The sequence below is a fragment of the Gymnogyps californianus genome, chromosome 8 (genome assembly GCF_018139145.2).
Source record: "Gymnogyps californianus isolate 813 chromosome 8, ASM1813914v2, whole genome shotgun sequence".
NCBI lineage: Eukaryota > Metazoa > Chordata > Aves > Accipitriformes > Cathartidae > Gymnogyps > Gymnogyps californianus.
In genome coordinates, this window is record NC_059478.1 from 35131064 (window position 1) to 35198026 (window position 66963).

A 66963-nucleotide genomic window follows, 5' to 3' on the forward strand; every position below is an offset into this window, starting at 1 on the left:
TCTGCTGATGGGAAGCGGGTCCCGTATTTTGTGCAAACCCAGCCGGTTCCCGCAGCCCGCTCAGCACGGCAGCCTGCTGCCAAACCCCAGCGTGCCGTGGCCGGTGAGACCCGAATCCCTTTCAGTGATGTTTCGGCACCACGGAGGACAGCAGGAATGTGCTGAGCGCTGGCAAACCCAGGTGGGATAAACACATCCCAGATCCCCTGGACCCCTGCACCCTCAGATCCCTGCACCCCCGGATCCCTGCACCCCCGGATCCCTGCACCCTGGCCTTTGGGAGAGGTGACCCCCAGGTCAGGAGTCCGCAGCCAGCCTTGCTGTGCAAAGAGCAGCAGACAGCATTATCCCAAACGTGGGGTCCTGCACCCCAACTTTTCTCCTTTCATGCATACGGATGGGGTGGCGGGGGGGACAGCCGGTGTTCGCCCCCGGTCCTTTTGCTGCTGTCCTCGCTCGCGGTTTGCACTTCTGCCGATGAAAGCCGGGGAGTGCAATGGTTTGCCTTCGGTGCAGGGAGCCCAGCGCTGCATGGAACACCCCGTACCAGATCAGCTGCCTTAGTATCAAATCCTCAGCACCCCTTTCTTCCTGAGCCCGCGTCTGCTCTTCTGGGGCCAGGACTTGGGATTTTGGGGACAGTTGGCCCCCGTCACCTACATATGCACAACCCGACCCCATGGCTGCGGGGAGGGGGCACGGCTCTTGCTTGGGCCAGGCTGCTTGCTGCATCTGCTGGGAAAGGCGAACGCCTCTGCCAGGAAAATCCCGTCCCTGCTCCACGCTGCCCGTGAAGTGCCACCGAGCCGGGCTCTCGGCCGGACTCCTGTGACCCGGGCCGTTAGGAAAGCCGCTGGCACGGCACCCGGCTCTGGAGCCAAACCCAGCCGGGGCCGCGCTTCCCGGCTGTCCTGCGTGCTCCCAGGCACCAGCCAAAGTCAAACCCCGAATGCCAGCGGGGATTGCTTCAGCTGAACCCCGCTTTTATTTCCATTGGGGATGGAGAAACTCCTCCAAAGAAAAGAAGGGAAACTGATTTTTTGGTCTCATATAAACGGGGGGGTTCTACCCCGCCGCAAAGGTGGCTGCAGAGCTCCCGTGCCCATGTCGGGAGGTACGCCCACCTGCCTTTCCCCAAACCGATCGCTGGGTTTGCTTTTTCAGGGTTTTTAGTGCCTTGTGGGCGCGCTGAGGTTACCCAGAGCCCCTAACCCTGCCACGGCCGGGCTCAGCCCTGCGTGGGGTGCAGGCTTTGTCCGTGGCCCCATCCCGTACCCCCCACCTCTGCCCTCGCTTTGCTGCCGGTGCTGACCGGGGACACGATGCTCCGTGCCCAAGCAAGGAGCACGCACTGATGGCCCGGGCTCCGGCTCTGCTCTGCAGGGAGGCAAAGCCGAGCACACCGAGGTTTGCCGAGCGTCGGAGGCTGGGGCTGCTGCTCCCGCGGGGGTCCGGGGAGGTGCAGGCAGGGATGTCCTGGCCCGGGAAGGTGAACGTGGATGCTGCTGCCTGCGCCGGCTGGAAACAGTGGGCCAGTGGGGGCTCTGGGGTCTGCTCAGCGACATGGGACTGGGTGCCACTGGGAAAATGCAGCGTCTGTTGGACCAGAGGCCGCCCCGGGGAATGTGCAAGCTGGCGTTTGCTTTGCAAAGGCGATCGCTGCCCTTGTTACCCAGCAGATTCAAAGGGGAGTGAAAACGCTCACCCGGAACGCCCGGCCCCGCTCTGTGAGCGTGGCTGGGGCGTTGTGCTGCTCGGCAGCGCAAGCAGTGTGTTTCTGCAACGCTGAGCAAAGGGCCAGACCCGGGACCTTCACGTAGCGATGGGATGGCTGGAGGGGGGGGGGGGGGGCCAGCGGAGCTGGCGAAAGGTCCCACGTGGGACAGCAGCAAGGCAGGGGACCGAGAGAGCAGATGGGGACATGGCTGAAAACGGGAACGGGGCCACACGAGCACGGGGACAGCACGGAGCCGAGTGAAAAGGGAGCTGAAAAGGCCCCCGGCACTGCGCTGTGGGGCTCACGGTGCAGGAGCAGCAGTGGTGGCCAGGACCACCCGGCTGGCAGCCCCTCGCGGCGTCCCTTCAGCAGGGACGGGGCTTAGTCACCTCTCACTGACACCGTTTGATGTCTGGTCTCTTTCCCAAAAACTTAAATTAAACAACTTGGCGTTCTTACGTGCAGGAAACATGTCTCTGGCTGGCCGAGAACGTCCTCCCGCAGCGACAGCTCCCACTAAACCATAGGCAGGACTCGAGTGGGCATCTCCTAAATCCCTGTGTGTTAACCCTGTGCTCTCCAAGCTGCCTCGAACCACCAAGTAGCTAAAACCCACAGCCCCAGATAACATTTGGGGCCGAGGGTCTGCCAGCATGGGGGGGAAGAGCCGAGCCCCCCCGGCTGAGCCCGACGCAGCTCCTGGGCCCCCCCATCTCTGTGATGCTGACCACAGAGAGGATTGCAGGCATCAGCCTGGTGAATTATGAAAGTCAGGATTAAAGGGCAGCGGGGGGAGCAAAACACCCCAGACGGTTTTTGGCAGGCGATGAAAGGAAGGTTTAGCTGGGAGCTGATGGAGGGACAACTGCGGGTCTGACTCCATCCCGGGCTCCCCAGGACAGCAGCCACGCTGCATCCCCAGCACAGCCACTTTCTCTCTCCCCGCTGCAAAGCAGGAGGGACCCGTGCAGCTCCCGAGCATCCTCGCTGCTTCTCTGGGCAAAGGGAGGGAAGGAAAACTGCCCCCAGCCGGGAAACCTGCAAGGAAAATGCAGTTTACAGAGCATCGCCTGGCGTCATTACCGGCGCGGGTCAGGGAGCTGCTACTACCGAGGAGAGAGAAAAGAGGCTTCAGCTGCTTTTCAGCTGCCTTTGAGACAGATTTAGCTCTGCAGCCGGCCACAGATGGGGCTGCGTGGCCAGACCGCCTGCGAGATACAATCTGAGATCTCGCAGTGAAGCCGGAGACTTTAGTTGCTAATAGAGATACAGCAAATTAACCGAACTTAATTCGGAGGGTCACCACACAATGCTTCCACCTGTTTTGCTGCGGTCCTGCCATCTGCCACCCCTCTACCTGATGCAAAAGAGGCTTTTTTCCCTTCCTCCTGATGCCATGGGCTTCGTTAAGTCGTGTCATATCTCATCAGGGCTGCAGCAGCAGGACAATGGGCAGCGAGAGCCGAGCCGAGGGAACATATGCAAACTTTTGGAAGCTTTCCTGGCCGCAGCCAACACAACCGAGGGGCTACTTAAACCACCCTCTGTATTCTGCTGCGGAACACAGTTTCATATCCAGGTCTTGTTTTCCAAATGGCTAATCAAGTGATTCTGCGAGCAGCGTCTCGAACGCCGCTCTGCCTCGCTCAGCTGCGCTCACCGGCACGCCGCACCACGCTTCAGCAAACGCCGCCTCGGAAAACGGCTGCTGCCGTTTATGAGCCGAAGGAGAACGCCAACGCAAGCAAACCTTTAAAGCACACGCTGCCAAAAGCTCTCTGAGGGAGCACCAAGGGTCCTGTCTGCAGCCCCGGTCTGCCGGAGCCAGTGGGACCGTGCCAGCTCGCAGCCCGGGTTAGGCAAGCGTTTTGGCACTCGCCGCGGGAGGATGGAGGCTTTTAGGTGCGACAGCTGAGAAAGCGTGATCTTTGACACAGCTCCCATTAGAAGAAATCCTCCCCGGAGGTCTCCCAGGCTGAGACGGGCCATATGGCAGCAAAAGTTAAGTTCCTGGAGAAACCCCAAGTTCAACCCCACGCTTGGAAACCCTGCGGAGGGGCCGGCGAGGGTGAGATGCTGCCCGCCTCGCTGGCAGCCAGCTGGCCCCGGGGGAGCTGGGGGGAGCAGGTCTCCTCCGCCGGGCTCAAGCACCCATGGTTTAGCTAAGTCAGCATCAGAAGAGCAAGCTCGAGCACCCAGCTGCAGAGCGGTCTTACGGCTCTGGCCGACGTGAAGCGTTGCTTCAGCGTAGCGGCAGTCGAGAAGAGTCCAGCACGGCTCCCCCATCAGGGATATTTGCAGGGGGAAGCACTGGCAGGCGTCGTTTGCAACATAACCGTCACCAGCAACACGTTATGCCTTAGGTCAGCATGCCCAGGCTCTGGGGCAGGAGCACAGCCCGGCGCGCTGGTGGCTCGGCTGAAATGCCACCGTCCCCACTGCCGGTGCAGTAAGTCAGGATAACTCTGTAACTTCGGACTATTACAGGCTTCAGACCGCGCTCAGGAAAGGTGTTTCTTGCAAGTATTAGCACAGGCTGCAATGCCCGTGACTCAGCGGGAAATAATAACGTAGCAGAAGACAAAGTGGAGAGAAGGGAACAGATCACTCCTTACAGCAGAAGGATGCACGCCGAGCTGCGGCTGTCAGAAACAGCGCCGGAGCTGTTGCTTGCCTTTCCTTACTGCTCACTTCAGGAGAGGGGCTGGTCACTGCGCTGCTGCTGCTGCTGCTGTCACGCTGCTGCTGCTGCTGCTGCTGCTGCTGCCGCTGCTGTCGCCCACCCAGCCCAAGGTGCAGGCGCCATCCTGCACACCCTGCAACGCTGGCCCGCGTAGGAGGGCGACATGGGCACCCAACAGCTGGGTCTCAACATCACCTGCACCCGGGACCTCGCACCGTACCAAACACGGCGCTGATCTGAGCGGCGAGCACGCACCGTGCCCGCCCCAGCTGACGCACGAGCTGGAGGCCAGAGCTGCTGAAGCTGCCTCCAAAGTTTGGGGTGTCTCCAAAGGCCGCCTTACCTTTCCCGCCAGCAAGGCTGGAGGTGAAACTACACCGTTTACCACACACACAGCATGTGTTTTAAGACTCTGCCGCCTCATTTGCCTCCTCTGGCTCTAACGCCAGTGTCCCGAATAGTACACGAGGTGCTGGGGTGTCCCCTAAGGCAAGGTTTGGGGTAACCCCCACCCCGGGCAGGGACCTGGTGGAAAGGTCTCACCCCGTTTCTGACCTCCCCCATGCAGGACGAGGAGGAGCCAACTCAAAACCAACGCAAGATGTCACGGCAGACGCACGGATCAGAAACCACGTCCCAGGAGACGCCGCAGACGTGAAAGCCTGGGCGAAGGAAAGAAACTGTGAGTTTGCAGAAGGACGGCGGGACACGGAGGGCAGCAGCCCCCACTCTCCTATCCCCAGCATCGCAGATGCTCTCCCGGGCTGCGGGTTAAATCACGTTGTGCAACTCGGGGCCGGCGGCGTCTGCGGGTGCCTCCCGCCTCCCCAGTTGGTCTTGGCAGAAGCGCGGCTACGTCGGCGGCGCCGCCGCGAACTGCAAAACGCGGCTCGTAGCGTTACGCCAAGGGATCGCTGTATCGCATTCCTGGTGAAAGCCGTGCGTCAAAATACTGTTTGCTTTCACCACTGCCAGTGCTACAGACTGCACCAGATGTTTCACAATATTGCGTGCTGAGGTTTTAAAGAGCTGGCGAGGTTATTTCCTGAGCGTGCTGGCGTTCACTCGGAGGGGAAGAGCAAGAGTGCAAACTTTGCGGTTGCAGGGAACACAGGCGACTTCATCCTAATTGTCAATTTAAAGGGAAACTTGTGGTCTTCGGGGGCCTAGCAGGTGACAGCACCAGGCTGCCCCGATACAGAAGGGCGTCCAGCTTTGCCAGGCCAAGCTCTGCCCCGCGCTACGGACTGCAAAGCCAGAGCGAGCCGCACGACCTCTGCGGTGGGGACGTACCTGGCCGTACCTTGCACGTGGCCTGGCGGTACTCCCGTGCCTTCTCTCCCAGGGTACGGCCCGGGTTCGCCGCGGTTATCTCCGGGTACCGCCGCAAACCGCCGACGCAGGCCACGGAAACGGCAGGCGGCGAAGCACCCGCGTCGCCGCAGAGAGCGGGCGAACTTGGCGCGCCTCGGCTCCGAAGGCACCGAGCCGGAGGCCTCGGGTTTGGCCTAGCCGAGGAAAAGAAAAACCGGCGAGGCATTTAAAACCGATGCGTTGGCTCCGCGCGGGCGCTGCCCGTCGTGCGGCCAGGCGACCAGCGGCCCGGTTTTGCCCCCCTCCACCCCCCCCAGAAGGGCAGGGGAGCAGGCTCGGCCGGCAGAGCCCTTCCCTCGCCGGAGCGCGGTGCTGGGGCACGGCTGCCCGCTCCCCTTCAGCTTTTTACGGTTTAAGGGAACACAAATGCGTGTGTTACCCGCTCCCCCCCCCCGCAGGAGGCCGGTGGCCGAACCGGTCCCGCCGAGCCCGCTCCCGCCCCAGCTCGGCCCGGGAGCGGTGTCTGCTCGGTCCTGCGGGAAACGGGGGGGTGGGAGTGGGGGATGGAACCGGCGTTTCCCCGCGTTTCCCGGCGTTTCCCGCACCCGCGCTGCCCGCAGCAACCGCGCTCCGCTGCCCCGCGGCGCGCGCTGCCCGACCCCCGCCTCGCCCCGCCCCCGCCCCCGCCCTCCGCAGGCCACGCCCCTCCCTCCCTTCCCCCGCGGCCAATCAACAGCCGCCGCCGCCACCGCCCCGCCCGTTCCCGTGGCGGCCCGGCCGGTAACCGCGGCGCGGGCGCGGGGTCAGGCCGGCCGTTCTACAGGCGGCGAAGGGGGAGCGGCCTCATTTGCATGAACCAATGGGAGGGAAATATGCAAATATCGCCGGCGCGGGTTGGCCGGGCGCGGGTCGGATAACGCCCGCGGGGCGCCTTTGTGCCGCAGAGGCGGCGGCGGCGCGGGGCGAGCGGGGTGGGCACCGGCACCGGCACCGGCACCGGCACCGGCACCGGCACCGGCACCGGCACCGGCACCGGCACCGGCACCGGCACCTCCCCGCGGCTGCACTATGACTCTGGAGGAGCTGCCTGGGGACCACCGCACCGCCGGGAGGTAAGGTACGGGTACGGTACGGGGCGGGGGGTGCGGCGGAGGAGGGGGGGAGGTCGGCCCCGGGTTGACGGCGGCGGCCTGTCTGTGCTTGTCCCCGCGGCAGGATGGAGCAGGCGGGGGACGCGCTGGAGGAGGTGCTGAGCAAGGCGCTGAGCCAGCGGAGCCTCACCCTCGGTGTCTACGAGGCCGCCAAGCTGCTCAATGTGTGAGTGACCCCCTCCCCGGTATCCCCGGTGTGCTTCCCCCCCCCCCCCCCCATCCCCACCGGTGACCGCGGCTGTCCCCGCAGAGACCCGGACAACGTGGTGCTGTGCTTGCTGGCGGCGGACGAGGAGGAGGCGGGGGACGCGGCGCTGCAGATCCACTTCACGTTGATCCAGGCCTTCTGCTGCGAGAACGACATCAACATCCTACGCGTCAGCAACCCGGCACGGCTGGCCCAGCTCCTGCTGCCCGCCACCGGCCCCGAGCCGCCCGCCGACCTCCACTGCGTCCTCGTCACGGTGGGTCGGGGCAGGGGACACCCCCCACACCAAGCACCGCCAGCACCCCCGCGTCTCGGAGCGCTGTGCCCAGTTTTTGCTGCACCTCGCATCGTGCAAGCGGATGAGGATCCGCCGGTAGGCCTTCGGCCGCCGGTTCCTGCCGCTCCGCCGTCTCCCGAGGGACGCGGGGTGCTGCAGAGGGAGAGCCCGGTGCTGGGCAGCGCGGCAGCTCCTCCCGAAAACGGGCAGCCGGTGTGCTGGCAGCAGCCCGGCTATAAGGCATAACTCGTCTTACCAGTAAGCAGTGATGAACGTGCAGAGCACGTCTTTTATCCTGCAAAGCCCGGAATCGAGCGCAATTTCAAAATGTCATTCGGTAAAACCGGAACTGACCGCGCCTGGGGCACGGTGGCGGCGATGGCGACCCTCGCTCGGGGCTCGGACCCGCGTCCGGCGAGCGGGCCAGCACGGAGGGGGACCCGCGAGGGCCCAAAGAAAACTTTTTTCTTTCTTTTTTTCTTTTTTTTTTTTTTTTTCCCCTCCTTTTCCTTTTCCTACTCTGCCCCGGAGTGCAAGGCTGCAAAACTCCTCGCGTGATTCTAGGGTTGGTTTGTTTGTTTGCCTTAGTGGCAATTTAAGATGATTCATGCTCCTGGGTTTTCTGCTGTGCTTTCCCCCCCCCCCCCTCCTGTGGGGGTTGTTTTTGCTTCTCTGTTAAAACACTCCCCTTTCTCTCTCTTTTTTTTTCCAGAACCCCCATGCCTCGCAGTGGAAGGATCCAGCGCTGAGTCAGCTGATGTGCTTCTGCCGGGAGAGTCGCTACATGGATCAGTGGGTGCCAGTGATTAACCTCCCCGAGCGGTGACCGCGCCGGGCTGAAAACGAACTGAACCGAATTGCACTGAAGTTTTGCAATACTTTCGCAGTTGCTCAGGAAGTTCCTCCCTGCCCTGGCACGAGGATTACCGGGAAGGGGGGGGGGGGGGGGGGAGGAGGAAAAAAAAAAACCCAACCCACAAAAAAAACCAACAACAACAACAACAAAAAGATAAAACTGATGTCAAGGGGGGGTAGGCTGAAGTTGAACTACGTGTTGTGTGGGACTGAAGAAAAGTGACTCCGAAGCGACGGGGATGAGCGTGGAAGCGAAGGGAAGAGCAGCGCCTGCGTTGCCGGAGGAAGGAGCCCTGCCTGACGCGCCGGGGTGCCGCGCGGCCGGGTCGCTCGCCGAAAACACCCAACACCCTTCATGGTTTTTGGTTTTTGTTTTTTTTTTTTTAAAGTGCAACTTAACAGTTTCTGGTTTAAACACCTTAAAGAGCGAAAAGGTTAATCGAAACATTTTACAGACAATTTTATTGTATTTTTGGGATGTTAACTCTCAAGTTTTTATGCTAAGATATATAATAAGTTATTTTATGATATTGATGAAAAGAATTATTTATACTCTGAGGTTTGAGAACCAGAATGCCCTTAAGCAGTTGGTCTGCAACCACACATCTTTTAACGGTTGGCTGTTAAAAGCAGCTCCATTAATATAATTGTTTGAAATGGGATAGTGTTTTGTTTTTTTGGGTTTTTGGGCTTGGGGTTTGTTTTGGGTGGTTGTTTTTTTTTTTTTTTTTTTTTGAAATAAAGTTTAAACTCAAACGCTTGGTCCTGGGTTTTATTTTCCTAGCCTGTTCATTAGTGTACAGTCAAAAGGGCTCATTTGGCAGCTGCTTCCTTGTCCCGGCCATGGGCAAGGTCCTGTTGCGCTGGTCCTGTGTGGGTTTATTCCTAGCTCCTCCCAAGCTATTAAATGAAAAAGCAGCTGATGTGCTGCAGGAAATGTTGGAAATGTTACTTATTTTTCTTGAAGGCTGCTGGAAAAAAAAAAAAACAAACGAGAGGAAGCATTATTTTAGAGGCTCCAACACTCCTGCAGAGCCTGAGTTGTCTTGGAAGGTGGGGAAACCCGATTCCTCGTAGGAGGAAAACTTGACCCGATGTTTCCTTTCCCAGGAAGGTGTCTGTCCAAGTGCTGCACCGCAGGCTGCTGCAAACCCTCCTGGATTTGTTCCCTGTGCACCCCCAGCGCTGCCCGTGCACCCCGGGGTTAGGTTTCTGTGCCGGGCTCCTCTTAATGACGTATATACGCTGGCACACAAAAGCCCTGCTCGGCATGGCAGAAATCTCTCTCCAGGCCCCCAGAGAGCAGGAAAACAGCCTCCCCTCGCACCCACGCTGCTTGCTGCCGGCAAGAGCCCTGTGCCGCCCACGCTCCCGCTGCCGCGCTGCCCGGGGCAGGCCGCAGGGATGCCGGTGACCTACATCGGGGCTTCCCTAATTGCACGTGCGCGCCGGCACCGCGGCACCCGGCTTGGATGCCGCCCAGCTCACCGGACCCCGCAGCCCTCGTGTGCACCCCAGCAGTGGCAGCGGGGGGGGGGGGGGGGTGGTGTCACTTTGTCCCCAGCCCCAGCAGGATCGGTGCCCCGGCGGGTGCCAGCCCAGCCGGGTGGCGAGGCCGGACCAGTTCTCCCGCTCCCCGGACGCACGGTACGGCATGCTCCGGCACGAGGCCGCCCGTCCCCGTCCCGCGCGGTGCTGCAGGGCCACGTCACCCGCCCCGCCACAGCCTCGCGTCGTGTCCGGCACGTAGCTCGGGACCGGGCAGGCGCCGTCCTCGGTCCCCAGGAGCAGCATCGCCATCAGCCCGTGGCAGCACGCGGGGGCTCGTGCCCACGGACGCCGGGTGCAGGAGTCAGGCTCGCTGCCCACCACGGCACGCACCCGGGGGGAAAAAAAAAGAACCCACCAACAAGGAGGTCAGGCCAGGCTGAGACACGGTAGCTGCACAAAAAGGGTGTTTTCTGCACATATTATTTTTAGCTTATTATGGCATTTCAAAACCAAATACACCCCAAGAGTTGATCCGCTAGCTGTTGCCTCTGTGCACGCATATTTAAAAATCCTCTTTCTGTTGCATGTTACTTTAGCAGCACAAATGTCAGATATTGAGGAAAAAAACCACATCTGACCATAAACACATGCAAATCCAGCTCCGGGGATCTTTCACCCTCCTTTGCCGTTGTACACCAGACGCTCTGTTGCTCCTTCCCAAGTGTGTGACAGAGGGCGGGCGGATCAATCACCGTTTTGGAATTAAAGTTAATTGGAGATATTTGCTCTTTCAAACTCGATCCGAAATCCCCCGAACCCCTGGCTTCTCCTGGTGTCTCCGCCAGCCCCTGTCCCCACACTACAAACTGCCTGGCCAGGACCCATGGGTGGCCCCGGGGGAGCACATGGCCCAGCACACGCCTGTGCACCCAAATGCTCTTTTTTACCCCCAAACCAGCCAGCTCTGAGGAGGTGCGGGGCAAAGGCGGACCGGAGCCCGGCAGCACCCCCCCCCCGCCGGGGAAGCACCGGCTGCCGGGAAAGGCGGGAAGGGAAGGGCAGGGCGTACAACACGTACCGGGAAGGACGTTAATTCCGATAACCAGCCAAAAGGAGGAGTAAGCGGCAGCGATGGGACATCTTCGGACTCCGGAGCGGGACCTGGAGAGCTGGACTTGAGATCCTGCTCTGCCCTCCGATCACTGCACCCCTCATTTAAAATAGACGCTGGTTTGGGGCTTAATTGCACCGCAGCCTCAAAACTAAAAACCATCACGACAAGAGCGACAAGTTCGAGCAAAATCTCATCATTTTTGGCAAAGCGCAGCGTGAGGAGAGGCCCGGCGGGACGGCCGGCCTGCCGGCTCCCCCGGGGAACGGCTGCCCCTCGCACAGGGGACCGCAGCCCCCAGGGGATGGTCCCGGGGAGGGACACCAGCGCTTTGGGGATGGGGGTGACAGCCCCGCACCCGGCACGCTGAGCTAAGCCAAAAGAGGGATGGGTCAGGATTGCCTGGGGACAAAGGATGTGGAAAGTAATAAAAAAGGGAAAAAAAAAAAAAAATCTTCCCCCAACAGAACCAAGGCTTTACCAAGGTTCTTTAATAAATCTAAACTTTTTTTTTTTTTCTTTTTTAATAAAGAACACCCAGCTTCTGTCGCTGCTGCAGGGCTGAGGTGTTAACTGCAGCTCTCGCCCCTGCCGCAGTGCTCATCCCAATAAACCCATCCCGACGCCCAGCCCAGAAGAACTGTGAGCAGCCCTTGTGAGATCTCCCTTTTTCCCCCCCGCTTTCAGCCCCACCGGTTTGACGTGAACAAGTCCTACCCGAGACAAGATTTAAACACAACCAGCAAGCACGTTTGAGGGTCTCGCTAGGCGCAGCCTGGCCATCCCACCCGGGGGTTGCAGAAGAACCTGTCCTGCTGTCACCCGACGCTACGGGGACAGCCGGCTTCTTTTGGGGACCCTTGGTGGATTAGGAGGGGTCAGAAGCAGGGGGTACCGCTCACACCCGCACCGGGCTATCCCCATCCCGACCCCATCAGCACCCTTCCCACGCAGCAAACACCCAGCAACACACCGGCGAGGCCAACCTTTGCAGCTCGCCGGCTCCAGGAGGCCAAGGAAAATGATCGACGATAAGCTGGGAGCGTAGAAAAAGCAGAAATATTTTAGCGAGGGGCTATTTTAGCAAGAGTCGGGTCTCCGAGCCACCAACCAGCCCTTCTCCCTTTAAGGCACCACAGCATTAAAGAGTCAAATCAGAAAATACAGAGAAAAACCACAAATAACAAGCTGGCTGCTTAATTTTGGGGGGGGAAGAATAAATACCCATTCTGGAGTGGTATTGGGTTCACTTGATATAAAAGAGAGGGGCGGCACGGCGATGCGGCGCGGCGGGGCGGCACGACCGTGCCGCCCCGCCGTGCCGCATCGCCGTGCCGCCCCGCATCGCCGTGCCGCCCCACCATGCCACCTCCGTGGGTTTCCCCCGGCAGCGGTGGACGCAGATGGTCTCGTTTCTCCTTTTTTCATTCTACTAGGGCAGAGTCTGTATTTCCCCCGAATTTTACAATTCCTGTTCTTTCACGGGAGTATTTATAGCAACGGAGCAAAGTGCAAACGTAACCACTTGAGCCTTCGCCTGCCCCTATACATTGCACTTAAAAAATAAAGAGTTTACCGAAAATCTATACATTAAACGCCGTCAGAAGCAGGCAAGTTGCATGGTGCTGGGTTAGCTGCTGATCTCAAGTCTTCTACCTAAAACTGAGAAAGCACCGGAAAGAAAAACTGGCACAGTGTTTTTAATCCTACGCCTCTGATCACCGATGCGATCACGGCCACCTACAATCAATCCTTTTGTTCTCTGGATGTGTAAGCAAGCGTGAAATAGATGCTGGCATAAATCTTGCCCCAGCGCTGCAAGGATGTCAAAATTGCATGGAAAAAGTCAAAAAATACACTTAACTCGGCGGCGGGGCTGGGACAGAGCCACAGCCGGGGCACGCTCGCCATCGGCTTGACAAATGCCGGAGGGTTCGTAGGAGAGGAGTGACGGAGCGAGCCTGAGGAACGTGCCAGAAGCTCTTTGTCAGAAAGGACAGAGTTAAGCACCAGTACGGACACGGCGTGACGGGTGGGAACGATGGGAGGTGGCCACGCTCCAGCTCAGGGCAGGGTACTGGCCGGACCTCACAGCTGGATCACCAACCACTGCCCCACAGCTGGATCACCAACCACTGCCCCACAGCTGGATCACCAACCAGTCCCTGCTGCGGCTTTATTTAAGGGCAGACAATACAGAAAAGAAGCCAGACACGAACAGCATCTCTGCAGCCGCACGGGTGATCTCTTTTTTTTTTTTTGGGGGTGGGGGCCGGGAGCTCAAACAAAAGAAAAATGCAGATTACTGTGGGGACAACAGGTTGATAGGAGAACAATATTCAGGCAGTAACACGAGGTTATTTACCCTCCCTGCATGCCTGCCTGCACACTTCTGAGCACAGCCGAAGTTCTCTCAACAGTTACAGTCTTGCATACCCAAATTAATTAATAGGTTAATTAACTATTTTTAACGAGAGGTGTTATAAAATGATAGACACAAACACAGCAAAAAAAAAAAAAAAATTAGTGTGGATCTACATTATTGTTTTTTAAAATTCTCACTAGAAAAATACTCTAATTATAAAAATAATTTGCGTGTAAGCACAGAATAAGCAGCACAACTTTCTGTCAGTCTTGTACGTCGATTTTTGAACTGTTTGTTAAAGAAGCTCGTTAAACAAATATGTAATTTCTCAATATATATCAATAGCGTGTATATAATTTAATATAGAAATGACAAATACGCAACGTAAGACAGTAAATTACAAGTGGTTAATAAATTCTGTAAGTATCATCACAGAAATGCACAGTTCTGGCAGACCGCAACTTCAACCTCTGAACCACCGGCCACAGAGAAAGACATCTGTAGCCAGCTGAAGTCAGTATTATTTTCAGTCCCTTCAAAGTTTTCTGTTAATATGCAATGTTTGTATAAATATACTATTAAAGTTTTTATATATATACACATATACACAGAGAGAGAGAGAGAGAAAGACTTTTTTATTATGTATATATATAAAATCACTGACTTGACGGAAAGGCCCTCCAATTATATCTGCATAATCACAATCTGGATATTATTTGGCATTTTTCCCCCCTTAAAAATGAATTTAAAAAAGAGCTAAATTCGGACTCCCTGCACAAAATATAACCGGGACTTCGAGCGACGGAACCATGCCTCCAGCTCAGCACAAAGCCAGGCCTTGCTGCCTTTGATTCTTTTGACAGGGTTTTTTTTTATACTAACACAGATTTTTTAATTAGAGAAGAAAACGCAGAGAAGCAGAATCAAAGCTGAAAATCCTGCTTTTTCGACTCCTCTTAAAAAGCAGGGAAATAAATCTGCAGATCTCTGATTCTTGACGCTTGAGGTTCTACGCTTGAAAACCCCTGTCGAGAGAAGCCAGCGTAAGGAAGGCTGCGGGCATGGCTCCCTGGAGTTCACCAGCAGTTGCTACAATCATTTTTCAAGGTAGCTTTTGCTAGATAATCCACTTCTAAATGCGTCTGTGCATAAACACACGCTACCGACACAGTACACCCCCCGCTGCCCCGCGTACATAATTTAAAAAAAAAAAATTAAAATTAAAAAAATGTAAAACCAATGATGTTTAATCGGGTTTCTACACCTTTGCCTCTGCTCTGTCAGCGAAGCTCGGGCAACTTTGGTCTTGTGTAACTTGAAAAGGGAAACCGGGACCCACTCCTGCAGAGGCCAAGACCCCCGGCTCGCCCTGCCCGGCCCACCGCAGGGACGCCGGCGCAGCGCTCGCGGGCTTGACAGAGACCCCATTCCCTTGGACAAGAAAGAAGTTAATTCAGTTTGAAACCTCACTTCCTAATAAAGATAGGGAACAGAAGAAATGCTTTAGAAAGCTTAAGAAATCGTTTATACGCTTGGTAAAAGAATGGCCGCTCTTACACAGTTAATAGCTGGTACCTTACAGAGTATTTGCCTATACGCCTGCCGGTGGCTGGCTTTGCCCAGGAGGGCTGCGGAGGAGCTGCCGCTCTCCTATAACAAAATGCAGGTCTTCTTGTCCTTGAAGGGGTTCTCAGAAGCCGGTATGCCCATTAGCAACGGATCTTTCTTGGCGTGTTCTTCACAGTAGAGCATTAGGTCTGCCGATGCTTTTGACACCTGCAGAAGACAGGGGGGAGGGAAAAAAAAAAACCCATGAAATGGTATTTCCCCGTAACTGGGAGCATCATCAAACGTGCTGAGAGCTGCCGATGGGTACAGAGTCCCTGCACGGGACAGGAGAGGTGCTCGGAGATCAACGCGCTCTCCAGGGCCCCGTCTCCTGCGAAAGACACGCTGCCACGGGCTCGCTCCGGCTTCATCTGCAGGGAGGAGAAAAGGACGGACCCCGGTGCTCTTTGGGGTTAGTTTGTGACACCAGGCAAAAGTACCGCTCGGCTCCTACACGGCTTCTACAGAAGCCTAAAAATAAACAGGAGAAGTCTCAAAATAATACAGTCGGTTTGTAACGAGGAACTTCTCATCTGTAAAGCTGGGGACAGTAAACAGAAGCGCCCTCAGATGACCAGGCGTTTCGGGAATGCTGCGCAGGGTCCCTCCTCGCGCCGCTCCTGACCCCCGTCGCCTGAGGAAGGGCTCCGTCAGGCTCTACGCTTGCTTTGCTGGCCTTCAAAAGGGGCTGGGCAGCAATTCAAGGAGCACGGCAAAACCCGAGATGGCAATATTCCTAGCGTAGCCAATATCCTATCGCTGCTAGCCGGGAAAAAAGTTTGGTTTCTTTTCTGCCTTAAGTTAAAAGAATCCAGTTTCCGCTACCTTCTTTTTTTTATAATGTCCCTACACATTCACCTCCTTGCAGACGTAGCATCCAGCCATCTGAAGGATGGAACAAAAAAAAAATCACGCAATTAACACAATATGCACAAAACTGGAAACTCATACCTGCCTTCTGTTTCGCACATTTGATTTGCACTTCATATTTTGCTTTAGTTCTCCTTCAAGGTTATAAAGCACCGAGCTACCTGAGGATACTGCTGGTAAGTGGCCACAAGAATTAGATTTATTCAGATTTGCTGGACTGAAACATAAATGTCATGTTCTGAGATGGGGGGAAAAAAATGAACTGCGGGCACACACGTGCACGCGCACACTTCCTTATCACCCCGCAGCTGGAAGGGGGAAAAAGGAAAATAAAGGGGCGTGAAGAAGGATGTGCTCTCACCTTTATTCTTTCTATTGAGGCTTCTATTCTCAACTGCTGGACAGTCCTTCGGGCCTGGGCTATGTTGTTGGTCGTGCTAGCCGTTTTGCCAGACATTTTCAGTGAAGTGGTGGAGCTCTGTTTTGAAAGACAGCGGGTTAGTTTTCCAGAAGGTGGCACAGCACGTGAAACTGCTTTTATACACAGAGGCAACCGCGACACGCTGCAAAAAGTGCCCTTTTTTTTTTTTTTTTTAATTATTTTGCACAACAGGACTGGTCAGCTGAGAAGCAGCTGGCAACCGATGCTCTGGAACCAAAAACACCCTCCAAAAAAAAAAATGTAGCCTCTGTGTCCGCTACTGCGGGAGGGATCCTGCTGCCTGGGAAAGGACAGTCCTGGGGAGGGAGGAGAGCTGCCCGCCTGCCCGAGCACTGGGGATGAAGAGTGTCCCCTCCTCTCCCTCTCGCAGGCGGAGGAGGATTTCATGGCTGGTTACAGCCCCTCCGCTGAGCCCGCTGCAGCGAGGAGGACGGGCAGAGGCACGGCCACATCAGCCGTGCCAGCCCAACCTCTCTGCCTCCTTCGCCCCTCTCCGGCCGGGCTGCGTTTCAGGTCTGCAGCAGCCCCGCAGCAGCTTTACGACACGTCAGGGGAAAAGGCAAACAAGAAGGCAAAGTTCAGAGACGCGCTCCCGGCTGCTGTCTGCTCCCATGTGGCCGTATGTGCTGGGGGTGGCGGAAAAAAAACCCCCGAGCGGCTCCGGGATTTTTTTTTTTTCACCGGGTAAGAATGCAAAGCATCGATCCTGACGCAGGGCCGGCGTTTGGATGGTGTCTAGCGAGAAGGGAGGATGCTCTCCGCTGGGCTCAGCCGGCCGGTCCGGCAGCAATCCGAGCATGGCTTTTGCAGCGTGACCCCCCGTTTGCAGCTACCCGCGGGATGCCCACAAGCGGCATGAGGGCAGCACGTGCCGCCGGCTTACAGGGGAGCCCAGCCCGTGCCAGGATGCCAGGCGCTTCCCTGCGAGTTGGACCAAGGAAGGAGACATGCTCCCGACCCCACCAAACAGCAAGGAGTGAACCAGGATCACCCACGTGCGACCGTATCCAGACAAGGAAGACAACGCACTTGCCAGCTCTGACTCAAGACCAGGTCCAAGAGGACAGGCAGCACCAGTAAACAGGTAAGGGTCAGTTTTGCTGGTGCTGGCACTGCTGTCCCTGAGCTTTGCTGCAGGCGCTCTGCAACAAAGACCCGAACGAGGTTCCTTCATCACGTCCACAAAAGTATGCTTAGTTGCACACCGTAAGTCAGCGCTCCACTGGCGTTTACACCACTCGGGATTTGGAGGTCTTAACCTCCTGGTAGTCCCAGAAAACCTCAGCTTCTTCAGCTGTACGTAACTCATATGGCGTGCTCGAGCCTGCCCTGGCTTATCGGACCACCACGAGCTGTCCCTTCGCCGGTGCCACACGGAAGGCCACCTCGCCCCATCTCCCTGCAGCACCCTTCCTGCTGCGTGCCCCCGGCATCCCCGGCCGTTTCTCATCCCGTGTAGCCATCCAACCGCTGCTGCTGGAAGGAAACTAGCCGTGCACGGAGCAGCAGGAGCAGGGAAGGGCTGAGGACCATGCAGCATCGCGTTCAAAAGAATATCCCTACAGGCATCGCAGCAGCAAAGAGCTTATTGCTAAATTATTCAGGTACCCAGGAGTTCAAAGAGCAGCTGGTTTAGGACAGCCCTAGCCTGTGAAACTGTCCTTTCTGTGCCAATCCTTGCACGCAATCTCTAGCAGGACTGTGCACAAACCCTGCCGTTTGTTTTCCACGGATCCACGAGAGTAATTGGCTCCGTGGTGCTGTGCTTAAATCGTTTATTGCATTACAGGGACTCGAGTCCAACGTAGCTACATGTGACCTTTCCAAGCGCTGCATACAGCGTTTCCTTGTAGGCTTCAGGTTTCTCACACCTCGGCCTGGGTAGTAGTGCTGTTTTTCCAGCTGGTGCTTGTGCCTGCCCAGCTAGCTGGGAACAGCATCATTTTGCACCAAGTCCCCGTTTCGGCTGCTCAGCAGCTCATTTCTAGGCTGCTCAGCAGGGCCCAGATTTTCCAAATTTTTCCCTCCCTCTGCAGAGACCAGCCCTGGGTTTGAAGTTCACCCCCGGTGCGTGTCAGGCCAACACAGCCCGTGCCGGCGGACAGCACCCATGGTAGATGTGGGATGCCCACAAAACACTGCCATACACCTCCCAGCTCTCCTCTGACAGTAGTGCAGGCACCCATGGGTGCTTTCTGCTGGCCGGGAACCATGCACAGCCAGCAGCAAGCACCCCTCCGCATGGCATCCTCAGCGTTTTCTTTTGGAGCGATCCACTGACCCACGCTCCCGTGGCACCGAGCGCGCCTGGCTTTCTCTGCAGCCCTACGATCCACCGTGAGAAGTACTGCAAGTGGCTTGCTAACTGGAATTTCATGCTTTACAGCTCACGGCTGACTTCTGCTGCTCTTCCAACATCCCCGCAGTGAATCACAAACGAAGCGAAGCCCAGCGAGAGCAGGATCAGGCTGCACGTGGCGAGCGGCGGTGCAGAGCAGAGCGAACGCCGAGCAGTGCTCGGCGGCCGAGCTGCAACGAGGGCAGCACAGGGATGCTGCCATAGCTGGGGAAGAGCCAGCCGCGGGCCGTGGGGCGACCTTCCTCGCAACCGCTTTGGGCAGAGTGATTGCCAAGGGGCAGGTAACGCCGCCTGCTCAGGCGCAGGTAGGAGGGACGTTCATAATTGATATCAGGTATCACTAAAAACTTATTTCCTGAAACAAATACTAAGAATATACTCACGAATCTCTGCAATCTGCATGAATCGGAGTGGCCATATAACAGCCCCCTGTTTAGCTCACTGGCCTGCTTTCCCAGTAACTCTTTGTATCTGGGAGGAGGAGGAGACAAGCACGAAACCCAGAACTAGCTTAAATGCTGCATATGCTCCAAATGACCGATTTCAGGGCAAATCACAGAAGGCCTTTTGCAATTTTAGAACCTTTAAACGTGTGCCAGTTTCGAGGTCACAGCTCCAAGCAAGCGTCCTGCAGCAAGCAAGGCACCGGCCATTTCAGAGACACGCTGCATCTGAAGCGTGTACCTTCCACTCCTCTAAACATTTCCAGCCCGGGTTTCTGTATGCAGCTACCACGAGTAAAGCTGCAGCAAAGCTGAGGAAATCTGAGCAGAGCAGACGCCCGTGACACAGAGGCCGGGGAAGCCGGGCTAGCAGCACACGCTGCTGGCTGACTCACCCCGACTGTGCAGGAGGACAGCTTGTAAACCGTGGTTGCTTCACCTCCGCAACAGCCCGGTCAGTAATCCGAGCCTCGGTCTGTGGCAGTCATCCACTGCCTGCATTCCCCACAAGCCCCTCATCACCCCAAAATTTCCCCAAAGTTCCCGCTGTGTTCCAGAGAGGTCACCTACAGACCGAGTTGCACGTGATTACCGCCCATGGAAGGTAATTAATGCAAAATTAAAAAAAAGCCAACAGGGTTTTTCCTCTGCGAAGCAGCGCTCCCTCTATGGCACCGTCTTAACCGAAGACCCAGGCACTCATCCTCACTCGGCACCTACTGCCCCGCTGCCCCACGGTGCTGCATTCAGAGCAGCACGAAGGAAACGAGCCAGGACTGCCTGCACAAAAGCAGCTCATCCTCCAGCCCTGCAAGCCTCTTCCAGCCCTCGCATTTAATCCATGCACGACGAAGCAGGAGGTGACAAATCCAAACCATGAGTCAGCGCAGGGCAGCTGAGACGCAGCCACGAGCGCGCAGGGCCAGGCAACGCCGGGAGCACCAGGCGCGAGACCCTCGCTCCCAGGAACGGGCACTGGTTTTGCCAGACCGGGGCTGCCATCTCCCAGCGCCGTCGGCTACTTACTCGGCACGGCCGCGGGTACGGAGTTTTTTGGGAGCGTTGTTTGCTCTGGTGAGGTGTGAAGTCTTTGCATGCTTTGGCTGCGAGGAGGAGAGTTAAGATGCATGGGAGTCCGAAATATCCTCTGTATCAACATCACGACACAAACTCTTAGTTACTAACCCAGACCCACCATATTACAGTCGAGTTATTGCTAATCACGGAGCTGTAACTTCCCACAGCAAGTACACAGCTATGCGTCCCGAATTACTAATATTTGTAGCACCCAAATATTAAAATGCATTTTGATGGCACATTTAGTGATTCAATCTGCAAATTACTCAGGAGAAGGAGGAATGCTGAGTGACACAGCATAAACACCTTTGTCTGGAAACAGTCATAAATCTGTTTGCAAAGGTTTAATATTCAGACATTTTGCTTTATAGCTGGGAAAGGGCAAGCTACTTGGAGCATGTTCCTCGTTGTAAGCAACGATGGCAGGTGTATGTTGAATGCATGCCATATTATTTGTAAAACACAAAGTGAAGACTCTCTGGAACTCAAGGCAAAGGCCGTGGTGCCTTAACCACCTCCAGCGTAAGCCCTGCAGTGCCGTGACTCAGACAAGAAGGCCTCTTCCATTTCAAGGCAGTGACGGCCAACTCAACGAGCCGGGGAGGCTTGCACCACATGGAACAACGCAGGAACACGCTGCGTGCTTCATCACAGACACAAAACCAGAACTTTATAAAATCAGGAGAATTGCCTCGCATCCCGAGGGGCACGGCCGTGTTTTAGCTGATGTGAATTGGCAGGATCGGGACCACATCCAGGGCTTGATGCCACAGAGTGGGGGACACGATGGCCATGGGAGAACCCCCATTTCCCCTGGTGCCGCTGCAGGTCCTGCTCGCAGGGACCCTGACCTCTACCAGCTACTCACCGGAGGCAGCGAGAAGGACCAAGCTGGAGCTCCCGTGACTCGACAGCAGCCAGAACAAGTGGAAGCTCCACCGGTAAACCCACCCGATGATTTTGCGATGCTGTTGCCAAGTGAATGGAGCCAGGAGACCTGCACGTCTTGCGCACACCGGGACTGCCCGAAGAGCTGCAGCCTCAGCTCCGATGGATAACGCAAGCAGGCTGCACTCTACAGCGCCATGTGCTCATTTAAAACAGCATTTAGAAACATAACAGGAGTCTTCTGTTACTAGACTTTTGGTCTAATCTGATAATTTGAGGAATTTAATTATTGAAAAGCTAATTGTTAAGCTAGAGTTCCTAGAAAGGAAGTTTAAAAGGACACAGATTTTGCGGTTTTTGTTCAATGCTTCCTGCCTTTGCTGGCGTGCCACAAGAAGCGGGCAGGGGGACGGCTGCTCTGCTGCCACAGCCCCCTTCCAACACACAAAAACAGCACCTGGGCCCTATTCTGCTCAAAGCCATTAATACATTCGAGCCCAAGTTTTGGGACTCAAAGCAATTGATTGCAATGGGAAACTACCAGACCGAGGGCTTTGCTGAATCCGGGTTTCATCACCTAATCCTGGTGCTCGCCGAGGCCAAACGGCTGCAAGAGTCCGACCGGGACTTCTGCTCAATATGTAAACTAGGCTTTACATCAGCGACCCTTCCCCAGGCCCAAGGAGAGGTGCTGACGCCGTGTCTGGAGGATGTTCTTGTTATGGGATTGTCATTTCTATAAGAAGTCATCCTGCACCAGCAGCAATTGAGGAAAATGACCCTGCTCCGGACGGAGTGAGTCCACAGGCACCAAGTGGGAGACGTGCAAATACAAAACAGCGTCTCGACTACGTGGAACTGAAACGGTAGAAGAGGAATTTAAAAGGAATTTCTCATGTTTAGGTAGTACTCTTAAGAAAAGATAATAGACACGAGACTATTGGCTACTTTGGGAAATTTACTTTGCAAAGAATACAGTGAGAAATCAGACAACCCTACCTTTTGGGGGTTTTGATCTGAATAAAACCACAGGATCAGAGCACTGCGTTCACCCGGCTCTCCCTGCCTCCTCATCACCAGCATCAGAGGGAACCTGCTCAGAACCTCTGCAGAACCCTGGGGCCGAGGTGGCAGATGGACCTGTGAGCCAGGCACAGGCACACCGGACCCAACAGCTTCGCTGCAGCGCAGGTATTGCCCAGAAGGACCCGCAGAAGATGGTCGCAGCTGCGAAAGCTTCCCCGTACCCGACAGGCTCAGGCGTTGGTGAAAAATGAGACTTCCAACCGAGAACCTCCAACACGCGCTGTTAGAGCCGATACATGCAGCTGCTGAATTTGATAACGGAACTCTGCTGGTGCATTGCAAACTGACTGCGAGTGCTTTAAACTAATCATTTCTGGAATAACAAGGAGCTGTTTCACATGGACACGAAAAGCACGGAATCCACTACAAACTGAGCCCAAAAACCCATTCCAGACCCCGCAGTTTTCACTTACTATATGGAAACACTACGGTGTGAAAAAAAACACAACCCAAAGCAATTTATTTTCATAAAGTAATGCATGCACCTCCGAGAAGTAAGATAGTTTAACATTTGCCGATTCCGCCGATTTTAGTGCTTTTTTTTTCTTTTAAAAAGATATAAGGTTAAAAAACAGTTACTGCAAAATTAAAAGATGAACCATTCTCCTCTCATTTCGCTGGGGCAAGCCTACGCTGACTTTGCTTGGCCTTCCCTTCCCCACCCCCAAAACCCCTTTTGCCACTGGAGACATTCGAGTTTCTCTGGAGTCCCTTCCCATCCTACATGAATGACCTCGTTAGGAAAGTTTCAGTGCTTATTTTCCCAGCTGGTTAGCTTTGTTAATAAATTAGATGTTTAAAAAAAAAAAAAGAAACAAAACAAACAACGCAAACCATAACATTTGAAAATTAAATTGCTGTGTTTCCTCATCTTCAAACAAACATAAGCAGCATTACTTTAATAGTCCTCCTAAGATTACTAAATCTCTTCTACAGAGAGATTTACAAACAACTAGGTCATCACCCAATAATACTGTTTTCCCTCCGAGTTCCTGGCAACCTACCCTATTAATTAAGCTGCTGCGGCCATCTCGAGCCGCAGGATTTCTCAGAGGGTCCACTTGATTTCAGACAACAGCAACTGCAGAACACTGCAGATTTATGTCGGCGGCATACGCAGTTCTGCAGAACTTGGGGTTTCGTGCCCTCGGAGCCTGGGGCTTTTCTGGGACAGGGATGTCTCCCAGGAGAATTAAGTCACTCTCTAAAGAAAAAGACCACTCGGTCGGTGAGGGCACCGCTCCAATTTCTAGCAAACAAGCCTTCATGCTCAGTGGGCAGCCCCGAGCCGAAAGCAAAGATACCCTGAGAGCCCAGCTTGTCCCACCACTTTTCTCATCGGGATCGCTTGTGTCCCTCAGCACTCACAGTCGCAACTATTCATTCTCTATCAAACGGACCAAAACCAAAGTTCCAACAGGTTTTTCAGTTCACCACCTACGATAAAATACGGCTGGTGTGATCTCGGCTGTTCTAGGCAGGAGGCAAGGCAGGGGTCCCCCGTGCCCGCTGCTGCAGGAACACGCAGTGAGTGACAACCTCAGTCCCTCACAAGTGATAAAGCCGCACGAGGGCTTGCCAGACCTGAGGTTGACGATGACAGAGATTCCCTAGCCCCACAGCAGCTGCGGGCACGGCTGCAACTCTCAGTTGTCTCTGACTCACAGCCTAAAAAGAGACAAAATAATCAGTCCCACCAACAGCTTTCTCTGGCCATCGTGCCCAAGGCAAAGCCTTTCTGCAGAAAAAGCGCTCTGAAAACATCAACAGCTACCGTTTGAAAACAGACGGGGTATGTTTTTTCCAGCTGTGCTGGCTGGTCTAATAACACAAGCAAGCTTTTGTGCCTGTGCTTCATGTCGGCTAGCGAGGGGCTCGCAGGTTTGTCTGCCTTCTCCAGCTATGCCACCCCACAACCCTGCCCTTCGGTCCCCCCAGCCGCAAGGCCATGGCTGCAGCACGGCGTTGCTTGTGCCAGCCAGCATGACCTCTTTGTTTTCAGTCCTGAGCACATCATGCAGCTTTGATTTTCCCCTTCTTAATACAAGGAGACTGCAGGAGCAGAAAGGTGCGGTGAGACAGACAACTGGAAGAACAGTTTCCATTGCAGCAGCCATTAACCCCACCGGGATCCCTCGGCTTCCCGCAGAGAGGACAGACGTCCAGCCCATGGAACACCATGGTACACACTACCATGCTCTCGTCGTTACCTCTTGCCCTTTTTCACTGTTCATCCCTACCTCTGCTCTGTTTGAAAGTTGTCAGAAGTGAAAAGAAGGTACTAATAAGAACAGGAGGGAGCAAAGCTGCCTGCCCTCTCCAGGTACTGCAGGCTTGCAGAGGCACATGCTGGGCTAGGGCTCTGTAATTAACAGCGGAGTCAACAAATGAAGGGAGCAAATATGCCAGTGGGAAGGCTTAGCTCATCCTTTGGGGAAAACACTTTTTTCCACAGAAAACTGAGGACTTAGGTTCATTTGAAAGAGGAGGATGCTCACCAGCCACACTTTGCCAGGGAAAGAGAAAAAAAAAAAAAACCCCACATGAAACTTCCAGTGCGCTTCATGCAGGCCATACGCCTGCGTTTTTTTCTTTCTTATAAATAAGAACAGAAACACCTGCAAACAGGTGGAGCTGCCCCTCTTCCCTAGAAAAACCCTATTTTTCAAGGCCTTGCCCTATTTCTTTCCGCAGGCTTTCAGTAACGAGGTTACAATGCAGCACGCCCACAGAACAGCCTCGGCAGGTACGCGGCTGGGCATTAAACTGGGGCTCCATCCGGGATAATTAAACACCAATCTATCTTTTTTACTCTTTTAGATCCAGGACTTACGAACCACCTGCTGAGTGGAATGTAATTAAATCACCACTGCTAAAGTACACCCGGGAATCGCCCAGCAGCTCTGCCTTGCAAACAGTTCCCTACTCGCTCCAGTTACGTAAAGTCAGCTTATACTGGAGCTCCGAACCCCAGCTAGCAGCGGAATAAAGGTTCAAAAGGGTATCCTGTTACTATTTCTTTTGAAGTAAAACAGCTTTTACGTTGCATAACTTAAAACTGTAGATCAATAGAGCGGATCGAACAAAACACAACAACACTAACAATTATGGCATCTAAAAGCATATAAAATGTGCATGCCTTTAACATGCCGGCAGCCTCTGGTTTTCCAGGGCGACGGCCCACAGCTGGGGGTCGGCACGAATCTAAAGTTACAGCTCATCCACAAACGCAAGTTTCTAAGCCATCTCCTTTTTCAAGCCCCAGAAGCCGTGCTGTGGGGCGATACGGGCCCTGCGGGGTGGAAATGCCCTCCGCATTCTGCCCTCGCCGTGGGGGCTGCAGGAAGGCGGCGGCACGGCAGGCTTCAAATTCGGCAAGGAAACCACCGGCAAAGAAGGACGCGAGCAGTTCCAAAAGCAAGAGGGACACCGGCCTTCCCAGTGAACCCCAGTCCCCCTGCAGCACGCTGCCCGGGGGTGCTGGCAGAGGGGATCCCTCCTCGCTAAGGGCATTGCACAGCACCCACCATCAACGGCTCTGCAGCAGCACCGGGCTTTCCTCGGGTGCCCCGCGGGCCCGGGTGGCTGCCCCCACCAAACTCCCATGGGACGGAGCAGCGAGCACCCCAGGGAGCCGCCGCTGCTGCCCCCGTGCCCAGCACTGAGTCGCCGCTGGGAGCTCCTCCAGCTCGGAAATGTTTGGATGCTGCTGCCCGCTTGAGCCTGCTAGAAAAACCAGAAACAACCACCACCATGGAAATTATTTTGCTTTTCTTAAAAACACAGTAATAGGGGAAAAAAGAAACAAGCAAGCAGCTTGAAAAGTTCAAAGCTGGGCCGCATCCAGCCCACACTCCGCACGTGCTGCCTTGCACTGAGCTGGGTATCAAAGCTAACGCCGGGCACGGCTGCTGCCGGGGGAAAGACATGCATCCCGAGGAGCCGCTCAGCGGTGCCAGGTGGCTTTTGGGCAGCATTTCTGCCCCAAAAAACAACCACAACATGGTACCGCAGGAGCTCGTGCTTACGGTTTCAGTGATTCCACAACAAATGCTGCAGGTTTACAAGGGAAACTGTCACCAGTCCTGCAACCCCCCCCCCAGTCTTTGCTGAAACAGTTTTAAGCTCGATCCGTTTCGCATATCACCACCAATAATAAAGACTCTGCCCGCTACTTCACAGTGCTGCCTGCAAAACCATTTTGCGGTGACCTTACTTACCAACACCATCCTCCCTGGCACCCTTTCAGCCCCGCTGCCTTCAGCTGGGCCTCTGCAAGCTATTCGGTAGTGACACACCGTCAAACCCTCAATCTAGCTGTCTCCTCTTACCTACTTACAGGAATAAAAAGCCAGGAGCTTACTCCTATCTCTGAAGTCAGCAATTTTGCTTCTGAAAATACAGAGAGTAGATTTGTTGGGCAGGAAGGTGGCATTCTTATGGTTGCTTTTGCTCTATGAAGCTCCTCGCTCCTCCCGAGGCTGAGCTGTGCCGTTGCCCAGGGCACGGCTGGGACAGCGCAGCGAGCTGCCACCCAGGGCTCGCTGCCCATTCCTCGGCAGGGTGACCCCCTCCCCGATCAGGCAGCGCTTTGCAGCCCCTCTACCCCCGTGCAAAGACTCTGTCCCAACTCCTGACGGTGAGCAGCACCTCCTCTCCCACCTTGGCGCTTCTCCGGCAGACCTTCAAAGGAGGCACCTGCCCTGCACCACGCAGCCCAGCCGCGGTCTGCTTCAGGGGGAACAGGCACTGCAGGAGGCAAGCCCCCCCTTCACCCCCAGCCTGGTTAAGCAGGACACCGTGCACGGGCTGGGGAGGCTGGAAGAAGCAAGAAGGCAGCGAGAGGAAAAGGGGCTGCAAGCAGCATGGAGAGGCACCAGCAGCTACAGTCAAAGAATCATAGAATCACTTAGGTTGGAAAAGTGACTTTAAGATCGAGTCCAACCGTAAACCTAACACTGCCAAGTCCGCTGCCAAGTCAAGGTCGGTCCTCATGGAGAGTGGGGATGAGGAGCCACGATGGCCCCTGGAGTGGCCATGTAAGGAGGGGGTGATGCCAGAGCCCCTCTCCGGCACCAGGGATGACTGTTGGCTACGTGCACCACTACTACGTGCACCACTACTACGTGCACCACTACTACGTGCACCACTACTACGTGCACCACTACTACGTGCACCACTACTACGTGCACCACTACTACGTGCACCAGGCGCAGCAGCAGGGTGTGGGGTGTTTCGGTGTAAGGTTTCCACGGGTTCTCCGGGTGCTGCGAGTGCTTCTGCACGTGCCGCCTTCCCAGGCACTCGTGTGGGAGCGTGAAGGCTGGCGGCTGGTTGGGACTTGAATGCCGGTTGTTGGTTTTCCTACGGGGCAGACATGTTGCTCGGGAGCAGCTTTGTTACAACTTGCAGAACCTAAAAACTCTCCGAGTCCAAGCCAAGAGGCCTGACGCCAGCATTAAAGGCGTAGCTGGGTGCCGAAATAAACAACTCTATTCCGAAGGTGCATCGTAGCATAGCGAGGCATGCCAGCGTACAGAAACATGGTTGCACACAAGCGCCAAGAAGTCTTCTTAATTGTGATATTTCGTGGCCTTGATTTTTTAATCTTTAGGTGTCTGAGGGAAGAATCTGTTGGAGGAATCTCAAAGCGCCTGGCACTACCTTCAGCCAAACCGCTCGCCTCTTTGCGCTGGAGCAGGCCTGGAGGGGAATGGCATTTGCTGCAAGCATTCGGAGTCCCTTTGAGCGCAGACGCATGCCCCCCCAGATCCTGCACGTCCCGGCATGCAGCGGCGCCTTTCCACAACTGCCCGGCGAAGGGGATGCCGGCTCCCACGGCCGGCTGGGAGACCGTGCTCCCCTCTTCCCTGCATTGAGGTCGAGCATCCCAGCGTAGGGTTCCATCTGCTCCTGCCCTCCCGCACAGGGCGGCTGGGGATCCCAGGCCCCTTCCCCAACGCCATCTTCTCTTCGCTGCGCAGCAGGACTGGGCACAGGCTTTTTGCTGCTGCCCGGTCCCTGCGAGGTGACCCGCAGGGAGGGTGGGAGAGGAACAGGGTCCCCGATGGCAGCAGCAGGTGGGAGAAAGGCGCATCCAGGGGATGCCTCTGCCCACCTGAAACCCAAATTGCCCTCGGGGGTGCTTCTTCTCACCCAACATCGACCATACGGAGTTGAGGAGCCTGAAGGAGGTGCCTCGGGTTGGCAGGACAGGCAGCAGGCCCGAGGATTTTAGAACTGGGAAGCCAGGATGCGTATCGAGTGTGGAAAAAGAGTGGAAGAGTCGGTGTGGAGGAAGCGCAGGGTGAGCAGCCCTGATCTGACACAGCCTGGCCCACACCGATTCCTGCATGCATATATCCACAGCACCTCTCCGGGAGCGCTCTTTATCACATCCACACCTTCAAAGTAAATGCTACAAAAGTTATCCACGCTGATCTTCCAGAAACGGGGACCAGCTGTCCCAGACGTAACCCTAATTAGAGAGCACTGGAACGAGGAGGGCATGTTCGACACTCCTCCTGCTCCAACCGGTTGCTCTGCTCGGAGAAGGAAACAGTACCTCCAGCAAAACAGCCCCTTCCCAGCTCACCCACCTCTCGCGCCTGCGCAGGGTGATCCCATCATCGCAAAGCTGCACCTCAGCCAGCACCTTGCTCCGGTTATGCAGCCAACCTGGTTTTTCCAGCAGTGGGTGCAGCCGAAGGGAAAGCCGGTGGCAGCGGCTGGCAGAGCTCCTGCCGCCCCGGCCCCAGCGCGGGGCCGTGCTGACACCCAGTGGAAACCACAGCGAGATGCCCGGCAGAGGGAAACGCCGCGGCTGAAATCTTTTCCTTCTGCTATGCTACTAAATAGAACGGAAAATAAAACCGGGTTAGCAGGAAAACATCGGGCCCTGTCCTCAGCAAGAAAACAGAACTGAGTAGTAAAATGAAATATGGATTAAAGATGCTTTCTGGTCATTTCTCGCTTGTGATACTTATACCACATTCGACGAAAGGAGAGACGAGGTTGTGCGATATACCAGAGCTTAGCAGCAGGAGAAGGGCTCGGAGACACTCGTGCACTTTGCAGTGCTTAACGCAGTACCCACGATGCAAACTTCCCAGGCAAAACGGCGACCGTGATTGCCCACAACCTCCCCGCTGGCTCTGGGGGTACCACGGGGGGCTGTAAGCAGCACCCCGCTCCCTCGCCCGCTTTCCGCACAGCCCCAGCCAAGGCCTGGATAGTTTTCAGCAGCTGCCGGCTGCGGTGCCTGCACTAGCTGCCATCGCAGGGGACCGGCGGCCAGGGGAAGCTTTCTGCTCCTGCCTCCGCAACTACCGTGAACCAAACTGTTAGTAGTGGCAGCGACAGTGACAGCTAGCTGGTTCCTGGCCGGTGAGGAGGACTTGATTTTTAAATGGGTATCAGACAAGATTTACAATCGCGGCACAAATATTTTGTACACGCTAGAAAAAGTTTGGGTTTGGTAAAAGAAAACAAGATCCTCCCCAAACAAAAACAACTCCTTTGCGTATTCAAGGAGCACACTATTACCACGCACACAGAAAACCTGAAACATCTGGCAGCTGCAGTACTTGCACACACTGTTTTTGGCGAAGGACGTGGATGCTTTGGGATGCACACCCTGCACAGCACCACGGCTGAAGGGATCGGGGAAACTCAGGCGCCCCAGAAGACCCAACTCCTGTTTTGCTGGGCACGGCTGGGCGCAGATGCTTCTGTTTTGCACAAAGTCGCTTGGTCTTTTATATAGTCTGCACAAGTGCAGATCTTGCACACGACGGGAGCTTGAAGCAAATACAGAGACAGGGTTTTACACATCTGAGGTATAAAAGCGAGCTGAAAGCGGAGGACCGGCACACCTCAGCTCTGTTCAGTCTGCTTGCCTCTTGTTTGGATTACAGTATATATTAGCAGATTTCAAAACCACTTTTACAGCAGAAAAGATACAGCAACGACAAACTCTCCTTCCATCCATAGCTCTCGGAGAAGGTGCAGTAATTAGCGCTAGGTTAGTGAGGGGAAGTCTGGGCATGCAGATACACCTGCTTTCCCCAGAGGCGAGCAGCCCGTCAGTGCACATGGAGAACAAAAGCTCCTTAAAGCACGGAACACCAGTTTGTGATGTTTGCTTCTTCAGAGAATTTACACTTGAGAATATTTAGAGATTTTACAGTTGAGATCTTTTTTTAAATTATAAGCAATGCTGCCAATGTCCTAATTAGTCTTTCTAAAATGTATAAAAATCCCAAGTAATGTGAGATGAAAGAAAACAGACAACTCCCAAGATCTTCAATTGGATTTAGTGTTCTGGGTATTTAATTAAGGATGCGTTCCTTCATAACCTCCATTTCACAAGTTATCCCAGTACCATCCTGCTGATCAAAACTGAGCTACGGCTACGTTTGATTTTCAAAGTCAGCCACCATACACGTGATTCTGTCAAACCCAATTTACTGGTTGGGAAACGAGTAGTGGAAAAACCTGCTTTTATTTTCCTCTGCGTTTTTTCTGACTTAACTTTTTATATCTTTAATACAAATGAAAGCCGTGAAAACTGACTTCTAGATCAAGGTTACTTTGAAAAACGTCTGAGCAGTATTATTTTAAAGACATCGGCCTGAAGTCATTAGTAAAGACAACCTGTGCTCCCTAACGAACTGCGGTGCAGTTTCTCCACAGAAGGTACCTGTTTCTCCCCACAGGGCACTACCCAGCTAACTCACACCAGAAAAGACGTACACAAACTACAAAGAGACATTTGCAAAGAGACTTTTAGTTGTATCAAAATCAGTTCATCTTACAGCATGTAAAGCAGGAGCGGTCTGTGATTAAAGCACCAGACTGGGAGTCACGAGATCCAGCTTGGCCTCAGGTTATGTGACCTTCAGCAAATTCTTTAGTCTGAAAGAGAGATAAAGCCGAGGACGCTGGTGGGAGATGCTCTGTGAAGAGCTCCATGGTTCTCAGCTCAAAGCCACCGAAAGGGTGCAAAATATTTCACAAGCGTCTTGGTTAAGTGAATTTATCGAAGTACCTATTTTAAGATTGGGGTGAATATAGGAAGAATTTGCATTCTGAGATGGTCAAACAATACACACGTAACACAGCAAATACAGAAATTATGAAGACTTCCACGCTGCCCCTTGCTAACTGTGGAATAACAAGGAAAGCTAATTTCCGTGGGAGAAGCAGCCCATTCAAAACAGCGTTTCAGCCCCCTAGTATTCAACGTGAGAGCGGTCAGGCAGTTAAAAACGGAGGTGAATGAGTGTCAGCAACCACTGCTGCTAACACCTCAGAGAGCGGGCAGCAGCCAGCGCTGCACCGAGCCACAAGCGCAGCGCCTGCCCGGCTGCCACGGAGCCGGTGCCATCCTCGTGGCCTCTCCTCCATAAGGCTGCCGAGTATTTTGTATTTGTTCTACTCCAGAATAAAATTAAATCACTGGGGTTTGGGACTTGTCATGCTGCTTGATACTTTGCATGAAAGAAAGGAACAAGCATGTACTGGAAACTCACCTACATAGGCAGTCTTGCTACCTGTCCGGCTTGCTTTGATTTTATCGGTGTAATGATCCTGAAACAGAGTAAAATAAAAATTGTAAGTACTTCATAGTGCAAGAAAGCCAAAGCTAAGAAGGGTTAGCGCTTGTGGTTTAATTCTAGTCACGACGACTACGGTATTTTGAGATTGGCCTCACTGAAAAAAATCTACCTCAAACCTTTCTTACGGCCAGCTCCCCTATTTCCCTTCCCGAGGATATGGCCATGGGCGCCCAGTTCCCTCTGGCCACCTCCCAAATGTGCATGAAGTCAATAAGTTTTCGCAGCCTTTTCGCACCGCCTCCTCACTGCCACTACGGCTCCTCCTGAAGCCGGTGCTCCCGAGGCAGAGGTCCCACCCAGACCCACGGCAGACGAGATCCAGAAGCGGCTGTGAGAAAAGCTACTGGCTTTAAAATGAGTTAAACTACTCGGGGGAAACCCCTGAGCAGGTTTACATTAAGTGCTGGCATAGCTGGTGCTAAGCACACGTATTACTTTGCCTCCTGCAGACTTCTCTGGCATGTAAGCCTCCATTGATATATTCTAGCAGCTGTGCTTAAACCACAGGAGAAACAAATCTGAGAGCCCACGTTTCCTACGGAGGCCTTTACACACCCAGAAAAAAAAATCCTGGAATTCGATCAATCCTAAAACGTACAAGTTCCTGCGCCAGATACTGCTCACCGTTGTAAGACTGGCAAATCAGGAGCACGCTATATTTAACACCCTTCTTAAATTTTCATTGTATAAACCACTAAACTAAAACTACATGACAATGACAATTCAATAAGGGCAGCAATTTTCTAAGAGTTTTGGTCATGAATGATAGTGGAATTGGGCGCCTGATATGTACAACTCGGCATCGCCAAGAACAGAAACCAGCGACTGAAGAACACCTGAAAGATCACAAGGGTTTATTTGTTTGAAAACATCTATCTATTATACAAATACAAACATAAACCAAGTTGGCTGCCTTGATGCTGTGGGTAAAAGAGAAGATGATAAAAAACATAAGGTGACATGCCTTCTGTGATAGCTAGAGGGGGGGACTTTATTTACAAGCAAAGTTGTCTTTATTTGCATTGCTTTGCTGCTGCATGAAGTCTAAGGGCGTGCACATTCAGTGCAATACACACACGGGGTGTGCAAATACACATGTGAAGTTCTAAAACAGCAACTAATAATCTAACATTGACTTGTAATTGCTTTGTTAACCTTTCCTGTAATTTACAACACGTGTTTATATACTTTTGTATTCCTGTAGAGACACCCACCGTCAAATATGGTGCAAAACACGGATTATATGCACCGGGCATTTACTAAACTGGCGAAGCAGCTGGGGCACAGATAACTCATTAACCAGGGCACGGCAGGATCCAGAATCGCCACTGACACTTTTTGGAAGAAAAACAACCGTCATCTGCCAAACGGCCGGCAGAGATCTGGCGCAGAGCCCTGGCGCCGCTCAGTAACCGGCCGAATAACGCAATTAGCTACGAGATTTACCAGCCCCGGCATGCGTGAAATGTAGAGCCATTTCCCGGCATACTAAACCCAGAGGGATGCACCGGGACAAAGCGATGGCAATGACCATGAGCGGGGAGAGGGCAGGAGCGGGGTGGCTGCTGCCTTTTGGCTGGCACACGGCAGCACAGAGAGTGACCACGAAAGGCTTTGGCAGAGGGGCCGGGCTGCAGCACGCAGCCCCCAGCCTTCCCCGGGCAGCAACGATGGAGTCGGAGGAGCCAGAGCAATTCAGTTCCCTCATTCCCAGGCAACAAGAGGGAAAAAAAAAAAAAAAGCACTGAAAGTTCCCAAGGGATGGCCCTTAACAAGGCAGAGATGTGCTGCCTGCCATGGGCTGGCAGCACGGGCAGCATCTCCTTTATAAATCACACGCCACTTCCCATGTCAGAAACAGCATCAAAATTTTAATAGCTGCTGTTAAAATCATCGTATGGAGTAAGAAAATAAATTGCATTCAAAAAGAGACTGCCTCGCCGCAGCCAGTCCTTGTTGTCCCAGTGCCAAGCTTGTGCTTTTCACATACAGCAAGGAAACAAAAAAATAAATGCAACGCGTAACCCTCCTTTACAGAGCTCTGCTGCACAAAATACGCGTTTTAATGGAAAAGCTTCTGCTTCGCTTAGCTATGCAAGTTCTCGCTCTGGTCACATCCCCTGAAAATTGTTAAGGAGAAGTAAGAAAAATGTTCATCTATTGACTTCTGCTTCCTGATGGAGATCAAAACACACAGTCAAAACAATCTTTAAATGCATCTAAAAAATAAACATGGCTCACAGGGGCTGCTTTCCACCCTAGAGCCATAAAGACTCAATATTCCTGCCTAATCAAAGCTCCTATCAAATTAGTCATAAAAACCCACAAACCCAACATTACTAGCATAGTTTTGAGGCCGGCGTAATGCACCCCCTCCGAAACCCTCCTTAAGACATGCTGCATAGCTGGAGCGTAAGCGTTCAGAGGTCAGGCCACCCTCGGGAAGGAATAAATCAGGGAAGGGCACGTGGGAGAGAGAGACGAGGAAATATCGCTGCCAAACGGGTCCCAGACCCTCCGGCCCAGGGCAGCAGCCCAAGCCCCGGTCCTCCTGTGCCACGGGCCCCAGCAGCCAGCTCCAGCTGGAGCATCCCTGCTTCGCAGGACGAATCCCTTGGAAGTCTTACAGTAACATAAACCAGATTCGGCTGGGAAGAAGATGGTCCGTCTCCCAAAACTGTCAGCGACACTTTCTGCTTATCCCAGCTCCAAGCTTAGACCAAAAAGCCTGACTTTTTTTTTTTCTCCTTCTTTTTTTGGCTTGAATCTAAAAAACACAGCTGAAAATGTATTTTGGGATCTGCTCAAACTTATTCACAGCAACGACCAACAAAACAGAGTATTTTACTTATAACAGCACCAACTTTTACATTTTCAGGGCAGCGACCCTGCTGGTTTAACACAGGCTCCAGACGGCTGCAAAAACAAGCAACAGGAAAACATAACACCTTTCATACCACGCCTTACCAGAGGAAGATGATGCAGGAAAACAAGAGTGTGGCTGAAAGATTATGGCTTTTCATTAACAAAAATAACGAGCTCTTTCCATTTAATCTCTCATTTTTGAGACTTTTTGCTGCACTCGCTTAACTTCTTCCCCCGCAGCACAGACGGACCCTTTTCCTGGTGAATGAAGTTGGAGATGCTTTCGGAATTATTTTGACTCAGAAACAAAAGCCTCCTGGGCTTCGGCAGAACTGCGACATGACTGCAAATTCGTATTTCATGCTGGTTTATGTTTACCTCCAGTATTTCCTACAACGGTGTAGCTTTCCAGAGAGGATAACTTCTTGCCAGCTGTGCTGCTGGTGTTTAATAAAAACAACGGAAGAGCGGGATCAGCAAGGGAGACGAAGATCATCAGGGGAAGATTTTGAAAACACATGGAAAGCTGCACCATGCTACGGCACAGGATCCTTCACAAGAACTTTGTTTTTCTAACACAAACTGTAACGAACCGCCCTGGGACAGAATTTCTTGCACTTCACTGTGATATGGCAGCACACAAAAAATAGCGTAAACGCCTTTGGTATCTGCTTGATTTTATCTTTAAAAACAGAAAGGAAGTTTTCTCCTGAAAATACTCTGCCTATTCATCGAGATGATTAATGACATGGCAAAGAACCTTTTTCTCTTTTATGAACCAAAAGGTATACACAGATACATCAAGTATCTCAGAACTGCAGACTCCACCAGTTGCTGGGAAAATTTAAGCCCGAAGACCTAACAACAGAGGACAGAAATCTAAACATATTCTCTTAGGGACAGACAGCTCAGGAAAAGCCTTTCTAGAGACAGACTTCCTACATTACAATCAATTCTAAATTAAAACTTAAATTTATAAACAATTAGAATGCCTGTTTCTGCTGCTCCACAGGGCCACCTTTATACCCTTCGGTCGCCACCGAGTCCCTGCTTGCAGGGCTTCCCAACCCTTCCCGTGACCGTGGTGGTTCCTGCTCTGCAAGCCAGACCCGCAGCGCCAGCTTTCATAGCCACGATGGTTTTCCCTGGTTCTCAGCCCATATTTTCCCTTTCTAACGATATCCACCGGTCTCTCATGAGAACATCCCGCACCTTCCCTTACGCTTCCCCGGTACAGCAGCCCCACACAGTCGAAGGACGCTGCGCAGGCAGCGAGGGCAGCGCTGGGTCCCACGGCATCATCTTATCACGACGGAAACTGGGAGGGAGGTTTTTTTGCTCTCCTCAGCTTAAAGCACCAGAAAACTTTTCCTCTTCCCCATGGTTAATCCTACGCCCCCCCTATGAATAACACAGCCACCCGCTCCCACGTGCATTTAGTGTTGGCTTTTGAATTGCCCAGTTCTTGCCCCAGCAAGGGAAAGAAGTTATTCTGAGTATCAGCACCTAGCTGGGGGAGCTTTCGCACAAAGATAACTATCATTGCACGAAGATAAGTATCGTTTAGAGAGCAAGATCAGGCAAAATCTCCCCCGTGCACTCCAACTGCCTCTGCACAAGGAGAGGTTACGAATAGCAAAGGGATGATTCAACAGAGCACCGCTGGCATCGGCCCGTGCAGCTGCCAGCGCGGCTGGGACCGGGGAACCAGGCTGCCCCTCTTCCCATCAGGGCAAAGATCGGCTTTGCCACCTCCAAACGCTCGGGAGAGCCGGCATCGGAGGATCGTTACCCGCACGGCGAGCGAGGGCTCTGAGCAGATGCTGCGTGTCGGAGCAGAGGCACAGCAGAGGGAAGCAGTAAGGCTCGGGTCACGCGTATGTCCAAAACCAAAATGTGCCAAAAAGTAACCTGTCCCTGTACGGCAGGTTTGTGAAGACACGGGAGAAGGAACGGGAAGAAAAATGGTGTAAACAAATGGAAGAGCAAGCCTGGTTCCTGCTTCAAGTTGAGCTGACTGTTTAAATAAGAAGGAGATGACCCCAAGCTGATGCACAAGTCCCGGGCGAGCCCAGGGGAGCCAAGACGGGGTAGCACCCCTCGTGCAGGGGCCCGGGACCCGCGGCATCCCAGAGGCCACATCCCGCAGCCGTTAGCAGCTGCAATACAAATAACCCTTACAACCCACTTTTTTTTTTTTTTTTTTAAACTCTGTAACTCCATCACATGCCAAGACGCTGATACAGATACAGGAAGCTGAATATAAACACATTGCCTGCTTTACCAAATATTGAAAGGAACACAACTAAAAATATATACAGCCAGTGGTGTCCCTGAACATCTCACAGCTACGAACCACCTACACCCACGCTGGCAGGCTACACTGCCTGGGGCCCCCAGGAACCAAAGAACTTGCAGATGTGGGCTACACCGTACCCCAGGTCTCAGTTTTAAGGACCTTCTCCTCCCCACGGACACGTAGCTGGAAGGGGGCCGAGCTGCTCCGCAATAACAAGCGCTACGTCGCGGTGCATGGGAATGCTGCATCCCCCCCGAGCTGCCGTGCCTCTCCGAGGGACGGACTGTGCTCCCACCTCCCCCGGGTACCCCCACCGCTCAACCCCACCTTCCCACTTCTGCCTACCTCTGGAAAACCCCACGGAGAATCCTACCGTAACTCAGTCACTGCGAGAACTTTTGTCACTACCTCTGCTCTTTCTGCTACTTCTCATTAATCCTTGCAAAATACCGAGTGAAAACTTTTTGCTCATGTCATTAGTGTTTTCTCTTCTCCCTCCCTTCTACATTCCTCTATAGGTTATTGCTGAGCAGAAAAGATGTGATTTCAGAAGAGACCACAGTGTTGAACGCAGGATGAACGTTCGGGTTCAGAAAAATGAGGTCTAGTTGTGTAATATTACAAAATTCAGAAAATAGCTGCGCGATTCCAGCAGTGATTAATGTGAAGCAAATCCCGAGAGTCATCAAACATCTGCAGCTTCAATTTCCCAAGAAACGGCAAGTCCACAACTACTTTCAAGATCTGGGGAACTTGCTTTCCATTAAAGCTAAAGAAAGTTGCACTACCGATTCCTACAAGGGTATTTCTGGGCTAGAACATGAGACTCGCAAGCCCTACCCATTTCTACAGTTTTTGTAAGTGCAGATGAGTTTGCAGCAATGCAATCCTCCTAGGAATACTGCTCCATAGCCTGGCCAAGGTTGCGGCGGTGTTTCCCATGCTAATGCTTGGAAAGTACTCCTCTCTGTCCCCGTCAAGCTGGCTCGTGCGGTTAATTTCTGCTCTGGCGCAGGGGACAAAGTGAAATGGCTGAGGGTGAGGATTTATGGGGCTGTACCACGAACTTCTGCAGTAATTTGAATTTGCTTTTGCAACGGAGCCTCATCAAAGGATGATGCATTGGGGTTTGGGAAGCTGTGCCCGGGAAGGAAGCACCTTCCCACCCCGCAGAGCTGTCGTGTTCAGCATCCTCCACAACAGACTCAACATTTCAGCAACGCTTGCAGGGATTGCGGAGCCATCAGTGTGCTACTGTCTGCGTCCCAGACCTTGCTATAGAGACCTTCTCGTGAATCTGGCTCCAATATACCCAGTGTTTCGGGGAACAGAGCCTAAGAAATTAAGAACTTTCAGTATTCATAAAAAAAGTTATTATGTAGCCACAGAGACATATATTTGAAACAAAGTATCTGAAACCTACGGCACAACTCAGTATTTGCATTTAAGTATAATGCCAGCAAGAGATGAGAGATGCTGGCAGTGGTTCTGTCCAGTGATGACTGCTGTTTGGGAGCCCTCAGAAACTTCTCCAAATAGCACGAGAGCTTAATTTTTAAATGAAGGTGGTCCCATCAGCTGGGTGATAACGCAAGCGTGCTTCACCGCCGCACTAGACCCCATCCGTTGTTCTCCTCTAGAGTCTATTTGCCACTGTAGTGCTTGATTAAAGATATCCTAAATGACTGCAATACGTTCAACACAAGGATGAAAGATGGGATTGAGAAGTCATTAACTGCATACTAATCCCTCAATCTCATTTAGTGGTACTGGAGTAGCATAAAATGCTACTGCTGTCCAGTACTCACTATTTTACTCAGAGAATTTTATTTCTAAACCAATTTACAACCAAGATAAATGCAAACAAGTAACTTGTCACTGATGCTGTTAGCTCTAAGTCAATAGAAATGCCAGCTAACAGCCTGACAAATTACTGTGAATTCCATTTGCTATACCATACTAATCAAATTGTTTCCTGATCATCAGAACTAACGAGGCCCAGCTTCCTACGCATTCAGCCTGGCTTCCCGAGCCCTCCCCTGCCTTGCAGTAACCCCGACGTCTGTCCCCATCGCATTTGCTGCGACAAATCCCCCCCCCCCAGCCCGAAGCCACACGTCAACGCAGGTCGTGCTGCCCTTCCTCCAGCCGTGACAAGACCCCGGTGTGTCCCCCCACACCCGCGGTGGGGTCAGTGCCAGCGAGGGGGGACAGAGATGGATGGGCTGAGACGGGCATCAGCCCAGCATGGGTCCTCCTTCCCAACAGCACCAGGCTAAAAACACAATATATGCTCCAGATACCCCTTTCCCCCCCTCCAAAAAGTAAAGAATTTAAGCTTGGAATGGAGCATTGCCATTTAAAAGTTACTAAAGTAAACTTCTTACTGCAACAGGGTGTGTAATCTCAGTATCAGCACGAAACCTCCTTGAATAACGACGCTTACCACTAATTAAACTCCTTCCCACACTAATCCCACAGCTCCTCGCACATGGGAAACCTCCTCCGTCAAGCAGAGCGCCGCGACCCCAGCGGGGCCGAGGAAAGCCCATCGCCTGACGGGTGGGAACAGGTTAAAACAGATAAAAGTTGAAATGATTTATCTGAAGGCTGGGGCTGCCCCTCTGCAGTCTCCTACTCCCAGCCCTGTGCATCCATCACTGCCATAGAGAAGGTCCGGATGGATGGAAGCAGGCGGTGGGAAGGCCGTGTGGTGCTGCTGCACAGACCCCGTCTCCAAGAGAAACTCCTATTTTTTTTTTAATTTTTTTTTTTTTTTTTACATAATTGAGCAGATTTCATCCCTTTCTGGAGCCGCACGCAACTTGTTGAACCGCATGAAAGCGGCTCCGGGCTGTGCGCTAACTCTCACCGGCACTGCTCCTCAGGAGAGCTGAGGGAGGGGAAGAAAAAGAAGAAAAAAAAAAAACCAAAACCCCCACAAAAAGCCCAAACTAACCTAAAAAACTACTCAGGGACCGCGCCGGGGCCCAACCCGCCCCGCCGGGCCCAGCACCGCCCGCGGCCCACCCGGGGCGGGGTGTGAGGGGAAACCAACGGCCAAACTGGGCCGAGCTGGCGCTTGCCCCCTCCTCCGCCGAGTCCTTTTAACCCACCTCCGCCACCAGAGACCACGACCCGCCGGTGGAGACCCCGACCCGGTGCCCCTTTTCCCCCGCCGAGGCCCGCCACTCACCGCCCGCCGCTCCCGTCCTCCGCCCGCAGCCCGTCTCCACGGGCGACCGGAGGGGGCGGCCTAGCCCCGCCCACCGCCCGCGCTCGCCCCGCCCACCCCCCCGCTCGGCCCCGCCCCGCCCCGAAAGGGCGGGGCGGGGCCGAGCGGGGGGTGGGCGGGGCCGAGCGGGGGAGTGGGCGGGGCCGAGCGGGGGAGTGGGCGGGGCCCGCCCCGCTCCCGGCGGGATCCCGGGCATCCGTAAGGATATTATTGCTATTTTAAGTGTTTTTGTGTTGTTGTTTGCTTTTTTTTTTAACTTTAATTTTTTTTTACTCCTGAGCCCGAGCGTGCGCGGCCCGAGGGAGCGGAACATGGGGGACACCGTGCCTATTCCCGAAGCCCATCACCCACCAAACCCCCCAGAGACGTACAGGCGAGTGATGTGCGAAGTGCCTCTTCCAGGTCTAAGGGAGATTGCACAACCAAATCCAGTCTCTCCTGCTCCAAAGGCCGGATTCAGACCCGCCGATGCTGTTTCCAAAGGGATTGCGACAGGAGGAGCGTATGCCCGGCGACTGGAACAGACCCGGCCCGCAGGGTGTGATGGCAGAGCATTCCGGACGCTGGACCGGTTGGAGCATCCCTGTGCTCCCACGCCCGGGGACGAGCTGGGCATCCCGTGGGATTTGCAGGAGCGCAGGGCCAACGCCGGCCCCCGGGGAGGAAGCAGGCCTGGCATCTGCAACGACTTGTCTGCTGCCCGAACGGGCCCGACCGACGTGCCTCTGCTTGCGGGGCTGGGCGCTTTGATGCTGCGAATTGCTCGGGAATACATTTGTCTTCAGAGGCGGCGGAGGGCGTTGATTAACACTTAAATACAGGTTGCTGCCTGGGAGCCTGCAGGAGCGCTCGTTAGATCAGATTAAGTTTGGTCTCGGTCTTGTTTTTATACCGGACTCATTGCTCTTCAGCTCCAGGAGGATATGTGAACATTTGGAGTTCGGTGTTTCTCCCCTATCTCCTCGGCTCTCGGCAGCGATGCTGGCTTTGGACACCGGGCTTCCCCCTCCGAAGGGAGGCCAGGGGCAGTACGGGGGGAAGGCAGCCCTGCACCCAGCACCCAACTTCTGCCGCCGGCTCTTACCCGCTCACCTTCCCTGCGAGGGACCGGGCACCGAGCCTGGGAAAAAGGAGACGGGATGAAGGGGAGGCAGCTGGGTGGGAGAAAATGCTGGTCCCATCGTGGGGAGAGACGGGGAAGCTGCTGTGCTCATCACCAACCAACACCAACTTCACGCCGAGTGTGTCCCCGTGCGGCATCCCGAGCGGCATCCCGAGCGGCACCTCTGCCCTGCAGCGGGTCTGAAAGCATCAGGAAAATCCCTCCTCACTCTTTTCCGCGGCCGTGTTCTGACACCAGCCCAGCCCAGTTGTTGCTCTTCTTGGCACAGCCAGGTCTTCAGGGACGATGCCAGCCCGTCTCCGCAGCCAGGGTTTGTAGCAGAGGAGATGGTATCGCCATTCCGCTTGGCTCCTTTTTATTCCGCATCTCCTGCATTATGGCTGGTAACGCTCCAGTGCTATAAAGTAAGTGCTGGATGCACAGAAGGACATTGTCATGCGTGATGCCCCAGTGCAAAAAAAACCCCAAAACCCCTAGGAAAACTGTCAAAAAAGAATGAATTCCTCATGCAATTCCTAATTAAAAAAAGAGAAAGCCACTTTTCCCCAAGCCTTGCCACCAGCCAGCCGGGCCCCGGGAAGCAATGCCCTCTCGTGGGCTAAAGAAGCAGCTACCCACTAATTCAGTTCTAATCGTGAGCTTAATTAACCAGCGTTAATTAACTACCTGTTGCCTTGCAGCGCAGCCTTCCTGGGCGAGCAGCCCCCCGACCCGAGCAGGAGCTTTTCCCGGGGGCTCCCGTCTCACCCCAGCCAGTTTGCCGTGTGGGGTTTGCAGGCAGCCCTCGGGGGCCACGGGCGAGTGGGGGCCCTGCCGGGCGGCACTGTGCTGGGGGGGTGTCTTGTGTGCATAGGAGCACATGCTGGGTGCACTGGAGCATGCACTGGGCACACTGGGAGGGCACACTGGGCGCACTGGAACATGCACTGGGCACGTTGGGTGCACTGGAGCATGCACTGGGCACGTTGACTGCACTGGAGCATGCGCTGGGCACGTTGGGTGCATTGGAGCATGCACTGGCGTGTGCAATAAGCACAGTGGAGCGTACACTGGGCCTGTTGTTGCATGCACTGGGTGCACTGGGAGCTGAGGCGTGCAGTAGCCAGGGGTTTGGGCAGGGGCGCGGGGCTGGGGGCTGCACATGTGCATTAGCATTCATGGCTCCAGCACGGAGGACGCTCATAAATGCCCTGGGGCTGAGCCTGGGCAAGAAAAGCCCAAGCTGGGCTAGTGGGAGGACTGGGGTGGAGGGTTTTGCTGGTGCAGAAAGGTTTGGCAGCACTGGACCCGCCTCAGTCTCCACCGATAAACCCCGTCGTGCTCAGCTTCAGCTCGGTGTCTGCAACACAGAGCCCTGGGGAGCTCTCCGCAGCCCGTGCCGGCTCTGCACCCATGCCGGTGCAGGCTCCCCTCCAGCACACGCTGCCCCACGGCTTTGTGGCTCGTCCCACAAAGGCTCCTTCTGCTTGTCCTGGCTAGGCAGAGTTATTTTTCTTCCTAGTGCTGCTAGTGCTGTGTTTTGGATTTAGTAGGAAAAGAACGTTGATAACACACTGATGTTTTTAGTTGTTGCTAAGTAGTGTTTATACCAAGTCAAGGATTTCTCAGCTTCTCGTGCCCAGCCAGCAAGAAGGCTGGAGGGGCACAAGAAGCTGGGAGGGGACACCGCCAGGACAGCTGACCCAAACTGGCCAAAGAGCTATTCCATACCATATGACATCATGCCCAGTATATAAACTGGGGGGAGTTAACTGGGAGGGGGGATCACGGCTCGGGAACTAACTGGGCATCGGTCAACAAGTGGTGAGCAATTGCATTGTGCACCACTTGCTTTGTATAGTTTAATTCTTTTAGTATTACTATTGTCATATTATTATTATCATTATCATTGTTTTTCATTCCTTTCTGTCCTATTAAACTGTCTTTATCTCAACTCACGAGGTTTTTTTTTCCTGATTCTCTCCCCCATCCCAGGGGTGGGGGGGCAGTGAGCGAGCGGCTGCGTGGTGCTTAGCTGCCGGCTGGGGTTAAACCACGACACTGCTTTATATCCCCGCTTCCCTGAAAAATAAATGCTGCCACTGAAACGTTACGGGAAAGGTGGCAGGTTAAATGCGGTTTTTATGGTGGCATCACAACCGTTTGCAGCTAACGTGATCGCTAGCGGCCAGGGGCTCTGCCGCTCCTCCCGCCGTGTTCCTCCAAACCAGCACCGAGCCTGTCCGGCAAACGGACCCGACGTCCTCCCGCAGCTCCCAGAGTCGGGGGGAAGGAGTGTGGCGGCCACCTTGTGCATGGGAGCTCGCCCCATCCCTCGCCCCGTCCTTCGCACGCCTGCGGCAGCATCGCCCGGCAGTGGCCGGCCCGCGCCGCCCTCCCCTCCCAGCCACGACAGGATTTGTTGTTCCCACCGTTCTTTCGGTGACTAATGAGCTTCATTTCTTTTTCCCCCGCTTCCTCTGAAAAAAGGGCATTTTTATATGCCGTTCGCAACCGTTTTTGCAACTGCCAAACCAGTAGTGACCGTATGTTGGAAAAATGCCGCTGAAGCTGGTGGAGGCCGCCCTGCTCCTCCTGCAGCTGACGTGACGCCAGGTTATACAGGAGCGTTGCGGTTTTGCAACAGGCTAAGTGTCTCTGCAGCATCCAGCGCTCCTAAACGCTTCCAGAAAAAAAGAGCAAGTTGCACCAAGTGACCATGCACGGGACCAGCCTTGCCGCTCGACGCGGAGCAAAGGGACTGTAAAACTTAAAGCGAGTTTGAACTTTGTATTTTCTCTATTAAACTTTTATTTTCCTTTTCACCAGGGGCTGGATAAAGACTCTGCACGAGGAGATCACTTGGCTTTCCTTCCTTTTTTTCCATCCCAGATGTTAAAATAAAGGCTGTCTCACCTTTGACTGAAGTCAGGACTGAGTTCTTCAGATCTGCAGTGATACAAGCACAGTTTTTCCTTTCTCCTCCAAACACAAATATATATATAAATATTTATTATTGTTAGCGTGTATCAGAAGAGTGTATTAAGCCTAGATCAGAGCACCCACGCTATTAGAGTCTTTGCTTCAAGAGCTTACCTGCTTCCCACCTTTTGTCCATTCAGAAAGACCGGGGGTGATGCGGGGAGATGGAATGACTTTCCCAAGGACACGACACAGATCAGTGACCAGAACTGGTTCATAGAAAACCGTGAAAAACTTGCCGGCGGCCAGGCCAGCGGTACGGCACCCCCGAGCCCATCATCTTGCTGCCTCAGCCTCGCTCTTCCCCACCCTTCTGACCACAGACACACACGAGGAAGGTGACACAAAGCAAAGCAACCGTTTGTTTTTGCAGCTTGCTTTTCACGCATCTTCCACCTGTATTTCAACCTCGGCTACTGCAAATAACTTTTTTTGTCAGTTGAGTCTTTTCTTTTGCTCCCCTTAACCCATAGCAAAGTGCGTGAACGCTGTTTCGAATGTGAGGTATTAGCAGCAGCCCACGCCTGTGGGATTCGGTGCGGTAGCCAGGGTTTAATCCTGTCCACCACGGTCATTTATCTTTGCTGAACTCTCATTATTTCCTGCGTAATAAGGTTTAGAGTTCAGCCAAGGGACATACTGCAATACCATAAACCTGGAAGACAGAAGAGCTGGTCTCAGCGTGCACTTTGGCCACGCTCAAGCAAAGCCGGATTTCCTCCGCGTGTTTGACGCTGCTGCTCCTTTCTGCCTCGGATGCGCTGTAGCCCGTTCCAGGGGCGGCTGAGAAGATGCTGGAGCTCCAACCCATCACCAGCCAGGCATCACCACCGTCCTGCCCTGCCCAGTGCCGGGGAGGTGGGGGGGGGTTCACTGAATGAGCTGGGGGGGGGTCTTCCCCAGCCGAATTGTGGAGACCTCTGACGCTGGAGAAAAAGAGCCAAATCACTCCCAGCCCTAACGACCCTCCAGTGCACGTGAACCGAGAGAGGGTGGGTTAAAGGAGCGGGGCCAGCACTATGGGAAAGGCAGAGCTTCGCCCACGCCTGCAGGAAAAGGGCAGCACCGGAGCCTGCCCGGTACCCAGCTCCCAAACGCAGGCACCCAGCAAAGCCCTTTCCCAGGGACCGCCTGTCTCTCACACGGCCATCCTAGAAAGGACAGCCACCTTTTTGCTCAGAAGCGGTTCCTCGTGCCCCGGGGAGGCTCCGAGCACCCAGCCGGCAGCAGGGCTTTGCCCGCCGGAGCCTAGTGCTGAGGGATGCTGAGCAGCAGTGACCACAGAGGATGCTCCCAGCGCCTCGGGGCACTTATGCTGCAAAATAATCGTACATCGAACATACAGTGCACAACCAGCTGAACAAGAGAAACAGCAGCGGTTGCGTAAATCTCTCCTTAAAGGCCATAAGCGGAGCTGCTGTTGGCAGGAGCGTTGCAGAGAGCAACGTGCGTGCATCTCCCAAATAATCCAGTTCCAGAGGGGAGCTTATCGCTTCTTCCCTACCAGGGAACGAGACACAGCACCTAATGCAACAGAGAGGCAGCAGACCTTGAAATGAAAAGTAGCGCGGGTTTGCAAGCGGGTAAGAACTTCTGGGGTGCTGGGAGATGCCGCGGGCACGGCTGCAGTCAAGGGGGGGACCTGCAGCCCCACCGACAGCATCGTGGAAAATCAGCATTAGCCTCACGTTCGCAGTGCTGGACGAGCCGTGCCCGAAGGTCAAGTGCGTCATCCCAGGGGGAGGGATGCACAAAGAGAAATAAAGTGATTTTTTCCATCCATTTGACCAAAAGCCAACCCTAAGTGAAAGGCTGCCAGCAGCAGGGCTGGCCTCTCCGAGGACAAAGCAGCAGTTTGCGCCGAGGTGGGGTCAGTCTGAGCCCCCGGCACAAGCGTGGTGCTGGGCTGCCATGCACCCACCCAGTGCCCGTGTCCAAAGCTGTATTCCATGGGAGTTTGTTCTAAAACTGGCACTTTTTACGATGCATCTTGACTTTAAGCATTCACCACTCTGTAACGAAAACTTATCTTGTCAGAAAAACATCAGCCAGCTGCCTCGCTCCAACACTACCGTGAGCAAAGATGCTTTCCTGAACCTGCACCTCGAAGTAAGGCGCTGGACACGCCAGCAGCAGTCAGCAAAAATGAAACACCAATACTCGGCATAAATTGCCCACTTCTTTTGCAAGATGCCCAAAGAAGTCAGCATGGGGGTCGAAGCCGGCCGGGCTGGCAGGCACTGCAGCCGAGTCCCCGGGCCCAACCACTGCCCTTCTCCTGGCAGCGAGGATGGAGCAGGCAGGAGCCAGGCAAGAGCAGGCAGAGCAGAAAAGCTCAGTTCTTAGCTTTTTCCCCTCCCTAGGAAATCCTCAAAATTGTGTCATGTTCCCCCCCAAAACCCAGTAATTTTTCCCCAGCATCTGTGCAGAACGGGAATTTTGACTTGGTGGCTCCGCTGAGCTTGTACTTAACTAGAAACGCACAGAAAAATGATCCTGAAAATAGCAGAGAGCATGCTAGAGCTCGCTCCTGGTTAGGTGCTGGCGCGGGGTGGAGGTAGTTGTCGTGTCTTTTGGGAGGCGGGTGGTCTCCCAGCTATCCCATGCGTTTAGCTCACTGGGCACGGAGTCCCGAATAATAGTTACAGCAAGGTCCTTTATAAATAAACCAGACAGATATGCGCAGCCAGCAGTCAAGAAAGGTTTTCTCTAGAGCAGAGGAGTAATCAAATTCCGCGTAGACACGCGGGGAAGGAGAACCGGAGGTGCGGGAGACAGCACAATGTAATTTACAGGGCAGCCATCCCTCATCGCTCCTCTGTGCAGGGGTCAGAGCCTGCGCCTGTGACCGTGGTCCCTGGCCAAGAGCGGTCCCCGCTCCCCCGTTGCCATCCCTGCCCCGTTAACAGCCGGTGTTCCCTCCCGTGCTGGCCCCCGTGCCCCGCTGAGCTGCGGGGCACCCACGCTGCCGGCAGCCGGCTCCGTCCCAGCCGCCCCAGCACTGCGCTTCCTTGCATTCCCAGAGCGAAGCCTGAATTAATGAGCCAAAAAAAAAAAAAAAAAGAAAAAAAAAAATCAATATCTTGGCTGTTTTGTTGAATAGACTCTGCTAAAGGAGAAAGACCAGGAGAGAAATATTGCTGTTCACCCCTGCCAGCCAGCTCCAGCGCAGACAAGGGCAGGGGGTTCAGCCCGCGGGGAGATCCCCAGGGAGGGCCAGCCAGAGGAGGGGGCACCAGCACCTGCGATGCGCGGGGCAGAGGGTCAGAAAGGTTCCCCAGTCCCTTCTGGCAGCAGAAAATGGATAAAGGGGCAAGACGCACCAGCCAGCTACAGCGTCGTCGGAGAAGAAACCAGAGCCCAGGCTCCCCTGGCTTTGCTACCTCTGCTTGCCCACCCACGTCCCGAGGGGCCAGCCCCTGGCAATATGGTCTGAACTCCCCCCATGCTTATTTTCCCTATTTATCATGTATTTCTTTCACAAATGAAGGAGTATCTCACTTCAATCCCCATCACTGGGCTGGCGGACCCAGCCTTCCCTGGAATAAGGCTGTCCAAAAGGAGCACATGTGATAAATTACCCTGTCCGGTAAGAAAACCACACCGTTTTACATCACGCGCATTACAAGAGCAAGTGGCACCGTACCGCAGACTGAAAACATGCAACGGCCAAAAATTGCCTGATAGGGCTGTAACCTTCCCATGCTCCATGTAACTGAAATCCTCCAACCGATCAAATTGCAACGTCGCACGTAAAGAAAACGCAGGCCCGTTAGATTTCCCCAGGCGTTCACAATTTGATAGAACAGCTGAATGTATTTCAAATTGCACAACCTGCTTTCCTGTAAGGGTGCGTTTCAGTACGCGCAGCCCTGGCAGGCACATCGCGGAGATGGCTCCGGGCCGGCTGCTTCTCATCCCATCTGCATCCCATCGGCTGAATCCAGCCGGGACCACAACCCTACCCCGGCTGCTGCTGGGGAGGGGGGGAGCCGTACTAGGCACCCCTCCGGGAAGGGCTGTGCCAGGCGGCACCCTGGGCCCTGCTAAAGGCTGTTTCGAGCAGTAACGAATGCAACAACAAGAAAAAATCTTAAACACCAAATATCCTTCTGTTACGCATGACTCGCATTACGGACAAACACCAGCCACGCTTCAGCATCCTCTTTCTTGTGTGTAAAGACTATTTTTTCGCCTAAAAAAGAACCTAACAAATCAATGCCTGGAATTACGCCTGTGGGAAAGAGTCATTTCTTACAGTCAATAGAAATATTTTCCATTTTTGAGCCACGTTCTGGCTGATCTTTCCAGATACTCAAGAAATCAGCCGATCTCCCCGTTCCAGCTTGGCCAGCTGGTAAAGCATCTGACAGCAGAAACAGCTGAAACAATTTGAGCACAAACATCCCCTTATTTATTAATTTTCTTCCCCTTTCCTTTTGTGGGCTTTACTTTGTAGAAATGACATGTCAGGACTGCACAGGGACAGACCTACCTCTTGCAGCTCTGGTGTACTGCTCCTCGGAGGCAGAGGGAGCATATTCAGTTGCTCCCTCGCCTCCATACTAATTCCAGCAGGTCTATATGGCCCTGTATAGGGCCTGCATATATTTTGCAGAGGTAGTTTTTATCTGCTGGCTGGGGTCTGCTCCGTCGCCTGCCTGCCCGGGACGCTCTAAGCTGGCAGTAGCAGCGATGGCAGCGATGCAGCCAAGAGCCGTCTGCTCCACGGCAGCAGGACGTGGGCAGCCAGCATGGGCTGAAGATGACTTTTCGTCGCTCCCTTCTCAGACGAGACCTTGGTCTTGGTCCAGGGACTCCACCTGACAGACGGATTTTTCCCTCCAAGGAGGGATTTTCACTGCCTGGGTGTGAGCTGCTTGTCTCTCGCCCACCGGGAGCCCACGGGCAGCCTGAGGCAGATAATGGGATGCAGGGGTTGGAGAAAACCATGTAGGAACAAAGGAGAAACAACAACATAGGAGAGAAGAGTCTTCATATCTCCGTCCTTAGATATTTTTAGTCTGAAAAGCATAAATGCATCACTGAGATATAAAAAGAAAGCTCCCCGCTGGTTCCCATGCCAGAGACATCGGTGCAGTGCTCTGCCCGCTTCCCACCCTGGTCAGATGCTCGCCCTAAGGCAGGGTGGGAGCAGGGACTCTCGGTGGGGGTGGAAGGGAGCCCAGTTAGGAAAGGAACGGCCCGTGCTCACCCGCCTGCCCACACGACCCCCCAGCACAGCCCTCTCTGTTCGGGGAGGGGGGCAGGCTGATCCTTATGCTGCGGGAACAGCCTGGCCGCTGGCGGCAAAGAGCGGCGTGTTCAACCATCCCTTCTTTGAGGCAACGGACACCTTGTATTTACGCACGGGCACAATGCAGCGTGCGTGCACAAGCTTTTCAGATACCGATCCTTGAAAAAAAAAGAGTAGAATTACGCAGAAAAAAAATCTGTCAGATATGACTGATTTCCTCTTGCCGTGGAAAAACAGGATGCATTTTTAAAAGGGGAGTCTTCATCAAGATACATGCCACATCCGTGCCCACACTGTCATTCTCAGTAAAAAGGAGCAACTTTTTCTGTTCTCCACTGGGAGAAAAAGATTTTGATTTCTGCTGGCCAGCTCTGACCATCTGGCTGTGCTGTCTCTTGGTGTCGAGGATGTGATCACGCCATGGTGCTGTGTCACACCGCTGCATATCCTGAACACGTCCTACCCCCCCCGGCTCCTGTCAAAGGGCTGCAGGAGGTACTTGCGGGCACCTACAGCCCACTCCTGCACTGCTGCAGACTCAGCCCCGGGAGACACGGGCTGGGTAAAGCTCACCCAAAGGCTTTGTGGAGCAGCCGATGTTGACGTTTGCTGGCTTCTGCGTGTTTCTTGTTGACAAACTGCAAACGCAACATCCATGCCTCTCCCGGGTAACCTGGAGCACCGCCGCGCACTCTGGTTGCTCAGCGGTGGGTATTGTCACGATGTTGACGTGTTTTATTTTAGTCTCACCTCTGGGTACGAACAGCTGTCACCTCAGAAGTGCCCTTTCCGAAAGGCAGAGGTGAAACAACAAGGCTCTTGCTGACGCTCAAGATGCAAGGCTTTTCATTTCTGTGCTGCCCGGACGTTTAGCACTGGGGCAGCATTCGCGCGTGTAGGAAAACCACCTCCCTCTAGCTGGAGGAGACCTCACAGGCTCAGCTGGTGAGATGCAGGGGTCTCGTCATGGGTGTGTTAATAATATATCGTTATCAGTAAAATGTTTTAAATTGCAGTCATTAAAAATAGATCCAATGCCTTCCAGTGGGAGGCTGTTTCCAAGCGGGAACACACACGTACTTTGCTCTGGAGTTACCATTCTATTTACTCACCTCTGCCTACAGCTGCTCTTGGAGGATCAAGTTTTCATTCATTGATTTGTCAAGGTCCACATGTACCTTCTTAAGAAGTAGCTCAGACAGAAAAGCTGCAGACCTGCCTGGCCGTTGGGTCCCGAGGAGCAGCCCAGACGAGCAGGCTGAATTCATTCCATGTATTAAGGACGGTGCGAGCGCTACGCTGGCAAACTATGCAGGCTGCGCAGTGCTTTATTGCCTCGGACCTCCTAGAGCCGAGGGGACTGAGCGCCTGAGTCGCTTCAGCACTTCTGGGGAAAGCTGTGCACAAGGAGAAGTGCATTTTGGTTGGTTTCAACTTCCAACTCTTTGCCAGCACTTGCCCAAGTGCTTAATTTTCACTGGAGCTACGTAGATGGAGTCAGTCTCCAACAGATACAGATCACTGCATTTACCAGAGCTAAATACGTACATATACAGAATTGACCCTGAATCGCTTGAGAAAATCCAGCTTTCTCCTGCAGCTGAGTCTCTGTGGGCACAGCTCAGGACACACGGGCTTTGCCTGACCCTAGAAACACTGTCGAGGATGCCTGTCATACGCCAGGCCACTGCTTCCAGTCTCAGTTTCCTGCTGGAGCAGGAAGATACCCATAACCTCATACCATTTATCCATTCAGCAGAGCTCACGGGGCGGGGGGGGAGCATTCACAGAGAAGCCACCGAGAAGCAGATCAACTGCATTCGCCGTCTCCTCGAGTCAAGGAGCGAGTTCTCAGCACAGGCTGCCAAGAAGCGATGGGCCATGGCAGTCCCCCCACGCCCACCTAGCTACGGACTGAGGGGCAACCGGAGGGCTGCCGGAGCACTTCGGGATGGTTGGAAGACTCTGGTTCCCTGCCAAGCCAGGAAAACACAATCTCTTTGCCCCATTCCTTTCCCCTCTAATTTGCAGACTTGCTGGAAAAGGACAGACAGCAGGAAATTGGACTGGACGAAGCAGAGCAAGCCAGACCCCACGCCTGCTGCTGCTGCTTTGGCAGTGCCAGCGAGGCGAGCTCGGCCACTGCGGGACATGGCGACCTCGCACAGAAGAAAAGCAACCGTGCCAAGGCAGCGCCGGTACTTGGGTCCTTCCCTCCGTTCCCCGCTCCTCCTGTCCTTCTGCATTATTAGATGTATGCTTAAAAGGGGGAAAAAAAAAAAGGAAGCAATTAGGGGTAGCAGTGCTAGCCTAGCATGCAGCAATATCCATTAACTAGGAGGCTCCTACGCTGCAATTAGTTTTAAGCTGTCTTCAGCATTTTCATTAGCTCTTAGGTGCTTTTGATGTACTTAATTTATGCCACAGAAACTGTAGAAGATGGCAGACGATGATTAAGATGCGCTTTTACTCTTCTAGAGTGCGCCGAGTACCTTGTAGCTACGGACCATGCATATAAAGCAATACTGCTTCTTACTCAGAGCTGTTTGTTACATTAATCATGTGCCTGCTTTGCTCTGGAAGAGGAATTAGAATATAGCAATATTCTGGCTGCTTGTTTTTAAAATACGCATGTGGGTGGACACTCCAGCTACTGCTCACATTTTTCTCTTGCAAGTCGCAGAAGAGCTGTTCGTGATTCTCCTCCCCGGTATTTTCTCTTGACAGCAATTTTGTTGGCCAGACTCAGGAAGGAAGCTGCCTCAAGCCAGTCAACAAGCGTTGCATGGAAATAATAAGTATTACTGATTGAGAAATGTTTGAATTTCTGGATTGTGGAGAGGAAACCTTGGAACAGCTTTAAAATGAAAGGTGCCATAATAATTTTTCCTCCAGCAAAGAAACAGAAGGCCTGCAGTGCTATTATCTCTGTCCATTAAAACACTTCTGATTTGACACCTTCTAGTCTGAATGTTGCCTAACAAGTTCTCGGAAACGCACTGCAACGCTCTTTCTGAAAATTATTTAAGAGCTCTACAATAGTAGAAAGCAAGGAACTGATTTTTAAGAGCAAAATTTGAGCAAGCTTTAAAGCCAGCTTGAGATCCTGAAAGGCAGATCTAAGGAAAACCTGCGTTAATGCACCACTCAGTCCATGTTGCTTCCAACTTAAAGCAGCTGCTTGGCAGAGAAAATGCAAGACAGGGTTAAATTATTGCTGGAAATACATACCGAGCCGGTCAAAGCTAGGAATTGCCAGTCCTCGTTAAGTCCTGAGACAGAGGGTAGCGATTAACACAGTAAGTGACTTTGCCTGAAATGTCTCAGCCTTCAGCCAGCCACCCAGGCTCCCGACAGGTCTCATCATTCATTCGGGACGTTGCACAGAGAATTTTTTTTACAGTCAACCGTGTTCACCTCGTGATCCTGGAAAGACGTTACGGAGGCATTAAGAGCAACTCAACAAGTTGTATCAGCGTCTTCCATGACCTTGTCTCACCACATCTGAACTCGTGGAGAACATTTCAGAAAAACAGCGAGTTCTGGGATTGAATGAAGTTTGATGGGGGGGGGGGGAGAGAAAAACAACCAACTTGAGAAATAGTGAGTTACCATTCTGCTCGCCAGATGCGAGCAGCGTGTCAAGGCACGTCTCCAAGCTGAAGAGTTTATAGGATGCGTAAATAGCTTCATAAAAAACACGTTGTCACTGCCTCATGAAAACGCATGCTGTCGGCAAACAGCAGTTAAGGACAAAGCCTGTAACGTAATACAAGAGCTAGCTCTATCAGACATCAGAACTGCTTGTTTACTTCAGACAAACGATTTTACCTGAATGGCTTTCGTCAGAATATCTTCAGCTTTTTTTTTTTTTAAAACCAGATCTGGTCACTTTTTTAAACTGCACTTTTTCAAAAAAGGCTAAAGCATTTATTTCCAACACATACTCCTTACACTACAAAACACTTCAATCCTTGAAGAAAAAAAATCATTATTCCTTTAATGCAGCAAAATGCTCCTACATGAGAAATGAAACTTAAGCATGTGTGCAATAAACTCCTCAAATGCTATCTGCAAGAGACACATATTACTTCAAGTACAGTTTTAGCAAAAACTTACCCATCAGTCCCTAAAAACGATGGATCTTCAGCTACTCTCCAGTTAGTCTGAGGGCCATAATTCTACAGCTACGCCATCGCTCCCGAATAACGACGTCAGCCCAAGACTACTGCTTATAAGAGCACAAGAGGAACGATGCCGCCGTCTGTCCCAGCACACACAAACCCAGCAGATCCGAATCCAAGGTTTATGAAGTAACGTTCATTTACAAGTGGAATGTGACTGCTGTTTCCTAATGATTAACGAGCATTCCCAAGCAATATGGTATTTTTCACTCTGTTACTAACTATAGTAATTCTCTACATAGCTCCCCGGAAGATTGTGAAGATACTGCCCTCTAATTTAGATTTGTATGGAACATTTAGTAGCCAACATCTTGACAGGCATCAGTCCAATTAAAATAAATTTCCCTTCTGATAAGAATGATGGATTACACACACACAAAAACCAGACTAGTTCAGTTTATATGGAAACAAAATACAATTATGCAATGTATTTATTAATACAGTTTTCATTTACAATACAATTGATCCAGCACACCCAAAACATAGATTATTTACACAGCATGAAAGGCAGCCACACCAGGCGTCACTCGTTCCCAGTCTGCTCTAGGCTCCTAGGCTGGGACTTGGGGTGCTGGTGCCCCCACACCACCATCCTGCATCACCAGCAGCACCTAAGCATCTCCACCCGAGCACCTCCATCGCCCACTCGGTCCCGTGGGACCTCCTCTCGTAGCCACCAAAGGCAGCTTGGGGGATCTGCCAGCGATTCTCCCAGGAGCAGGCACAACTGAGCCTGCGTTGTTCCTATTACTTGTTCCTTGTGCTCTGCCGGACCCCAGTCCTCAGCGCTCTCCGTACCACGTATAGGGAAAACACCGCAGTGATAATGACACATTACAGAACATCTCGGCTGCGTGAATAATTGCAGATACACGCTGCCCTGCCTTTGTGCAGGCATCTCCATCAAGGCAGTGGGAGTTGTAGAGACATTATTAGGTCTCATGACATTCTAAAAAGGCTTAAATATGAAATGTCTTATAGGGGTTTCAAAGGCTGGAATGGAACTGAAATAGTCTTTGCAATAATAATTGCCAGATGCTAAAAACAACCCACAGAGAGAAGCATTGCATAACTGCTTGGAAATGAGAGAACAGAGGGATCAAAATCCATGCACAAAGTTAGAGAGGAAAAAGCAAGAGTTATTCTCAAGCAAAGCCATGATGGCTGCTTCTACAGCTGCCCTTCAGCTTGACTCACCCCTGACTGCAACAGAAGCGAAGGTTACACACAGCAGTGGCACAGAGGACCACGCCAGTCAGCACCACAGGTCCAGCACAGGAAGCTCGCGGGCTATCATCTCCAATAAGAAAAATCAGGTGTAGAGCCTTTGTATCAGCTTGGCAAACCCGCACTTGATTTTGGCAAGTAAGCGTAACATCTCAGTCAGCACCGAACACTCATGCAGAACTTGCTCGGGTTTCTGAAATCCCAACGAGTAAGGTTTTCTGCTGAATCAGATGGCGTGAGGGCTCCAGCTGTAACTGGGGCAAACTCCCCTGGCACACACGGAGCTAACTGACCCCTTAGGTTTGTGTGGGAACAGCCTGAGGAGACTAGAAAAGCAGCTCACGGACAGACTAGGAGACAATGGAGCATCAGGAGCCAGCATTGATCGTAAGAGTTGTTCAAATATGTGAGATATTAACACGGGTACAAACTTCATGGCTTTGTGTATTAGTCTGCAACACATGAACAAATAACAGCTGAGAGAAAAGGCCCTTCTCTAGCATCTTATGTAGAAAACCAGCCGTTATTAATAGACACTAATGCTTTCAAACTAAGAAAGGGTATGTACTTTCCAGCATCTCCTGTTCCATATTTTGTTCATCTTCAACAATAAAAACCATTTCACTAGAAAAGTGCTATAAAAAGCAGCAATTCCTCTCTCCCATGTCTCTTGCGTCAACACTATGTTGCTGAGTAAAAATCAAATCCACAGTGCCATACTGAAGTCCTTACAGTCTTCTGCTGGGACTAACACATACACAAAGTAGGAGATCTATGGCATAGGCTGACAGCAAATACTCGCACTTATTTTCTTGAAATCTTTCTCAGCCATGCACTGCAGATGAGGCTTATCATGCTTGTCTCTTATTAACAATAGCCAAAAAAAAAAAGCAAGGGGGGGAAACAAGAGATAGATTAAGCCCGTGTTTCCAGGCCTTTCATTTGCGGAAGCGTCTGCTAAAAGCTTCTGTCAGAGAAGAGTTTGTTTTAAAAATGTAGCTTCCAGGTATAGATGTTTCTTCCCAAAGCAGCGTTACCTGAACCGACTAGTCATAAATCTCAACTAAAACCTAGGTAACTGGGATGAAATAAGTGAGGGGAAAAAAACCCCCACCAACTATCTAAGAGAACTCCAGGAAGATTGCAAAAGTAGCTTCAGCCACATGCAAAACCAGACTGACAGTTGGGAAAGGAAAGGCCAATTGCCAAGATAACCAGCTACTACATCAACTGGTACTTACAACAACCGATCACTTTCGGGAAGGAGGCAGCTCTTGCTTAAGGATGCCGAGAATCACCCCTGGATTTGGAGCCAGAGCACGTGGAACCTCCTACCTCAGTGAACAGGGAAAGTCAGAGTAAAGGGGGTAAAAAAAAAAGGCAAACAGCCTGATTATATGCAGGTATAGCTGTAATCACTCACAGAACTGCAGAAGTCTCAGGAATTGCATAGCGCACAGGAAAACTTAACTTCTACCATGGAAAAACTGCGTCTTTGGTAGGCAAGCCAGTCTGTCTGCCAAAAATGTAAGCATCTGGAGCCACATCTACGCTCATTTGCAGGGCAAATGCCTAGCTTTGTTAAAGATTTGCTCTGGTCAATAGATTCCTGGAAACAATTTTTGAAGGATACACATTATAGATACTATGATTTCTTTCAAGCTAATAGGCTGGAAATACTTAAAACCTAGCATGTACTCACAGGAAGAGAGACGTTTGTTTCTGACTGACATTTTTCTCTCAACTTCTTGCATTAAAAACTTCTAGTCACATGTAATTGCTAACATTGAACATTTATTGTTTTAAAAAAAATAAACATGCAGAAAGCCATCCTCTTTAACACCAACACATAAAATAATCCAGCGGAGACTTTAGAGAAAAGCAATAGCCCTAGAAGGCATGGATTCGTCTGAAACCTCCAGCAGAAAGGTATTTTCTGCGGGAGTCCACGTTCCGATTACACCATGCAGTGGTGCGAGTCCAGCCAAAGTCAATCACATAACAGAGCACTTGCCTTGCAGTTTATCTTTCTTTTTCTGCTGCTTGGATTTCTTTCCGTCCACCTGGAGACTGACAGTTCTCCTCTTCTCCAGATTCAAGAGCTCCTGGAAGAGCTCCTGCACGTTGTAGTTCATTTTGGCTGATGTCTCCATAAAGGAGCACTTCCACTTGCTGGCTAACGCTTGCCCCTCGCTGGCATCCAGCTCCCTCTGGGTCTCGTCGCTTTTGTTACCCACCAACATGATTGGGATTTTTTGGATGTCCCCTTTAATCTGACAGATCTGTTCAAAGATGGGCTGAAGATCTTCCATGGACTGCCTGCTGGTGACAGAGTACACCAAGATGAAAGCATGCCCTTTGGATATAGACAGCCTCTGCATAGCAGGGAACTGATGGCTTCCCGTGGTGTCTGTAATCTGAAGGGTGCAGATGCTCTTATCACAGCTGATTACCTGCCGGTACGTATCTTCGATTGTGGGGATATAGGTTTCCCTGAAAGTTCCCCTTACAAAACGAAGGACCAAGGAGCTTTTGCCAACCCCTGCTGCTCCAAACACAACCACCCTGTAATCATTGCTCTGTTCAGGCATGTTTGCTGCGCTGCGATACAAGTGAAGGTTTTAACTGAAAAAGCCTGAGTTCTTCAAGTTTACACACCCCTATACAGAGGTGGCCTGCGGAGAATGGAGAGGGAGGGGGCAAAAGGGAAAGAGAGGAGCAGGGGGAGAAAAAGAGAAAGAAACCGTTCACACCATCTCGCTAATTTTACGGTACGTTATTGAAATAAGCAATTAAGTCGGTCACTCCCCTCCCATCCTTTTTTCCTGCCTTAAAGAGAAATAAACCACTGTGTGTGTCGTCCCCCCCGGCATACATCCCATGCTCACTGAACGGTATGAGACGTGAAAACGAACTCACCCGTAGCCATCAGCTCCACCGTCCAGCGAAACGAGACTAAAATCGCCTTACCCGCAGCGGGGAAGCTGTGCCACCTCCGGCCGCAGCCCCGCCGCTGCGGGGAGGGGAGGCTCGGCTCGGCTCCGTGCCTGCCCCCCCGCCGCCGCCTCCCTCCTCCTCCTCCTCTTCCTCCTCCCCCCGGGCCTGCGGGGAGCTCCCCCGCTCCCCCTCGGCACCTGCGGGCAGGCAGCGGTCCCAGGGCCCCTGGCTTTCTCTTTCTTCCTATATGGCTCCATCCACCCCGCTACCGAAAGCGGCAGGAGCTGCCTGCCGGGCTGGCAGAGCCCGGCGCTGCGGCGTCCCTGACGATGGATGGCAGCTACCGCAGCGGGCTGTACCACCGCCCCGGCCGGGCGCGGCACCGCTCCGGGGGAACCCCGCCGGTGCTGCCCCTCCGGGACCCCCCCCTTCCCCAACCCCCTGCGGCTGCGGGCAGGGGACCTGCCTACCCCTGTGCCTCATAAAAGCAAAGAAATAATCAACACAGCCGCCTGGATCTGGTGGTTAAAGCTGCGGGAGCCGAGTTTTGGCGCTCCATCCCTCTAATTCCGGGCACGAATAAACACGCGAGTCTCTCTCCCTCCATCGCACCTCCTTTAGCCCCCTGCACCACAGGCCCCCAGGCGCTGACGGGCCCTGCCCGCACGCTCCCCAGCTCCAATTTAAGGCTGATTTTGTTTCAGCACTTAAAATGCGGGTCAGCTTTCCACCCTTGCTGCTATTAAAAGCGGCAGGGATGATCTGGGGTACTCCTGCAGCCCTCCCGCAGAGAAGCCACCAAACCTGTCGGGCTATGGCCGCTAAGGTCCGCGACTTCGATTTGGCTCCATCACACGGGCAAATAAAAGAAAGGGCTGCTTTTCACCATCACAGGTTGCATTTCTCCTCATTTATGAGGAATTTCCCCCAAACACCGTCTCTCCACACGCCCCCTCCTAAGGCAGACCGGATCAGCAGCCCAGATAAGCCGCTGCCTGACAAGAGAAGGCGCCCATGTCCCCGCTGCTTACGCCTCCGAAATGGCCCGGGGCTGAGAGCGCCGGGCCCACAACCGGCCGCTCCCGCCTCCCTCAGCTCCCCTCCCGCCTCGGCGCCTCCTCGCCCCGCTCCGCCCGAGCCGCCTCTCCAGCCGCCGCCGGCGCCGCCATGGCGGGCGGGAGAGGGCGCCCCGCGCTCGGCTCCCGCCTCACGGCCCAGCGGCGGGAGGGCGGCCGAGGGCAGCCCTTTCCCCGGCCCCGCCGCTTGCTCTCCCGCAGGGGCTTCCCGGCTGCGGAGCCCCGCTGAGGCTCAGCCCGCACCCTCCCTCATGCCCCAAAATGGCTGCCGGCCGCCATGGCGGGGGCTCAGGGCAGCCGGCCCCAGTCAGACCCCAAACCTGCTTCTCCAGAGCCTCCCACCGCCCCCAGCCACCCACCTGCACCCAGAGAAGGACTACACCGACCTCCACCCCAGGGGCCAGGCCTGGCCCATTAGCGGGTTAATATGGACGTCTTAATTGGCCAGGTGGCGATGGCAAACCACCACCACGAGCACCGCAGTGCTTGTCTGCCTTTGCTGGGCACGCTGGCAGGGGTCAGTTCTCCTCCCCGGCTGCTGGCCGCAGAGAGCCTTGGAGCAGAGAGGTTCGACATTTGTCAGGTTGACGGGTGCAATTTGTTTAGCCCTGATTCCTGAGGACAGCCGGTCTCAGCTTGTACTAACAGCAACATCTCCCACCGTGACAATTAAAACCATCCCTGTGTCTGGCTGTGGCCAGGAGGCGGGGTGTTGCATTGCCTGGATGAGAATTCTTCTTCTTTTTTTCTCTAGAATGTTGTTTTTTTTTTTTTTCTGAGCATGACCTCGGGCTTGGACCAGAGCTTCCCATCGGGAAGTCTGCAAAAAGCCGTGGGTCCCTGGGCAGCCATCAAGGAGTCGTCAGCACGGAGCTGCGCTACCTCACAGGGGGAGAGGAGATGGTCCCCGGCCAGCGCGCTCGGACAAGGCCAGGCCCTGCGGAAGCTGCAGCCAGGGCTGAGGAACCGAGGAACACGCCAATTTTAACATGTGACAAAGGGCATTTGTGGTGCTCCACTGCCAGGACATTCAGCAGGAAGAGAGCAAGGAGGACAAATGTCCCTGTTAAGAGCTCAGCTCTGATCGGGAGACTTGAAAATGGGGGTACCCTTGGCCAACGGGTGTCTTCAGGGTCTTTCTATCTTGTCTAACTCTTGTGCTGCCCAAGACGGAGGTGTTTAAGAAGCCCTTTTGCAAAGCTTTACTCTTTTATCGTTGTTGTTACAGCTGAACTACAGCAGGACAAACTCTGTGGCAAGGGGCTGGTACACGTGCCTCAGGACCTCCCTGTGCTGCCGACCTCAGGAGGGGACGGTCCAGAGCTCTTTCCCCCCTCACAGAAGTTGTAACTGAAAACGTGGTTAATGGTGGTGCCAAAGATGTTTCCCCTGATTCTGTGGGCCACAGGGCCTGGTTTGGGGAGTAACAGCTCTAAAAGGGGCAAGTAAAATACTTCTGAAAGTCTACAGGAACGTGGTTCTCCTCAGCTTCTCGTGCAGACTGCTTGCCCTGCCCTGGCCTCCCGTCCACCCCAACCACACACATTTCTGCGTGGCCCTTTGGTGGTACGTCTTGGACAGCAAGCTTGCCCGCTCCAATGCCCTGCTCCTCCTGTGCTCCCCGTGCAGACCAGCAGTGACTGTCTCTTTCACAGGCTAAACTCTCTAAGAAACAGTTGCTTATCCCAACACGTGGTGCTTAATAGCATAGAATCACAGAATGGTTTGGGTTGGAAGGGACCTTCAAGATCACCTGGTTCCAACCCCCCTGCCATGGGCAGGGACACCTTCCACTACACCAGGCTGCTCAAAGCCCCATCCAACCCGGCCTTGAACACTGCCAGGGATGGGGCATCCACAGCCTCTCTGGGCAACCTGTGCCAGTGCCTCACCACCCTCACAGTGAAGAACTTCTTCCTTACAGCCAATCTAAATCTCCCCTCTTTCAGTTTAAAGCCATTACCCCTTGTCCTGTCACTACCTGCCCTTGTACAAAGTCCCTCTCCGGCTTTCCTGTAGGCCCCTTTAGGTACTGGAAGGCTGCTGTAAGGTCTCCCCGGAGCCGCCTCTTCTCCAGGCTGAACAACCCCAACTCCCTCAGCCTGTCTTCATAGGAGAGGTGCTCCAGCCCTCTGGTCGTCTTCGTGGCCTCCTCTGGACTCGCTCCAACAGGTCCACGTCCTTCTTATGTTGGGGGCCCCAGAGCTGAACGCAGTACTGCAGGTGGGCTCTCACCAGAGCGGAGTAGAGGGGCAGAATCCCCTCCCTCGACCTGCTGGCCACGCTGCTTTTGATGCAGCCCAGGTTTCCCCTGTTCACTGTAGACAACAGACTTCTGCCAGTTTATGCCTGTTGAGGACCTGGCCTTAAAATAAAGCCTTGGACCTGGCTGAGTGGATAGTTGCAGACTCTGTAATCTCTTCCTTGGCACGAGGGAGGGCAGCCGTCGGGAGCTTGGGTCTTGATGCCAACATACTGCAAAGCACTGGAGTGTTTCCCGGAGCTAACGCCTCCTCTTCCTGCAGGGCAGCGACCAGCACCAGCCCTTGCACCACCCCGCACGGGAATTATTGGGTGGTAAGGCAGCAGTTGTAGTTGTTTGCTCAGAGACAGGACAGGATCAAGCAACAGACCTTTAAGGGAGAAAATGGTCCAGTTCCCTGCTTGAAACCATTTCTGCAGCTGCTCGGCTGGCACCAGGGTCTGGCTGGGCAGAAACAGAAAGGGATCACGCCGTTCAGAAACTCTGGGCAGGTTTCCTTTTGGTACCTCATCTCTGTCTGAAGGGATGCTAAAGAGGCTGTGCCGCAGAGGAAAGGCAGGCTCCCGCATCCGAGGGGAGCCAGGCGGGGCACACGCCACCGCTTCTCATGGAGAAACATGTTGGTGTGAGCGTGGCTGCGTGTGCAACAGGAGCTCCCCCTTTTCTCGAGGCCTGTGAATGGTTTTTATTCTTCCTGATGCTGGAGGAAGTCTTTGCCCACACCAGTGCCCGCCTTATTGGACGCGTGCCCATCTTTGTTCTGAGCAGTGACTCGGGAAGAGCGGATCTGCGCCAGGAACCGCACTGGCTTTGCATGAGGAGGTGATTAGCGCTGTGACACCCTTCCCCGTCCGTGCAGCAGCAGCTGCAATCCCCCCACGGCTCACGTGCTGCTGAGAAACTAAGGAATAACAACGCAGCATCTGCAGATAAGATAGAGACACGTTGGTACTGCTAATTAGCCACCCACGGGAGGGCTGGGCCGTCCCACATCACCGGTGGGGCAGTACCTGATGCGTCCAGAATCTGTCGGCACAGGCACGTCCTTGTGTCAGGCTCTGAGACTGCTGCTCATGTGTTAGCAGGCAAATTTCTGAGGGCTGAAGAGGCAACGCTTCCCTTTCCAGGTAGTCTCTCCTTGCTTTGAGAAAAAAAAAAAAAAAACAGTGGAAGGATCCTGGAGGCATTGAGAAGCTTTCCTGCGTGTTTCTCCCGTCCTGTTTGCGCTCATTGTGCTTCTACATTTTCCTGCTGTCACATCTCTTGTCTTCCCGCTGTACTTTTTTAGCCTACTAAAAATTAATGCAGTTCATGAACCATCTATGCTTGGGGCCGTATCTGGATTATATATGACCTGGTCACATCTTGACTTCTGGTGGCCCCAGTTCTTCCCCACTCTACATGGACACTTTCATGGAAAAATCTCCTGGCTGGCCCATCCCCAGTGTAGTAGCGTCTGTTACCAAGCCTGCTTCTGCTGTGCAGAAGGCTACTGCAGCGATGTCCTTCCTATTTGTGTTTCTGTCTCTTAGTTAAGTGATTAAGCCATTTCTGTTTGTAGCCAAATCTCATTTTGGGAGGTACAGCGGCACCTAAAGTGCTAGTGAGCGCTTGTAGAGGAAACGCTTCTCAGTCCTTCCCCAAGCTCATTCTTCCGAAACCATTTGTGGTTTTCCAGGTTATCATTTCTTATTTCTATGATACTTGCTGCATCACTGACTCCGTGGTATTCTCCTACCTATTTTAAATCCACTTCTGTCCACACCAAGCAGCCTCATAATGCTTGCCTCCTATCACAGACCAAAAAAAAAAAAACCCCATGGGTCTTTGGACCTATTTCATACCGCTCTGAATTTTTTGTCTAACACAAAAAGCCCAGAGGATTTCCTCAAAGAGCTTCGATCTTAAGATGAGGCCCTGTCAAGTCCTGTCATCATTCACTGCATTATTTACTAGGGGAAAATAAAAGCAGATGCTCAGCTACTGGGCCCGCTGTTTTAGATGCAGAAGCAAGCTGTCTCAAAGTCAGCTGCCGAGAAAGATTGGGGCTGATTCTCATCTCAGCTGCACAACAGATAAGCAGAATACCTGATTTTTGTAAGGTACTCGGAAACACTGGAGATAGAACTTGGATCCAATCCATCCAAAAGTAAGGGGAACTATAACTGAGACCTTCAAAAAAAAGCCTCTAAAGCCAATAAGGTGCCCAGTTGCACTGCGCTACACTGAAAGTTCCTGTCTGAAATAATAATGATATAATGATATAATCAAATAATAATAATAATAAAGAAAATGAAAATAGGGGAATAAACCAGATCTCTTTAACAGTACGCTAATCAACATCGCTTCATGCTTAATACAAAGGGATGAAAATGAGTTCTAATAAACTGTACTTCTATTCCATTAGAGAATTATGAGTGCTGTAGTCACAGCTGCTGAATCACAACTGTGTGGAGAGCTGACGCTATTCAGGAGATTTTCTCCTGTTGTTAATTAGTCATCTCAATAAACCTATGCTCAGCTCCGTAGGTGTAAGTACAAGGGGTCGCCCGCTGCGTAACCACGTAAGATTACGTGTGTTAGACTGTGAGCAAAACCAAATGCCTTCGTGTAGTGAAACGTCAGGAGGGGCCTTGCGGCGGTGGCATGGTGCCCAGGAGGAGTGCAGAGGACAGACGTGGTCCTGCTCGGTGGTGTACGGCAGACGTGACCGGAGTCCCACGCGTGCCGGCAGCAGAGTGCTCCTGCGCAGGTATCGCTGCATAGGAACTCGTGGAGATCTGCCTGGCCACGTCAGCAGCAATTTTCCCACTTCAAGGTATCTGGCACCATCAGCTGACCCATGCCCGTTTCCCTCCTGACCTTCTCCACCTCCCATCCCGTAAAGTCCGTGTTTCCACCTGCTGCAACACAAACGCTGTTCCTGAAGTACTTGCTGGGGAATGCTGGCTCCCGAGCTGACCACGTTTGCCATCTGGTTTTTGGAGCAGCCCTAGTGCTGTTTCCTGAATCCCTCCCTCACGTTCCCATCCCCAGCGCAGGATCCACCGTGCTTCAGCAAGCTGCAGGGGCTCTTTCTCTTGGGGCAGCCAAGAGAACCTTGAACCTCTATTTGCCACTCTTTGCATGTAGTTTTCCATCAAAACCATTGAAGTAAGACCCACACACCTAGTGCCTGTGCCCAAACCTGCACAAGCCTGTGAAATCAGGGCATTGCAGCTTATCCAGCTTTCCAGAACTGTGTCCTTGGGGATTCCTAAATCCACAGGATGCTACAACGCTACCTGGGCTGTCCATGACTACATGCATTTGGCAAGTGGAGGTGTCCTGTGCCTTTAATCTCCTGCAGGGATTTATTTGGGGAAATCAAAAGATTTCTCTCCAAGAGCAGAGCCCTGTGCAAAGGCTTCACTTCCCTCAGTCCTTTGGGCTACGGCACGAGTGCCCACAAGCAGCATCCCAGATGAAAATATGGCTAGGCCATGACAAAAGTTGTCCCCAGCCCTTTTTAATCCAGGCAGTGCTTGTGTCCACTTGAAACAGTTTCCCTTTTTCACCCACTTTTGCTGGGGTTTTGAGTGCTGGCAAACCCACAAGCAGCTGTCTGTAGCAGGCACCAAGTCCCCCGCACCTCTCTCTGCTGCAACTAGCTCAGAAGATTTCATCGCCTCTCACCTTCCCTTTCCTGGAAACCGATTCCTGTCCCTCATGTGGCTGCTTTTACAGTTCTTGTCTCTCCAGGCAGGATGACTTGCTCCTGGCAAACCTCATAAGCTGCAAGTCATTCGCTTTGCCTGAATCCTATCATTAACGGGGATTTCCAGAGCTGATTTATAAAACGTCATTTCTGGTGTTTATGAGGTATTTATTAGCCACAATGAAATGCTAACTAGTAATTAGTAGCTTATTTGCTATCTCAGCTATCCACGTTTGCTCAAAGGCAGATATCCCATTTTCAGCCAACATTTTCCAAGCCTTCCAAGGTTTGGGATGGATTCACCATTCCTCAGCCGCTGCCCATCTGAGCCCGATTAGGTGGTTCAGCCTGGGATCTCCCCCTTTTTGGCAGGTCTCAGCCGCGGAGCCCAGCCTGCCGGCCAGCTGTGTTTTGCCCACATGAGGCAGCTGAGCAGGGCTCAGCTAAGTGCTGCCTAGCTGGGCGCAGAACCGAGCCCAGACCAGCACAAGCTAGAAGGCAGCTCTTTCCAAGAGGTATTTGTTTGATAAGTGAGGCGATATGAAAAGCCAACAGGCTGCTGTGTTCGGGGAAGGATTCGTGACTTCTCCTGTGAGAACAGTAGGAAAGAAGCTGTGAGTCAACTTAGCGGAGGCAAAAGAGTGGGAAGGTCTCCAGCCTCCCTGGAGAAAGGATGGAAAGGAGAGAGGCATGTCCTTAGGTGGGACAGACCGATCGAGGAGGGACGTGGCCACGAGATGCTGGCTCAATGCCCCGCTGTCGGTCAGGATTTGCTTTGGCTGGAGCTGACAGCAACCAGAGAAATTTTAAATGGAAATTTTAAATGGAAATCGGCTGTTGGCGAGAGCCTCTCCGGAAAGCACAGCGCAGAGGGAGCAGGGGGAGAGGCACCGTGCGCTGCTTTGCCTGCTCCTGCCCCAGAAAATTGCCTGGGGAATTCCTGGAGCTGCGAGCTGGTGCAGGACAGCAGTGGGGACCTGCAGAAGGGACGAGTGAAGATAATCAGATCCCTTTTCTGTAGTGACTTTGCCAGAGATCGTTTCTGTTATGTCAGGACTCCCTCGGGACTTGCAGGGATTGCACAAGAACATACCAAGCCCAGGCAGTGCTCCTCACCGCTTTTCTATCCACGTTTAGGGCAGCAAATCCCCCTTTCCCATTGCTTAGCAAGCATGGGGGACGCCCCACCAAACTTCGGTGGTTTCCTTTAGAGAGGAGAGCATCTGCAGGATCTGCTCTTAACTTCATCCTGGAGCTACATGGTTGAAATCATGCTTTTGGGATGGAGGGGGAGCCTTGCTTTAGGCCCACACATACAGCCCCCGCCGCTGCCTCCCCCACGCTTGCTCCTGGCAGGGAGGATGAGCGAGGGGTGCTCGTACCCGAGCATGGACAGGGCACCCCAGAAACAGGCTTCATTGAAGGTTTGGCAGCCCTCAGCTCCCGTGTGGATTCCCACACGACCTGTCCTTACCCAGACCGCAACAGCGAGCAGCGGCCAGGCTGAAACCGGGCCAGAACACGGGCGCTTCGGGCAATTCTGAATTAGAAACCGATGTATTTCACTTCCTATACCGCTGGAGAGGAAGTTCTGCGAACTCCAGTTCTGACCTCCTGAAGCTGAAATGTCCAACTTTTGGGTACCGCAAAGCCGGTACGGCGCAGCAGCAATAGCTCCCAAGGGCCCCCCCAGTTGCTGGGGGATGTCCAAGTGACCTGGGGTACAGCAGGGGACACGGCACCCCAAGGCTCAGGGACGGGCACCCGTCCTGCTTTGTCCTCACCGTGCTCCGTTTCCACTGCTTTTCCTCTGGAGCCCACCAAAGCTTTCCTTTTCTTGTGGGAGACGGAGCTTGATATTCACGGCCAGTACAGCCATCTTCTTAATATTGCTTTGCATGTCACTGTTTGCTGTGCAGAGGTACGAGACAGCAGCTGAAGGCAGAAAAAGGATTTTCCTCTGGAACTACAGAAATTATTATTAAACCGGAGGATGTGTGTCACTTGTGCAAATTGCTTATCAGAAAGGATGTCTCTTCCCAGTAATGCCGACACTTGGGGGTGCAGTTTAGCCTGTAAAATATTTATTAGAAAATGTTCCAGAGCGGCGTATCTATTTTTGAGACATAACATCCATCTCATGAGCGAGCCTCATCTGTACCTGGAAGAGTGCCCTTCCTCTGGAAACTCTGGAGGGCTTTAAGCACAATGAAACGAGGATGGAAAAAATAGAAGAAAACACAAATGCCTGCTATTATAATGGATATAAACTTC

General features: G+C 53.1%; 3 protein-coding genes across 5 annotated transcripts; 1 reads left to right on the forward strand and 2 right to left on the reverse strand.

Annotated features, from left to right (window-relative positions):
- The first annotated feature begins 6724 nt into the window (after positions 1 to 6724).
- GADD45A (growth arrest and DNA damage inducible alpha) lies at positions 6725 to 8280 on the forward strand. The gene is made up of 4 exons (XM_050901123.1): positions 6725 to 6826; positions 6930 to 7031; positions 7116 to 7329; positions 8063 to 8280. Exons 1-4 carry the CDS (start codon positions 6783 to 6785, stop codon positions 8174 to 8176), a joined length of 474 nt encoding a protein of 157 aa, XP_050757080.1. The 5' UTR covers positions 6725 to 6782; the 3' UTR covers positions 8177 to 8280.
- A 5510-nt stretch (positions 8281 to 13790) lies between these two features.
- Positions 13791 to 39896, reverse strand: GNG12 (G protein subunit gamma 12). Of its 3 annotated transcripts, none has more exons than XM_050900812.1 (5): positions 39846 to 39896; positions 31479 to 31536; positions 30762 to 30861; positions 16012 to 16128; positions 13791 to 14948 (listed from the first exon to the last, which is right to left on the reverse strand). In XM_050900812.1, exons 4-5 carry the CDS (start codon positions 16105 to 16107, stop codon positions 14823 to 14825), a joined length of 222 nt encoding a protein of 73 aa, XP_050756769.1. In that variant the 5' UTR covers positions 16108 to 16128; positions 30762 to 30861; positions 31479 to 31536; positions 39846 to 39896; the 3' UTR covers positions 13791 to 14822. The 3 variants fall into 3 exon arrangements, with proteins under 3 accessions (XP_050756769.1, XP_050756770.1, XP_050756772.1); XM_050900813.1 differs by lacking the exon at positions 39846 to 39896 and adding an exon at positions 34809 to 34825; XM_050900815.1 differs by lacking the exon at positions 30762 to 30861.
- A 16276-nt stretch (positions 39897 to 56172) lies between these two features.
- Positions 56173 to 57698, reverse strand: DIRAS3 (DIRAS family GTPase 3). Its single transcript, XM_050901103.1, has 2 exons — positions 57636 to 57698; positions 56173 to 57391 (listed from the first exon to the last, which is right to left on the reverse strand). Exon 2 carries the CDS (start codon positions 57305 to 57307, stop codon positions 56711 to 56713), a length of 597 nt encoding a protein of 198 aa, XP_050757060.1. The 5' UTR covers positions 57308 to 57391; positions 57636 to 57698; the 3' UTR covers positions 56173 to 56710.
- Positions 57699 to 66963: the final 9265 nt, after the last annotated feature.

Excerpts from the sequence above, each read along its gene's own strand:
- GADD45A (XM_050901123.1), top strand. The coding sequence starts at position 6,783 with ATGACTCTGGAGGAGCTGCCTGGGGACCACCGCACCGCCGGGAG. Across the intron at positions 7,032-7,115 it reads GCCGCCAAGCTGCTCAATGT|AGACCCGGACAACGTGGTGC; the intron begins GTGAGTGACCCC and ends CTGTCCCCGCAG. Across the intron at positions 7,330-8,062 it reads TCCACTGCGTCCTCGTCACG|AACCCCCATGCCTCGCAGTG; the intron begins GTGGGTCGGGGC and ends TTTTTTTTCCAG.
- GNG12 (XM_050900815.1), bottom strand. The coding sequence starts at position 16,107 with ATGTCTGGCAAAACGGCTAGCACGACCAACAACATAGCCCAGGCCCGA. Across the intron at positions 14,949-16,011 it reads CCTCAATAGAAAGAATAAAG|GTGTCAAAAGCATCGGCAGA; the intron begins GTGAGAGCACAT and ends TGTCTTCTGCAG.
- DIRAS3 (XM_050901103.1), bottom strand. The coding sequence starts at position 57,307 with ATGCCTGAACAGAGCAATGATTACAGGGTGGTTGTGTTTGGAGCAGCA.